The sequence below is a fragment of the Mytilus californianus genome, unplaced genomic scaffold, assembly GCF_021869535.1.
Source record: "Mytilus californianus isolate M0D057914Y unplaced genomic scaffold, xbMytCali1.0.p SCAF_6, whole genome shotgun sequence".
NCBI classification, from domain to species: domain Eukaryota; kingdom Metazoa; phylum Mollusca; class Bivalvia; order Mytilida; family Mytilidae; genus Mytilus; species Mytilus californianus.
Window position 1 is genome coordinate 47,887,447 of NW_026262712.1, and position 72,089 is coordinate 47,959,535.

General features: G+C 32.4%; 2 protein-coding genes across 3 annotated transcripts; both read left to right on the plus strand.

Moving 5' to 3' along the window:
* Nucleotides 1-4,536: 4,536 nt before the first annotated feature.
* Nucleotides 4,537-9,548, plus strand: LOC127706210 (glycoprotein-N-acetylgalactosamine 3-beta-galactosyltransferase 1-like). The gene is made up of 3 exons (XM_052210693.1): nucleotides 4,537-4,916; nucleotides 5,897-6,549; nucleotides 9,157-9,548. Exons 1-3 carry the CDS (start codon nucleotides 4,613-4,615, stop codon nucleotides 9,271-9,273), a joined length of 1,074 nt encoding a protein of 357 aa, XP_052066653.1. The 5' UTR covers nucleotides 4,537-4,612; the 3' UTR covers nucleotides 9,274-9,548.
* Nucleotides 9,549-12,959: 3,411 nt separating this feature from the next.
* LOC127706207 (plasma alpha-L-fucosidase-like) lies at nucleotides 12,960-30,383 on the plus strand. 2 transcript variants are annotated; one of them, XM_052210690.1, is made up of 8 exons: nucleotides 12,960-13,498; nucleotides 16,327-16,433; nucleotides 17,616-17,746; nucleotides 20,182-20,315; nucleotides 21,303-21,400; nucleotides 25,625-25,757; nucleotides 28,077-28,247; nucleotides 29,359-29,795. In XM_052210690.1, the coding sequence occupies exons 1-8, from the start codon at nucleotides 13,146-13,148 to the stop codon at nucleotides 29,381-29,383; spliced, it is 1,152 nt and encodes a 383-aa protein (XP_052066650.1). In that variant the 5' UTR covers nucleotides 12,960-13,145; the 3' UTR covers nucleotides 29,384-29,795. The 2 variants fall into 2 exon arrangements, with proteins under 2 accessions (XP_052066650.1, XP_052066649.1); XM_052210689.1 differs by having other exon boundaries at nucleotides 12,962-13,498; nucleotides 29,771-30,383.
* Nucleotides 30,384-72,089: the final 41,706 nt, after the last annotated feature.

A 72,089-nucleotide genomic window follows, 5' to 3' on the forward strand; every position in this document is an offset into this window, starting at 1 on the left:
ATATTGGTAAATCTAAAAAATTGTATAAGCCTTTTATAAGTTTTGTAATCCACTTCAATTTCTATACAAGGCTATTCTAAATTTATTAAACTACAAAGCGAAAATATTTTCCACTTTCATCAGCTAAAGACGGCTAGCTTTTTAGAAAAGCTATTACTTGTTTCAGAATTGAATTGAAAGAAAAAGATGTAACGAGATCTGAATGATTAAATTTTATTTCGACCTAACCGAGTGCACATTTAGTGTTGACATCCAATACGTTTAAGCCTTTGTTAACTTTCTCCTTATTCCGATGTAGCTGTCCTGTTTAGACTGTGCTTACAAGATTACAATGCTAGTAGTTTATTTTAAACAAGCTTCCGAAACCATATCGGATTTATTCTGTACAGTCCAATAAATTTCTAAGACTGTTTACACTTGAAACATAGAGAAAGTTGTTCGGCCAAATAGCCAATTTCAACTACTTCTCTTTTTTCATTCCATGCCAGTAAACCAGTTTCTGTCTGAGTTTGTACGTCATGCATGGTGCTTTTTTTCGCTAAATTCTATCGGTATTCTTTTCCTAATAAATTTCCCTTTTCTATTTTGCTAGCGACGTTTTTCGGTGACTATTTAAAAACGAATGAGCTTCTTAGCGGAATTGCATTAATTGTGATACAATTCCCCGTATTTTCATACATTATCATGCGTTTCTAAAATTTGGATTTCTACTTTCAAAACAAAATTTCATCGGGAAACGGCGTGCATCCTTAATAAGAATGTATTTCAAAACAAAAAACCCAACCCAGAATAAAAAACTCAGTCTGTTATGAATAAGAACATGTATAGATAAATCGTACAAATGCTTACTTATCAATAGAAACAGAACATTTAAAAAGTATATATTTAAATGTGAAGAATGAGAAGAAAGGGAGGAAGACGCCGAAGCAATCAATTTCAAATAACGTATTGCATCAAATCCCTCGACATTCTGCATCTATGCAAAGTTACTATTATAATATTAATAAAATTAAAAGGTTAATTTACTGTTTATATTTCACCTAAGTATGATTTTTTTTCTCTCACTTTTGTTCTAATTATGCAAGATTTTTAGTTTTGTGATTGGATATGATACGTATAGAAAGCGACGCTAAAATGAAGGTATTTTTAATATATAATCACATATTATTTGCAAATTTGAAATAAAGAAACATTTATCTTTCAACTATTTTATACCAGACTGAGGCAAATTGTTTGTTTAATTCGTTCTAAGTTATTATAAAACATAAGGTTTTACGTATGCCGTCAATTTCAAAGATGTCGACAACAGCAGGAAGGATAACTCGTGGCGTAACGTCATTCGGTATCGTGTAACCTTAAACTAATCACGTCATAATTTACCAAAATGCGATAAAAAGACATTGCAAATGAAAGGCAAAATTCACACACATAAAAACGGTTAAATCACACGTGTAAAAAGTAAGATAATTATAAAAGTCAGTATATAAACATTACAAACCCCATTCTGTTAACTAACGTGACAACAGATGTGGCGTACAGGTACATATTATAACAAGGAACGATCAATTTTATTTAATGTTTATGTTTGCAACATTGACTGATATTGGTCGTCTCTGTGACTCAAACGACATTGGTGACGAGAACTATTACATCACAATTTGTAGAACATTGGAGTTAGAAAGAATGATAAATTTACCACAACACTTTTGGTCAACCTTAACCAGCTCACCTTAACATCAAATAGATATAAGAAGATGTGGTATGAGTGCCAATGAGACAACTCTCCATCCAAGTCACAATTTATAAAAGTAAACCATCATAGGTCAAAGTACGGTCTTCAACACGGAGCCTTGGCTCACACCGCACTGCAAGCTATAAAGGGCCCCAAAAATTACTAGTGTAAAACCATTCAAACGGGAAAACCAACGGTCTAATCTATATAAAAAACGAGAAACGAGAATCACTTATGAACCACATCAACAAACGACAACTACTGAACATCAGATTCCTGACTTAGGACAAAGTCTGATTAACTATTTAACTATCAAATATTGTTATATTAGAAATATCATGTAAACTTATCAAAGTTATAAATGTGAAAGTCAGTCCTCCGATTTAATATCATTGCATTGTTTACACAATATACACCTATATAATTGGACCTTATGTTCTGTATAACTATGTATTACTAATTGTATTTTTATGAGATATAAATTCATTCATTCATACAACGTGATCTTGGTTTCCCGTGTAACATATTATGTCATACAACAAAATGAAAAATGACATCACTGTCCCAGGTTAGGGGGGGGGGGGGGGGATCCTGCTAACATGTTTAACCCCGCCACATTCTGTATGTATGTGTCTGTCCCAAGTCAGGAGCCTGTATTTCAGTGGTTGTCGTTTGTTTATGTGTTACATATTTGTTTTTCGTTCATTTTTTGTACATAACTTAGGCCGTTAGTTTTCTCGTTTGAATTGTTTTACATGGTCATTTCGGGGCCTTTTATAGCTGACTGTGCGGTATGGGCTTTGCTCATTGTCGAAGGCCGTACGGTGACCTATAGTTGTTAATTTCTGTGTCATTTGGTCTCTTGCGGAGAGTTGTCTCATCGGCAATCATATATCATTTATATCATTTATATCAAATTATTGGCTTATAGGTTAATATATAATAATGCTGTTAACAGGAAACAGAAGAAAAACTTGAGTAATTTTACTGTATTAATCAACACATAAAAATCCTTTTGTTTTTTATTTTAAATTTCCCCCCAAACACAAACCCTACATGATTTTGTTCCATCCCTAAATCTAAAAGGGAAAACTGGACTACTTCAGCTGAAGTACATAGGTGATTGGAAATATCTAATTTCAACTTATTTCTGTTGCATCAAATGTTATTCCCTATTTTACATACAAAGCGATATTACAGGCACACTAAAGAAAACGTAAATAGATAAAAGATAGAGCTTCAAGATAAAGACAACATGCGCATTGTCGTTAAAATACATGACGACCTGGATTGAGCTACAGAAAAGAGAAAAAAGGGACAATAAAAATAAAGGATGGAAAGAAAATAGGAAAAAAATAGTTAAAAGAGATTATGGGGGTAGTAAACATGAGGAATATATAGAATAATTATGGGTAAACACATAAAGAATAATAAGAGTAAATGACCTCAAAGTTTAAATGATGCAGAAATGAAGACATCCCTTTCCAGACCCTCATGAATAAGCAAAACGATATTCAAAGATCAATGTCGTATTGATAACCCTACCTTAACAAGTCAGTTTGTTTCATAAACATATATAGTTTCAATGGATTATATCCAAATGTAAATACTTTATAAACAAATGGACATTACATTAAGAAATATTATGTATATTGTAAGTGAGAAGTCATACGGAGAAAATCAAATTAGCTGCTTTACCATAAAAATTAAATGCTTTTGCTGTTCCTCCAAGCGGAAAAATAAATGTTAATGAATATAAGAATATATTTCATTAAATTGATTAAAAAGTGAATATTTAAGTTTTTTTTCAATTTGTTCATTTTTTTATAGTTGGTTTCAATGTTAGTATTAAAATAACAGATGGTTCCATTATACCGTGTAACTAATACTAATAATAATAAAAAAAATAATTGTAGAATGATTTCTAGAAAAAAAAAACGCATGTCATTTAATGTGTCATAAAATTTAGATTTTTTTCCCCTGTAGGAAAGTCCTTATTAGGGCGCAGTAGTGGTAAACAAAATTGGCATAAAGGGCAAAACGACAAAAAATGAGTCCAAAAACTGAGAACAGTAAAAAAATGAAAATGTACTAAAATAAACTAATGTGGTTGTCGTTTGTAGTTGTATATCATATTTGTTTCTCTTGTATTCTTTTGTGCATTAATCGGGCCGTTAGTTTTCTCGTTTGAATTGTTTTACATTTGTCATTACGGGGTCTTTTGTAGCTGAATATGCGGTATGGGTTTTGCTCATTATTGAAGGCCGTACGGTGACCCATAGTTGTAAACTTCTATGTCATTTGGTCTCTAATGGAGAGTTGTCTCATTGTCAATCGTACGACATATTATCTTTATAACGTTAGTTCATAAAGGAGGAAACATTCGCCACCATCCCGGATCCGGCCCCTTGAATCAAAACAGCTGTAACAGTAATAATTCATATTATTTGTGATACGAGAGGACAAATATACACACCATCTCTTAATACAAACATATGTTATATAGCAACATACTTTTTATACAAATAAGATAAGGAGATGCATACATTGATCAGATTTCACATATTTCATGTATGTTTCATTGTGCTTAAGTAATAGTAAACCATTGTAAAAGCATTTCTATCTCATAAAAACCAAGTACAAATGTACACATGATGTATATATAATTTTTACTTTACTTTTTCATTTGTAAGAAATCATTGATCAAATTTTACGGTAGATAATAAATACTAAAATCGAAAAACTTAATTCAGAAAGATTAAGTAACATCTGGTCTGAATACAATCTGATAGAAAAATGTGATGATAAAATTTACACAAAGTCATGAACTTATAATTTACAGCTGTAGAACCTTATACTCTCAATTTGTGAGAAGACGTCATGCAATTTCAGAAATACGGAAGCCAGAAATGTCATTATTCAACTAGCAACACCATTATACATGTACTCAATTTGAAAGTTATAGGTTTAATTTCTCTTGTGTGTATCGTTTTCTGTGCAATATCATATACGATGATGTATACAACTACTATATCAAGAAGGCTTGGTGGTGGAGTATTAGTCAGAAAGAGCAAAGATTTCACAACAAACAATAGCTGGATATTTACGGAAAGTAATAAGACCCACAACATAAAATCACATAGAAATTCAGTGGATATCATTAGTACGACTTTAAAACCTGAAAGTAAGTACACTTTGTATTTCTATTTAAGTGAAAGCACAACAACAACAAAAAACAACAAAAAAACAACAAAAAAACGAAAAAAAAAAAACGCGGGAAATGCCATGTTACCATCATAAGAATAGTTTTAAACGGATTTAATACTGGAAGAAATGTGTCGATGGTCAATTATTCAGTTACTGTTTCCATGGTAACGACGGCCATTTTAACCAAAAAATTAATCCAAATACCACATGTGCACATGACAGTAAATATTTCCACAAAGTTTCATTCAGTTTGGAAGACTTTTCCCCATTCTTTCTGCTTCTATGGCAATTGCATCTATCTTTGAAATGCCAACCCCCGATTACACATATGCACATGGTGGTTAACATTAGTGCATAGTTATATTATAATTGGCTTTTTTGGGGTTCTTTTTTGTAAAAAAAGGGGGGGGGGGGTCCGTTTTATTCAACTAATGATAAAAAAATAAAATCTAAACAAATAAGAATAAAAGTTCTCTGTCGCAGTTGTACATTGTAGGTACCAAATATTCAAAGACGCTGGCATAAAATTTGCATATTTATTAGTACTCCTTGTTCTTCACACAATTTTAAGTTAGATACAATATACATATATGTACCTGGTATTCCTTTATTTGTACTACATGTAGTGACCATGAGGTAGGCATCAGTTGTGAAAGAACATTTGATTCATTTAGAATCAAATCAAAAAATGTGTTCACAATACATTGTCCTTCTTTGGATAATAGGAGACAGGGATGTAAACGTCAATGCGACAGCAATCCTACGACAAATAACCAATCGACATATTAGCAACTAAGGGTTTATTTATTGGGTATGTAACGAAAAAAGTGAAATACTAGTAATATATCCAAGAAGAAACTCCAGTTTACAATATTCTATTCAAGTACCGGTATTATCTTTTATAATTAAGATTTTCATTGGCAGAATCTAACAGTTATGTATGAATACATCTTGTAGAAGCTGATGGAATTCACGGTGTAGATATACGAATTTTGTGCTGGATAATGACTTGTCCCAATAACTTACACATCTTTGCTATCCACGTCAAAAATACTTGGGGAAAACGCTGTGATATATTGCTATTTATGAGTTCTAAACCAGATAAGGATTTTCCAGCGATAGGTCTTCGTACACAAGAGGGGCATAATCACTTGACTGATAAATCCATGCAAGCATGGAGGCATGTGTTTGAACACTACAGAGATAAAGCCGATTGGTTCTTTAAGGCAGACGATGACACGTATGTTATTGTAGAAAACCTGAAATATTTATTAAAAGATTATAATACAAGTGAACCTATTTTCTTTGGACAACACTTTGTTAAACCTGATACAAAACAATCATTCAACACAGGAGGACCGGGCTACGTTTTGAGTAAAGAGGCATTAATAAAACTGGGAACAAGAGGAAACAACATTGAAGAATGTAAACAAGATGGGGAGTTTGAAGATGTTGATGTTTCTAAATGCCTACTTAAATTCGGTGTAAAAATTGGAAATACCTTAGATGAACAACATCGTACTAGATTTCATCATTTGACTATAGACAAATACTTGTTTGGGACTTATCCTTCTTGGTATTATGAATACAACACGAAGACGCTGAGTAAGGTAACTCATAAATTGTTGAATAAAACGAATTCTGAAGTGTTGGAGTCATATCAGAGCTATAACAATATAAAACAGTCAAAACAATAAACAAATAAACGAATACTGTGGATTCATTTCGTGGGTACCAATTTTCGTGGATTGCAGAAAAATTGCCTTTTCGTGGATATGTGATTTCGTGGTTTTGCCAAAGTCTGCATATAACCTAATAGAAAATCTGCAGTTCGTTGAACATCTAAATTCGTGGTTCACCTCTACCCACGAAAACCGTGAAAATTGATATCCAACGAATAATAATGAACCCACAGTAACAAAAAAATCCTTTAGTTAAGTTAACTTGATTTTGAAATGAAGGACATTTACTATATCAATTAAATGCTTTAAAGCAACAGTGAAAAAAAGAAAATTGTAAATCAGATTTTCAATTTTGAAAACTACATTAAATCAAACAAAACTAGTTTTTAATATCAAATTAAGAAGATGTAGTATACTTGCCAATGAGAATGCAGAGACCAAAGGACGTAGATGTAAGCAACTATAAGTCACCGTACGGCTTTTCCCAATGAGCAAAACCCATACTGTAAAATAGGCTATGAAAGGTCTCTAATAGTTATACATGGCAAATGAATAAAGTTTGGCAAGATAAGTATTTCCAATCACATCATTCTATAAACTCGGTAATATTACAATCGAGTGAAAATATGCAACATAGACGTGATACTTGCAAAACTGCATGGAAGATAAGTTTGTGGTGACAAACTACATTGCGTAATTAGGAATCCGTCGTAGTAATAAAATTGAGAATGGAAATGGGGAATAAGTCACAGAGACAATAACCCGACTAAAGAGAAGACAACAGCCGAAGGCCACCTATGGGTCTTCAACGCAGCGAGAAAATTCCTACCCGGAGGTGGTCCTCAGCTGGCCCCTAAATAAAATTGTAAGAATATAATATAATTAGATGTGGATTATAAATGTGAACAAGACAGCAACCGTACAACACAAAAGGAATTAAAAACCATCTAGAGGTCAAGGTAAAACGTTTAACACGAAAGAATGTCAAGCTCTAAATCATCGTGCATGATTCTATACGAGATGCGAATGAATGTCTGATTAGGCCTTCTAGAGTTATACCATCAACTTCCGATTCTTTTAGAAAACACACACAGGAAACAAACCGTAAGTTATGCTAATTTACATTGACAACTAACAGATTCTGACTATGACAGGCACATTATTATGTGGCGGGGTCCAACTGGCTATAATAACGTATTATATTTTATTTTATTGTCCTCTAAGCATTACTCCCTTTGAGCCAGGTCAGTACCGCGAATAGTAATTTAAGAGGAAATCAACTGAAAATACATTATGGATACAAGAGTCGACAAATAAACATTTAATACTAAATAAATGTAATCTAAATAATTTAACCAAAGAAAACCTCCATAACCATTAAAGCATGCACAGAATACTGAATCTGGTGTATTTGCTGAAATCAAGGATATGTGTGAAACAGTGAAGACTTGGTAAATGGAGTACCAAGATTATGCAGGTTACTATAAAGGGCAAAATTGTCATGCAACACATTTAATTAGGTTTGATTAATTGGTTGATTGATTGTTGGTTGCTAAATGTCCAGTGGCAAATAGTTCATGCATGTTTAGGACGAGAAAATTAACAATAAATACAGTAGGTAGGTCATGCAACAGAGGCTGTACGGGATGAAGGTCGGGGAAATTTGTACTGCAACTGAAAAATGAGGGTATAATGGATAGGGTAAAAAAATTTGCCACTCGTGACACTCTCTTTTCACGAGGCATCGGAGGTAACGTCCCCATTCTGACCGGACATGGTTGCGTATTTGTACAACCCAACACAGCCAATTCGAACGCCCCACTATGGAAAGTGTTTTATTGTCGGTTGGAAGAAGACGAAATAGACCATATATAAAATTGAGAATGGAAATGGGGAATGTTTCAAAGAGACAACAACCCGACCATAGAACAGACAACAGCAGAAGGTCACCAACAGGTCTTCAATGTAGCGAGAAATTCCCGCACCCGGAGGCGTCCTTCAGCTGGCCCCTAAACAAATATATATACTAGTTCAGTGATAATGAACGCCATACTAAACTCCAAATTGTACACAAGAAACTAAAATTAAAAATAATACAAGACTAACGAAGGCTAGAGGCTCCTGACTTGGGACAGGCGCAAAAATGCGGCGGGGTTAAACATGTTTATGAGATCTCAACCCTCCCCCTATACCTCTAGCCAATGTAATATATCTATTCTTAGGTCACCCTTGGGGTACATAAGTGTGACAATTTCATCTTATATTTGAAATACCATACATGTATATATCAAAGTTACAGCTCCATTACCTCGTATAAAGCATAATATACATTCATCACACGTGAGCGGTATAAAAAATGCTACATGTAACATAAATAAAAACGGTTCAGTGGCCAATAAAAAAGATAGAAAAAAACAACAGCTTTTAATTTGATTTTGTAAAATCTTAGACACGACATATTTTTGAAGCTCTTTTAATTCTATATCATTTTTGTTTTTTTGGATTTACAATATTCGTCGTCTTTCTCATTTACAGGGCCCAGACAGTATGAGTGATTATGTAATATCATTTCACTATGTTAAACCAGAGTTGATGCATATCATAGATTTTTTCATATATCATCTGAAACTTTACAACATCCACTCGAGCTGATATTATATAAGACCATACCTACAACGTTGTCGTTATTCCGTTCAGTTTTATGAACTTTTACATAATATATAATTATAGGAAGCATACCATATATATATAGCAGCATTTTTATGGACTTTTTTTTAGATTGGTGAAAACTTTATCAATTAAAAATCTCTTGTGTAACTGTATACCTCAATAATTGCATTCATTGTCTGTTTTTATTTATAGTTTTTACTTTTATTTGTTTTGTACTATTTTTATGCTGACATGTTGTTATTAAAAAGTTGACCTTCTTGTGACGTCATGTATTCATTGATTGTCATCCTGATTATGCGTGAAATATTTGCCACTGGTGGATATTCGGCAAATAACACTCAAATTCTGAGTGTTGCAATTTAATAAGCTTTCCGCATGATTGTGACAGATTTAAACAGGCGTATCATTGAAGGCCAGTATAGGCATCGAGTTGTTGATATTTTTGTTACCTTGATAACATTGAGAATGGAAACGGGGAATGCGTCAAAGAGACAACAACCCAACCAAAGAGCAAAAACAGCCCAAGGCCACCAATGGGTCTTCAACTCAGCGAGAAAATCCCGCACCCGGAGGCGGGCTTCAGCTGGCCCCTAAAAAGCAATGTATACAAGTTCAGCGAAATGGACGTTACACTAAACTCCGAAACATATAAATGAGACAAAAATAAAAAAAAAAAAAAAAAAAAAAAAAAACATACAAGACTAACAAAGGCCAGAGGTTCCTGACTTGGGACAGGCGCAAACATGCGGCGGGGTTAAACATGTTTTGTGAGATCTCAAGCCTCCCCCTATACCTCAAGCCAATGAGGAATTAACAAACACATAGCAATACGCACAGTAAAATTCAGTTTAAAAGAAGTCCGAGTCCGCTGTTAGAATGTTAATATTTATTTTGTATAGTGCCCTAAGCACCAATTATTTTTTTTCAATTTACATAATTATTCTCATGAGTTTTTTATTTTACACTATATTAATACATGTGAGTTTACGTGATATATTCCATGTTAATACTTTCCTCGATACTTTCATATTTCAACATAATAACTACAGTATAAAAATAAGGAGATGTGGTATGATTGCCAATGCTGATGATGGATGGCTGCTTAACGTCCAGCGGCAAATTGATATGCATATTCAGGACGAGAACACGTTAATGTAATATGAATATTAACCCTGTTTTGTACTAGACCAACACGCTGAGCCGGATTTTTAACGTGCTAGTTCACAAGGTAACAGTCCGCAGGAAGACATGTCACCTTACCCGAACACATTATTCTGACTCCGAGCCGACCAGTCTTTGTTCTTACTCCTTAATGCCGCGTGCTGAGCGAAGAAGCAGCAAATACCAATTTTAAAGTCTTTGGTTTGACCCGGCCGGGGTTCGAACCCACGACCTCCCGCACTCGAGGCGAACACGCTACCACGAGACCACCGAGGCGGTGATTGCCAATGAGACAATTGTCCACCAAATATCAAAGGAAGTGGATCCAAGCAATCATAGGCCACCGTACGGCCTTCAACAATGAGAAAAACCCATACCGTATAGTCGGCTATAAAAAGCCCCGACATGAATAATATGAAAAAATAATTTGAGAGAACTAACGGCCTAATTTATAACAAAACAATTTACGAAAAACAATTATGTCAAACATGAATCAACGACAACCACTGAACTACAGGCTCCTGACTTAGGACAGGCACATAAAGAATGTGGCGGGGTAAAACATGTTTGTGAGCGCTTAACCCTCCCCTAACCTGGGACAGTGGCGTTACAGCACAACATAAGAACAAACTATAAAAATCAGTTGAAAAGAACTTAACTCATCAGATCGATACAAAGCAGAAAAAACATCTAACAAAAACGCAGACCGGACGTGGCAGGCTATTTATGCGTCCCTTACAACAAAAAATAACACAAAGTACAGATCTGAGAGTACTCGCAGTTACTGACAGCTTGTTCAAAGCCAATAAAAACTAATAAAAAAAATCATGTATCTTAGACTAAAATATCAATCAGTACACATCCAACATCAAATGGATTTAGCGTAAAGACGTCATTAATAGTCAGAGAAAAACATGACCTTGTGTAATGCAAAATTATAGGTATCGACAGATGGTAGTACCGTGAAAGTGCATATATATGTGTATATCAATACTAATTAGTATGGGTTTAATTTGCTGATAATAAAATCAATATTTATACCAACATAAAACAATATTCAAAGATCTAATAACAATGTTGAATTGGTAATCTTTTAGAATAAGATTATTAAAAGGATTGATAAGTTTACCCGAATCATAACTAATTTTCCGGGCTCGGTAAACAACATCACCGTAAAATTTATGATTTTTTATTTGTGCTATAATGCAAACGTAATATTTTGTTATATTTGACGTTAATGAATTCTAAAACTCATAATACAGACTCGTCAGCAGATTCCATGTAAGGATTTTGGACATAATATTTTAACATTTCATATTGGTGTGCAGTTATCGTAAATACTGCTTCTGGTCATATCGAAGAAAACATATACTTGGATGAATAGGTGGTTACAAATTTGAAAACCTACCATATAATCATACAAATTACACACTATATAACTATACCTTTTCATACGCATGCTTTTGCATGTGATGTGGTCGCTATTTCATCTTTAAGCTAACGATGAGTAACAAGTTCCATTGTTCTTGAGTCGTTAGAAAAGCCATTGATGTATCAAATCCGAAGTAAATAATGGTGTCTCGTATGTAATTTCATTTGTTTCACCTAAATAATGTTCACGCCCACAATAATTACAATCCACGAATTTCAAAGGTTTGTTATTTTCTCCATCTTGATGGTCGGATCTTCTTGGGCTGCATACAGACAATATTCTGTATATTTTAATTAAATTTCTACCCCCCTTTTTCCCCTTTTCATTGAGGTACACGTATCTATATTTTAAAATACCGATTAAAAGATTACAATTGAAATGTTTTTTTTCGATTCGCATAACATGTTTAATACACTATTCAGTTTTGAAAGAAAATGTTCGGAGATGGGTACTCGTATTCCAACATTCCAACATCAACAATTCCACGAATCATTGTTTTTATTTATACTTAACAAGTCAAAAATCAAAAGTCTGAGATAAGTCAATTTCAAATTGGTCATTTGACAAGAATTCGATTAAGAAACTGAAAATCAAAGTCATTTACGTTGTTTTCATGTGAAAAGATACACACGACTTTAGTTTTTATAAATGTGGCAACATTTTTATGGTTTTTTTGGGTGTTAAAAAAAGTGTTTTTTTTTGAGATGTCAAAAATCAAAATTAAGAACATTTTCATTTTCACAGAATTTGATGAAAAGTGGAGGTGGTGCTTTACTTTGGTTGCTGAGTATAGTTAAATACATTTTTTTTCGTGCGCATAATACAAACTTTGTATATATCCCTTCCTTGTTTAGTATGTACACGTTTAACTTTCAAAGTTTTACATTACAATTGACATCATACATACATTGTTGTAGCATATCTAATGAATGTCCATACGTTATTAATTTATAACATCATTGATTTATTTTACAAATTACAACAATCGATTCGAATTGTTATTTTTAGATTTAAATATCAAGTTCCAATAATGTTTATGCTTAGTTGATTTTCAGTTTTATTAGTGAGTTCAGTTCATGTGACTCGATCTATTTTTAGTTATATATGTCCGCTAATTTATTGTCCTGATGCGGAAATTCTTCATTGTATAATTTCGAAACTAACATTAACAGTTTAATCCACCAAGGATAATTTTGTTCGTTTGGGAAATTGATCTTACGGTGGATAGCTTAGCAACATTGACACAGCCACTTGTTAAGACATGCATGTAAAAATTGGAATTTACGTAACTTCGATTTTGCTGCTCGTTTGCATTGTTCAGACATCATGTAAAAAATATGAACCAAACTGGGAGTCGATAGACTCACGACCTCTGCCTGGTTGGTTCGATGATTCGAAAGTCGGCATTCTTATTCATTGGGGTGTGTTTTCTGTTCCTTCGATTTTATCAGAATGGTTCTGGTATCAGTGGAAAACAAGGACTCCTGTTCTGGTTGACTTCATGAAAGAGAATTATCGACCCGATTTCACCTATCCAGACTTTGCACCACAATTAACAGCCGAGTTTTTCGATGCAGAAGAATGGGCTAATTTGTTGAAGCTTTCTGGAGCCAAGTAAGTAAAATTAATACGATGTATAACATGTACAACAGGGTACTGTATTGAAAATCAATATTCGCCTTGGTAACGCATTCATGTACTTCTGTGCACAAAAAACAAGTAATTTGATATTTCAACCTGGTGAAAATTAAAATTTTGTCATGTGTATGCATGATTTTGGAATTTGAACGCACATTCATCATTCGTAATTAAAACTAAAAAAAAATGTGGTGTGAACACGGCCATATTTCTCAGTTATTGTATATTTAATACCTTATAATAATAATAATGAATCTTAAATTATCCATATATTTCCTGTCTATAATGATGATGAGCTGGTATTTAAACTTCATGCATGATTAAACTTTTTCTTTAGTAAGTAGAAACATTCGTAGTATATAATACATGACTTTTGTAATACATTTTTGTCGAGCCTTCGACTTTTGTCGAAAAAGCGAGACATAGCGATCCTACATTCCGTCGGCGTCGGCGTCGTCGTCGTCGGCGGCGGCGTCCACAAATATTCACTCTGTGGTTAAAGTTTTTGAAATTTTAATAACTTTCTTAAACTATCCTGGATTTCTACCAAACTTGGACAGAAGCTTGTTTATGATCATAAGATTGTATCCAGAAGTAAATTTTGTAAAAAAAAATTCCTGTTTTTCCGTATTTTACTTATAAATGGACTTAGTTTTTCTGCCAGGAAACATTACATTCACTCTGTGGTTAAAGTTTTTAAAATTTTAATAACTTTCTCAAACTATCCTGGATTTCTACCAAACTTGGACAGAAGCTTGTTTATGATCATAAGATAGTATCCAGAAGTAAATTTTGTAAAAAAAAAATACCTGTTTTTCCATATTTTACTTATAAATGGACTTAGTTTTTTTGCCAGGAAACATTACATTCACTCTGTGGTTAAAGTTTTTAAAATTTTAATAAATTTCTCAAACTATCCTGGATTTCTACCAAACTTGGACAGAAGCTTGTTTATGATCATAAGATAGTATCCAGAATTAAATTTAAAAAAAAAATCCTGTTTTTCCGTATCTTACTTATAAATGGACTTAGTTTTTCTTCCAACATTACATACAGTCTGCAGTTAAATTTTTAAAAACATTTATTAGATTCATAAACTATCCTGGATTTTTACCAAACTTGGACAGAAGCTTCTCACAATAAAAAAATTGTATCGAGAAGAATATTTTTATTAAATTTTTTCCTCATCTCATTTTTGTTGAGCCTGCGATTAACAGCAAAAGTAGGCGAGACAGTGGGTTCCGTGGAATCCTTACGAATTTTTTTGTAATACCGACGGTTGAAAAAAATACATGTTAAATAATATAAACAAACATTAAGGACAAGTATAATACGCGTGAACACTTTTGAGTACACAGTATAAACCAATATTCAACAGCATTTTGTATATTTTATAATGACAAGAATACAGAATGAGGAGGGACGTATGTGTAACTTATTCTTTTCCTTTACTTACAATATTCTGATTTGCATTGAACAAATGTTGAGCTAAGTTGTTGAATATACTATCGGTTTGCTAGAATTAATTGAATTATTCTTGCAAAGAGAACAAATATTGTTTCACATTGTTACATGTTTCCATTTCATTTTGCCTTTAAATTTTAAACACTGATATTCATGATTGTGAGTTTTAACCCAGCTCGGTACAGGTTCATCTCTAATTGTAATTTGACTAAGATTGTTTTAGTCAGTTTTCCTGACGAAATGGTTCGGTCCGAGCACCGGCTTCCCGCATCAATAAAAATTACCACCAATATGTAGCCAAAAGTGCTAAAAGTGGCACTTAACAACAATTAACCGGTCAATCAATAAAAATTTGAAGGGGTAAACCGTCCCCTACATGACCAATAAATTATCTAACCTCAATTGTTTGAAACTTTGGCAAAGATTACTCATTAAATGAAACTTGGAATGTCATATGACATAGGCGTATTAAAATTATAATGTTAACATGGTTAACATCATGAAAATTGTTAAGGAAATTATTGAACCAATAGATATAGGAAGATGTGGTATGAGTGCCAATGAGACAACTCTCCATCCAAGTTACAATTTATAAAAGTAAACCATTATAGGTCAAGGTACGGCCTTCAACACGGAGCATTGGCTCACACCGAACAGCAAGCTATAAAGGGCCTATGCATGTATATATACTAAACTAAATTTTAAAAATATAAATTAGACCGTTGGTTTTCCTGTTTCCTGTATAGCTTACTGTTCGGTGTGAGGCAAGCCTCCGTGTTGAAGGCCGTACTTTGCCTATAATTGTTAACTTTTTATACATTGTGACTTGAATGGAGAGTTGTCTCATTGGCACTCATACCACATCTTCTTATTTATAAGTCTCTATGCACGATCTGTTTTTTACAGTTATTTCATTTAGTGAAAACTTTCCCTGATAATTAACTTTCGTGCTTTATTGCCGAAGTTTACCGAACATTAACTTAATAAATAATAAACACAGAATCATGGATCACGTGAAATATAGAAGTGAGATGATAGACATGCAATAGAGCGATGCATGTTCATTTTTTAATACATTTTCCGTGATTTTCAAAACAGTTGTTAAATGATTTGGTGTATACAAATTTTTCCTTCAAAACTTCCACGTTTGTTTACCTTTTATTTCATCCCGGTTTTCCCCTCGCACTTGCGCTGTGTGGTTGCCGAAGTACTAACAAGAGGTCTCGTTGTTAAGGTCACTGCATGCGGAAAGGCTATCTGCAAACAAGCGTACGGGAAGACAATAATTCAATATACATAGTGTTTATTAGTTGAACATTTACATCATTTACATTTTGCAGGTATGTAGTATTAGTTGCCAAGCACCATGAAGGTTATACCATGTGGCCCTCCAACTATTCCTGGAACTGGAACAGTATGGATGTCGGCCCTAAAAGAGATATTGTTGGTATGGTCAGCAAATACATATTTTTAATTATCATTGGACATGTTTAAATTCAATCATGACAGTGTCATAGAAAAATTTGTAGTTTAACCTGTTAGCCAGCGTTGGTTATATTTAAAAGAAAGATCTTTGAAAATGCGTTCAAAAACTCTAAATGATAATTACGCATGTAAAAAAGTTTTGGTGCATATTTAAAAATAAATTCTATTGAAACAATGTTGCATAATTAGTATCAATAGAAGTATAGAAGATCATTATTTTCTTGAAAAAGAGAGGCGAAAGATACCAAAGGGATATTCAAACTCATAAGTCGAAAACAAACTGACAATGTCATGGCAAAAAACAAACTGACAATGTCATGGCAAAAAACAAACTGACAATGTCATGGCAAAAAACAAACTTACAATGTCATGACAAAAAACGACGAAAAGAAAAGACAAACAACAGAACACAAAGCACAACATAGAAAACAGGTGCTACTAGAAGTTGAACAACTTTCACTGAAACGGCAGTACAAAACCATTATACTAATAAAAATAGTTTACATGTGGAGTATGTCATATTGCCATGCAGTAAACGGGTGCTCATTTTATTTGATATATATCATTTTTTTCTCTCCTAAAAATAAGAAGAAACATATTACACAGTTATCATGGTTATTTCTTGAACATGTGATAAAAAGATTTATCTCTTTCTATTACTAAGATGTATCAACGATATATTAAGGTAAAATGACGCCATAACAGCTGGTCATATACATATTAAGTATAAGGAAGACTGCAACTGGAAACTACACGCTACATGATGGCTCAATAATGAGCAAAAAGTGTCGCCATATACAGTTATTTATAAATGACAAACTTTATGTTAACTGATTAAAATAAAACATTTTCATGATTTCAACATTAGTAGTTTTATTTTATATACGGACAAAATAGAATTGCATACACAGCTGATACCCAGTAAAACAGACTCGAGACTGTTGAGGGTCCACATTTTTTTGATATATTGTTCAATGTATTACTTGTACAATGTACGCGTTATATACTTTGGTCGCTGATAGAACAAGTTAAACATAAGCCGAACCGTGCAATAGAGTAAGTTGCTATAGCAATACAAATATATAATTAAAATGAAACTGGAAATCAGTTAATTTTATTTGTTGTGTGATATCTTTAATTTCAGGAGAGGTTGCAGACGCTATTCGGAAGAATACAGACATGCATTTTGGACTTTACCACTCCTTGTTTGAATGGTTCAATCCAATATTTGAGCAAGATAGAGCTAATGGTTTCAAAACACAAGATTTTGTTTCAGTAAGATTTTTTTTATAAAGCTAATTTGACATATAACGCAAAATTTCTCTCTCGCAGATTGTCCAGTTTTTCCCTTAAGACTTGAGTAGGAAACTATTCTATTAGTAGTAGACATATTATGTTCATACTATTTGATGTGTCTAGGTCTATGTGGTTCATCCTCTCATAGGTACTTGGGTACAGGACAAATTTTTTTTGCCCTCCCCCTTTTTTTCCAAAATCTGTTATTTTTTGTTTTCTATTAATTTCAATTATTTTCGCGTTTTTCTGTATTATACGAAAATACGTATACTACAAATAAGTTGTATTTGCTATTTACTATCAATTCAAATAATATCACTAGAATGATAATTAATAGAAAAAAAAAGAAAAAACGGATTTTGGAAATAAGGTGGAGGGCAAACAAAAATAAATGCCCTGTCCACAAGTACCTATGTATTTCTTACACTTTTAATTCAATTTCAATTAATTTTTTTTTTGGCTTCAAAGAGCACTTCCGTAACGCATGCGCTTGGAGAATAGACCCCCTTTTTATTTCTTTAGTATTTAACTTCGTTTTTCTCGTTGTTAACATTCTGGCTAAGATACAAATAAAAAGAGGGGTCCATTCTCGAAGCACCTGTGGTTTAGCAGAAAATATTTTTGTGCATTTGTTATGCAGACAGCCATATAGTATGAAGTTTCATCAGTCCGAATCTCGCATATTTAAAACTGTCAGTTATCTGGAGCAACTGAGTTCACTCACTGTTTAGAGGGGTTTTTTGGTTTTTTTTTGTTTCTTTCAATTTAGTAATAATATTATTGTATTCTTTGCTAGGTTATTCTTCAATGACTGAAGGGTTTTTTCGACTGATGACAGTATTGCCTACTTTTGTAATAGATAAAAGTGTTTTTATTTTCATACTTCCAAATTCCGTTAAGTTTTAGTGTGAGTTAAGTTACATGACTGATATGATTCATTAAGTTGGTGATATATACTGAGAAAACATTAATCAATCCGATTTTGTAAGATGCTTTATAATGAAAAAAGAACAATGGTTTAAAAGTAATGACTTTATTGACAATACTCATGCCAAACATTCAGCCCTAATTACCAGATTTGACTTTCCAGCGTTTAAACCGGAGTAATACGGCGGCAGATGTCACAATTGCAGCCATAGTTAATGACTCTTCCGGTACACATAAGTTCATTCCCGGTCGTGTTGCAAAATTATTAGTTTTGTATGTAGTGTTTCGTGAATGTTGTTTTTTTTTTGTTCACTCTCTTGTCTGGACTTGTCTGTTTTTCTTTGATTTGTAGTATTTTGATTGCCCGTTTGTTATATTGTCTCTCACCATTTTCATCCTAATGTCTTGTAGTTGTAGAATATTTCCACAAGCATCGAATCAGTAGTAATATTCATTGTTTTGAAGTAGTATATCTATTTGTCTGAAATATACAGTACACTACTGCACTATTTATAATCATTACCGACCTGTTCTCTAATGCTGTCAGACGTCTCGTATTAACATGCTGGCCTGGAGTGTCGGAGGTCTTGGGTTCGATCCCCGGTTAGGTCAAACCAAAATCTTGGAAATTGCTTTTTGCTACTTCTCCGCTAAGTATGGAGTATTTAAGATATGAATCTGGTCTACCCGGCGTTTTAATTAAGGGTCCGGGTAGAGTAATATAGCGGTTGTCATAGTTACATGTACCTTATTAACTAGCAGGTTAAAATTCCGCTCAGCGTGTCGGTATAGTACAATAAACTTATTTAGTACAAAGAAGGGTTCCATATTCATATCACATTAACATGTTCTCGTCCTGATATGCATGTAGTATTGGCCACTGGACGATAAACATTAATTTATCCCCATCCCCATCATCTTCGTGATATTGTGCTGTGTGGATAAAGCACATGGCTGTTGTATTTGAAATACTTTAACTTTTCTTCTTTTAATACAAGATTGTTTGTTTGAATTATCGCTTTTTTTAACTTTAGCTCTTTTGTTTTTAACCCGAAGATTTGAGCGGGGAATAGAACTATGTACACCTGTAATTCTCTTACTCGACTGTTAAACCCTACTTAGAAAGGAGCGTCCGTTCGGCTGCGCAGGATGAATAAATACGCAGCCACGTCCGGTCATAAGGGAATGTTAAAACCAAGAACTCGTATACGGAGAGTTTCCTACTCTCTGTACACCAAGGAACAATGTAGCAGTCCAGTTTTCTACCCTTTATGCCGGTCGACATTGTTTATAGAACCTACTTAATCATGTTAATAGAATTATTGTTAATTTGTTGTCGCGCTGAAATTTTGTCACTTAATGTTTGCCATGCAAAAATCAATAAATGCGATCTTGTTAGTTTTATTATGATCGCTAAAATGGTCAGATGATATTACTGAGCAAGAAAGGTCAAATAAAATTATTTATCTATATTCCATCCTTTGTAGATGAAGACAATGCCAGAACTGTACGAAATTGTCAATAAGTACAAACCGGAAATAATATGGTCAGATGGTTCACATGCTGCCAAGGACGACTACTGGAACGCTACAAATTTTCTTGCTTGGCTTTACAACGACAGGTAAGAAGAATGAACAGTTTCTTCGATTAATTTGCACTTCTCATGAGTGCAAATTGGATCCACATTTTTTTTACGGTAGAATCATCAAACTTGGCAATAATGTACCTCTGGGAATAGATAAAACACTACAATTTTTTTTATCCTGTAGGATATTATTTTCTCCAATAGAATATTATAAGAAATCATATAGGATAAAGTCATAATCCTGTAGGAGAATAAAAATATCCTACATGATAATTTAACAATTTCTTCTCTTCACATGTATCGTAGATCTAATAGGTTATCGTCTGAAATAGAAAGAGCGGTCTTATCTTAATGTACCAGTCACAGGTTAAGGTGAGTGTTGAGTGTTTAATCCCGCCAAATTCTTTGTGTGTTTTCTCCCAAGTCAGGAGCCTATAGTTCAGTGGTTGGCGTTGGTTCATACCGCATAGCAAGCCATAAAAGGCACCGAAATTACAAATGCAGAACAATTCAAGCGAGAAAATTTACGGCCTGATTTATGTACAAAATAAAAAAGAAATGTGAAATACAGTAAGCAACAAACGACAACCACTGAATTACCGGCTTATGACTTGAAACAGGGACATGCATTTTGCGGGGTGAAACATGTTTGTGGGCGCTCCCCCTAACCACACTACATGTTTTCTTATATACCTTTTCCTCTGCAAATGTACGTTTGAATAAACGTCTGGATGGAGTTAACAGAATTGAAAACAATGGGCAAAAAATGCAAAATGAAGGGCAATAAATATACAAGATAAAGAAAAATACGCAAAAAATATAAAGAAGAGAGAAAAATGGTCAAAATAAAAAAAAGAAAAGAGAAAAATGGTTTAAAAAGTTAAAGAATAAAGAATTGAAGGATCTCCATCCAGACCCTCGTTCATAAATGACTCTTATCGAAAATTGTTGGTTATCTCGGTTACACAAACAATTGTAGTAATTTGTAACAATATATGTATTTTAATTATTATATTATTACAGTCCAGTTAAAGACTATGTTGTGACCAATGATAGATGGGGTGTCAATGACAACTGTATACATGGTGGATTTGTGAATTGTGGAGACAGATTCAATCCAAGTTAGTGGTAGATTTATTAACTTTATTAAGTTTTTTTTGGTGACATGATTTTGACTTGCAACTTAAGGTGGTACCTAACTCTACAGGGAGATAACTCTGTAAAAATCAGCTAAACGTTTTAATCACGTTGTATTGTTATGGAAATATTAAGCTTCTCAATGATCAAAATAAGTGTTTGTCAAACTGCTATATATATAACCAATGAAATTTTTCTGATAAAGTGGTTGGTTCAAATTTTTTGAAATTTTTATATTTTTGTCAAAGGGTCAAAGTAAACATTTTGTCAAAATTTTATGAAAATTAAACGAGCCAAATTAATATTAGTCAAGGTGTTGGGTACCACCTTAATGTAAATGCAGTATATCTTAAGTTTTAACCTTATCGACGGTTTTGTTGTTAGCACCCTTGCTTCGAGTTATAGTGGAAAAGCTTGTTGAAAAGATCCACAGTCTGGTCAAACCAAAAATATAATATTAAACATCTTTTTTGGCCGTCTGCACAAGGACTAAGGACACGAAGGATTGAATACTGGCTCTTTCGGGATCAGAATGTTGTATTCGGGTCAAATAACGTGTCTTCCTGTATTACTCGTGTAAACTTGCACATTAATCAAAAAATTAAAAAAACACACATGAGACTTCTATGTCATTTGGCCTCTGGTGGAGGAGAGTTGTCTCATTGGCAATCATACCACATCTTCTTATTGTCGAGCCTACGACTTTTGTCACAAAAGCGAGACATAGCGATCATACATTCCGTCGTCGGCGGCGGCGGCGGTGGCGTCCACAAATATTCACTCTGTGGTTAAAGTTTTTTTAAATTTTAATAACTTTCTTAAACTATCCTGGATTTCTACCAAACTTGGACAGAAGCTTGTTTATGATCATAAGATACATTGTAGTATCCAGAAGTAAATTTAAAAAAAAAATCCTGTTTATCCGTACTTTATGTACTTTACTTATAAATGGACTTAGTTTTTCTGCCAGTTAACATTACATCCACTCTGTGGTTAAAGTTTTAAAAAAATTAATAACTTTCTTAAACTATCCTGGATTTGTACCAAACTTGAACAGAAGCTTGTTTATGATCAAAAGCTAGTATCTAGAAGGAAATTTTGTAAAAATTATTTCCTGTTTTTGTCGAGCCTGCGACTTTTGTCGCAGAAAGCTCGACATAGGGATAGAGATCCGGCGACGGCGGCGGCGGCGGCGTTAGCTAACTTCTTAAAAGCTTTATATTTTGGAAGCTAGAAGACCTGGATGCTTCATACTTTGGATATAGATGCCTTATGTTACGAAGTTTCCGTCTGTCATATGTCCATTGTCCTTGACCCCATTTTCATGGTTCAGTGACTACTTGAAAAAAAAAGTCAATATTTTTTGTAATGTTAATTTCTTTCTTATTATGAGTAATATGATAACTATATTTAGTATGTGCGTAACTTGCAAGGTCCTCATGCCCTTCAGACAATTTTTATTTGACCTCGACCTCATTTCATGGATCAGTGAACAAGGTTAAGTTTTCATGGTCAAGTTCATATATCAGATACTATAAGCAGTAGGTCTACTATATTTGGTATATGGAATGATTGTAAGGTGTACATGTCCAACTGATAAATGTCATCTGACCTTGACCTCATTTTCATAGTTCAGTGGTCAAAGTTAAGTTTTTCAGTTTTGGTCTTTTTTTCTAATACTATATGCAATAGGTCAACTATATTTGGTGTATGGAAATATTTTATGATGTACATGTCAGTCTCGCAGGTTTTATTTGACCTTGACCTCATTTTCACGGTTCATTTCTCAGTGTTAAGGTTTTGTGTTTTGGTCTGTTTTTCTTCAACTATAAGCAATAGATCATCTATATTTGTTGTATGGAAGGATTGTAAGGTGTATATGTCTGTCTGGCAGGTATCATCTGACCTTGACCTCATTTTCATGGTTCATTGGTCAATATTAAGTTTTCATGGTTAAGTTTGTTTCTTAGTTACTATAAGCAATAGGTCAACTATATTTAATGCATACATTTGATTGTAAGGTGAACATGTCTGTCTGGCTTGGTTCATCTGACCTTGACCTCATTTTCATGGTTCATTGGTAATGTTAAGTGTTCTTGGTTAAGACTGTTTCTTAGAAACTATAAGCAATAGGCCAACTATGTTTGGTTTATTGAATGATTGTAAGGTGTTAATGTATTTCCTGTTTGGTTTATCTGTCCTTGACCTCATTTTCTTGGATCATGTTAAGTTTATGTGTTACTTGTAGTAAAGCTTTATATTTAGGACTATCAGCATAAAATCAATGGTTAGTAAAGAAGGGTAGACATTTCAGCATGTGCACTCTTGTTCCATATATTACTTATAAATGGACTTAGTTTTTCTTCCAGTTAACATTACATACAGTCTGCAGTTAAAGAAACTTTTTAAAACATTATTAGATTAATAAACCATCCTGGATTTTTACCAATCTTGGACAGAAGCTTCTTACAATCAAAAGATATTATCTAGAGGAAAATATTTAATAAATTTTCCCCCATTTTTGTTGAGCCTAGGACTAACAGCAAAAGTAGGCGAGACACTTGGTTCCGCGGAACCCTTACGATTTTTTGTCGAGCCTGCAACTTTTGTCGCAGAAAGCTCGACATAGGGATTGTGATCCGGCGGCGGCGGCGGCGGCGTTAGCTAACTTCTTAAAAGCTTTATATTTTAGAAGGTGGAAGACCTGGAAGCTTCATACTTTGTATATGGATGCCTCATGTTACGAAGTTTCCGTCAGTCACATGTCCAATGTCCTTGACCTCATTTTCATGGTTCAGTGACTACTTGAAAAAAAAGTTAACATTTTTTGTAATGTTAAATCCTCTCTTATTATAAGTAATAGGATAAATAAATTTGATATGTGCGTACCTTGCAAGGTCCTCATGCCTGTCAGGCAGTTTTCACACGACCTCGACCTCATTTCATGGATCAGTGAACAAGGTTAAGTTTTGGTTGTCAAGTCCATAGCTCAGATACTATAAGCAATAGGTCTAGTATATTCGGTGGATGAAAGGACTGTAAGGTATACATGCCCAACTGGCAGGTGTCATCTGACCTTGACCTCATTTTCATGGTTCAGTGGTCAAATCTAAATTTTTGAGTTTTGGCCTTTTTTTCTAATACTATATGCAATAGGTCAACTATTTTTGGTGTATGGAAATATTTTATGATCTATATGCAGTCGTGCAGGTTTCATTTGACCTTGACCTCATTTTCACGGTTCATTGATCAGTGTTAAATTCTTGTGTTTTGGTCTGTTTTTCTTATACTGTATGCAATAGGTCTACTATATTTGGTGTATGGAATGATTGTAAGGTGTACATGTCTAGCTGGCAGGTGTCTTCTGACCTTGACCTCATTTTCATGGTTCAGTGGTAAATGTTAAATTTTTGAGTTTTGGTCTTTTTTTTCTAATACTATATGCAATAGGTCAACTATATTTGGTGTATGGAAATATTTTATGGTGTACATGTCAGTCTGGCCGGTTTTATTTGACCTTGACCTCATTTTCACGGTTCATAGCTCAGTTGTTGTGTTTTGGTCTGTTTTTCTATTACTATAAGCAATAGGTCAACAACATTTGTTGTATTGAAGGATTGCTAGCTGTACATGTCTGCCTGGCATGGTTCATCCGACCTTGACCTCATTTTTATCGTTGATTAGTCAATGTTTAGTTTTCTTTGTTAAGTCTGTATCTTAGAAACTATAAGCAATAGGTCAACTATATTTAGTGTATTGAATGATTGTAAGGTGTACATGTATTTCTTGTTTGGTTTATATAACCTTGACCTCATTTTCTTGGATCATGGTAAGTTTATGTGATAGTTGTAGTAAAGCTTTATATTTAGACTATCAACATAATATCAATGGTTAGTAAAGGCGGCGAGACATTTCAGCGTGTGCACTCTTGTTTTTTATATATAAGAAAACGATTTATAACAATGAATTGAATATAGATTTATTTTCCTCTGAGTATGCAGGTAGTATTTGCCACTGTATGCTCAGATAGCATCTTCAAATCTTTTTTTTTGTACTTAAACATTCGTAACACGATAGAAAATATATAAATTGTAAGTATATACACGACTGTTTACTTAGATTTCATATCATATGTGATAACTCGAATCCAATGGACTTGATAATTCAATGTTATATTCGTTTACGTAATATTTTAATTTTTTGAACAGAGGTACTACATAAGAGAAAATGGGAGAATGTAATGACACTCGATCGTTACTCCGCTGGATACAGACGAAATGCTAAACTTGCTGATTACTTTTCTGTACATGAACTGTTGACAGAGGTCGCTCAAACTGTCAGGTGTGTATTGAAATCATTTATATTTTTATTGTTATTGTTATTTGTACATGTGTACTCAGATTCCCTAAGTACATATCTGTATATTAATACTAAATAGATATACTTATTCGTGGATAGGAGATTATACCCCAAAATCTGTTTTGTTTTCTTAGAAAGGTCTTCCTTTGACCGGCAGTAAAGCCCATGCAAAGTTGGGCGTCCGTTTTGCTGTTCGGTTGATAATTTTGCAAGTCATAATGGGTACATTAGCTTGAATGCCACATTCACTGTACGTAACAGGACCGTTGCCACAACTCTTTTGAGTGGTTCGTAGATGACTTATTGTAATTAGAAATATGTTATCAATTCTACATGCCGTCGCAGTCGCCGACAATCAATCTTGCAACAATCAATCTACAAATATCTAGTTATCGACCCAGCTTCATGTTAAAATAACCTGTGGTGCAGACGTACAGTATATATGGCCCTTCAAACGGGTTTAGCTTGAATCTCCTTGTTTGGTTTATTGATTCACTTTCAGTTTTTGATAGATTAAGTTTGGTTTTTAATATGAGTACCAGGTCAACTACTACTTCTTAATTTGTTGAAAATACGCACCATCGTATGGCAGTGGTCACCTGACCTCGTACCTTTAATTGTTCAGCGGCAAGCATTAGTTATAAGGCTATTATAAATGTCTGTTTTACTTCTATTTAAATAAAAAGATATAAATTTTGTTTGTTATATTTCAATATTTGTTGATAAGTAAGATTATGCTAGATTAGTATAGACCTCAGCCACAAGGATTCATCAGTCCTTATCAAAAATGTTCACTGCCTTTCATCCGTCTATTGTTGAAAACTCTATGTTGCCTTCTAGATGTAATTTGGTTATTTGTATTGTTGGGTAGCTTTCTCACTGACACATATACCCTGCATGTCCTTTTTAACATTTTATGGTATGGATTTTCTAATTTTTTTGCTATGAGATGACTTTGATCAAAATAACTTGTAATTTATTTAGAACTCTTATAAACATTACTTAACTATCAAATTCATATGTAATAAAGCATGAATAACTATCAGATTCATCTGTAATAACGCATGAATAACCATCAAATTCATCTGTAATAACGCATGAATAAGAAGTCAAATAACAAAAATACCGAACACCAAGGAAAACTCAAATCGGAAAGTCTCTTATTAAATTGCAAAATCAAAAGCTTAAACACAAATGGAAAACAACTGTCATATTCCTTACTTGGTACAGGAATATTCTTATGTAGAAAATGGTGGATTGAATCTGGTTTTATAGGTAGATAAACCTCTCGCTTGTATGACAGTCGTATAAAATTCCATTATATTGACAACAATGTGTGAACAAAACAAACAGACATAATAGGTAAAAATGTCAAAAATAGGGGTACAGCAGTCAACATCGTGTTATAATAAGACGATTTCTTTTTTCTGTGCATCCATCATTTCTGTAATCAGTATTATATTGTCTAATTCTTTACTTTTTAACAGTTATTCTTTTTACTTCGACCCCATGATTCTCTATTATTATTTTTTTTTTGGTTATTTTTTTACTATTCAATAACGTTTTAGACATTACTCTCAATCCCACCCAGACCGTTTAACATGTACATGTTCTCAGCGTAATTCTGTAATTTTCACTCTGACGCACATGTAACATTTTGTGCAGATATTCATAATGGATGAATATTAAAACAAAACGCTGCATACATCGTTCCAAAACTTCAACCTTAATGAGCATGATCAACTTTCTTTTGCTACTATTTTTTGCTACGAGATAACTTTGATCAAAATGACTTGTAATTCTTAATAAATTACTTAATTTTACAATAATTGTCGCGAATCGCAATTAGCATTATTATTATTTAAACGTTTTTTCTCCTTTGACATTTTGTTTTACATGAAACTTGCTCCATTGATTAACATTTGTCTCTGTTAAACATCTCCTTTAATTGTTATATGTTTCTCCGTTAATTATTATTGAGTATCTCCGTTAATTGTTACAGAAACTCATTCCATTGTTTTGCAACTTTATATTCACAAATATCTCGTGCTTTTATACTTTATTTGTCCCTATAAATATGAATGGTAAAATTGATTAAGGATCACGTTTTAGAATTGATCTGTATGTATGATGTATTACAAATGATAGAATAAATGTTAAAACGGTGATGTGTTTTTCATTATAATAATGCGGAATTAGTGGTGAACCTCTCAATCAAGACAACAACAAAAAAATAGTGTTCGTAAACAATTACCTATGCAACAATAATCTTAGAACTGATTAATTTCCTTTGATTTACAGTTGTGGTGGAAATATATTGATTAATGTTGGGATAACAAAAGAAGGCACAATCACACCAGTATTTCAGAATATATTGCTGAAACTTGGTGGATGGCTTGAAGTCAACGGAGAAGCCATTTATGGTTCCAGACCCTGGTTATATCAAAGTGACAATGTAACAAAAGACGTTTGGTAAGAAATTCAATTTCGCTATCCCTGTAAACACTACCATACATTAGATCATTTTGTTATTATGATAATAATTTTATTCTATCAACACTTTGAACTCATGAGTTCAAACAATCTGACATAACCATTTCATTTACAGTGTACATGAACAAACTAAATGTAGACTGATGCATGGCACAACAACTACAACGTCTAAAATTTATTATACCGAATATTTATGTTTCCTTATTTACTGACAAAGAAAGACAACCGGTAACATTTTATTACAATGAACGTTATAATGTTCAGTTGATAATGAGCATTCGTCTCAATCTCGTATCATTTCGGTAAGCTCATCGGTAAGCAACTATCAAACTGTGAGCCAGGATCCCTTCACGATGAACATTGCTTTTAGTATTACAGAGATATCTGTATTTTATTCATTAAATATATAATATGAATAAAATTGAGAATGGAAATGGGGAATGTGTCAAAGAGACAACAACCTGAACATAGAACAGACAACAGCAGAAGGTCACCAACAGGTCTTCAATGCAGCGAGAAATTCCCGCACCCGGAGGCGTCCTTCAGCTGGCCCCTAAACAAATATATATACTAGTTCAGTGATAATGAACGCCATACTAAACTCCAAATTGTACACAAGAAACTAAAATCAAAAATAATACAAGACTGACAAAGGCTAGAGGCTCCTGACTTGGGACAGGCGCAAAAATGCGGCGGGGTTAAACATGTTTATGAGATCTCAACCCTCCCCCTATACCTCTAGCCAATGTAGAAAAGTAAACGCATAACAATACGCACATTAAAATTCAGTTCAAGAGAAGTCCGAGTCTGATGTCAGAAGATGTAACCAAAGAAAATAAACAAAATGACAATAATACATAAATAACAACAGACTACTAGCAGTTAACTGACATGCCAGCTATATCTTCAATTAAACTGATTGAAAGATTATGTCTTCATCATATGAATATCAGGCACAATCCTTCCCGTTAGGGGTTTAGTATCATACCATCATAACATATATGAGAAGAAGAATACCATGTTAACTAGTCTAGTTGATAAGATAATTTAACAAAATAATTACAAATTTTAGTATGACAATAATTTATAGGTACACCTCCAATATGGTTGAATAAGTTTTATTTGATGCCTGGCACAAAAACTACGTTTGAAATTTATTATATCGAATATTTATGTTTCTTTCTTTACTGACAAAGAAAGACAACCGGTAACATTTTAATACAATGAACGTTACTATGTTCAGTTGATAATGAGCATTCGTCTCAATCTCCGTATCATTTCGATAAGCTCATCGGTAAGCAACTACCGAACTGTGAACCAGGATCCCAGGCTATCAGTACAATCGAAAATATGTTCTTCACGATGAACATTGCTTTTAATATTTCAGAGATATCTGTATTTTATTCATTAACTATATAATCAGAATACCATATTAACTAGTCAAGTTAATAAGATAATTTAACAAAATAATTACAAATTTTAGTATGACAATAATTTTATAGGTACACCTCCAATATGGTTGAACAAGATGTATTTGTGTATGCAATCATGTTATCCTGGCCAAGGAACAACAACACCATAACCCTAGGATCAACAATTATGACAACAACTACAACCGTTGTCAGCATGTTAGGATATAATGGCAACTTTTCTTGGAGACCGAACTCATATGGAGGAATAAATGTTACTATACCAGCAATACCTATAAACTTGATGCCAAGTGTAGATGCATGGGTACTCAAGATATCAGGACTGAAAAATGTTTCTAAACGTACTTAAATATCTTCAGTGTTTGTTCAGCTTTACTTTTTGTACAAATTAACTTACTTTTCATATTTTTATAGTGTTAACTTTATTATTATTTTTAAATACAATATGCATGTTGTATTTTTTGATATCTGCTCTTTCACCCTATTTTACAAATATGTTATGATAAGAAGAATCATGAATGGTCATTCAAAGAAACATGATACAAATGTGTGTTTATATTTATTTATAAATTCAATATTCTACATTAATTGTCAGATAAACAAAATAAATATTGCTTTATACATGTGCATGAGTGCCGCTGACATTATACAATGACAATTATTATAATAAAATCAAATACATTTATTAGGCTTTGGTTATTTTAAAGAAACATAAAATTCAGATAAGAATCTGTTCATGAATGTTGTCTGAAAGAAATGATACTAAAATCTTCGAAAAAAAAACCAGAAGAAAATTGTGACAATAAATAAAACACATAAAAAACCATCATGCATGAAGGCTCTTGTAGTCAATGCGGCTTAGAAAAATAGTAAAATACAAACGTACAGCAAGATAGATACTTTTCAGCTACACAGTTGGGTCATTCCCATGCACTTGACCACAACGTTTGTTGCAAAATAAGTTTTATAAAACAAGATTCACTTTAAAGACATTTTATATAACAAATCAATACCATGAACTCAAAACACTAAATAGCATAATAATTTAAACATGCTTATCTCGTTTTTGTCGGAAACATATTAGCATAGTCTGTTTAGAACAAAAGCTCACAGACAAACAAGTTCTATATTTTAGGGTTTACACAGATTTTACGTTGATTATAAATGAAGCCCTCTATAAAACTTCTGTTTTTTTTTTTGCTGCGTATAAGTTTAATTGTTTAAGTTCCAAATTAAGCCAGTTACCTAATGAATAAGGACTGACGCAGCTAAGCCTATTACTGAAAAATATGCAAATGTTAAGAGATTTAAATATATAATATGCTATTAACATGTAAAACATTAACAACATAAACACAGATTATAAAGTGTCATATGATGATTCATAATCCTTTAGAATTATAAAGACTCTGACTCGTTTTTGTCGGAAACATATTAGCATAGTCTGTTTAGGAGAACAAAAGCTCACAGACAAACAAGTTCTATAATTTAGGGTTTACACAGATTTTACTTTGATCATAAATTATGCCCTCTATAAAACTTCTGTTTTTTTTTGCTGCGCATAAGTTTAATTGTTTTAGTTCCAAATTAAGCCAGTTAACTAATGAATAAGAAATGACGCAGCTAAGCCTATTACTGAAAAATATGCAAATGTTAAGATATTTATAAATATATTATGCTATTAACATGTATAACATTAAAAATATAAACACAGATTATAAAATGTCATATGCTGATGCATAATCCTTTAAAATTCATTTGCATAAAAAACATTTCCATAAAAATCACTGTTGTTATGATAGGAAATTTGCATGTAGAATTATTAGATTACTGTTTTGAATTAGTCTTAAAATAATGTGATTTACAGTTGAAGCTGTGTCAATTCCGTTTAAAAAAATGTCATAGAAGGTTCATCATTAGGTAAAGACCAACATGGTTATGGTGGAAAGTGTTCTACAGTAATCACTATATTTTCTACACCAAGGCTGTGAGTTCCATGTCCGCTCGTGGCGAGGCGTGCTCGATTCTGATCATAATTTACATAAATTACCAGTGTTTCTGTCGAAGGTTTCACCAAAGTGCTCTGGCTTCTTCCACCAATACAAATGTTCTGTCATGATATACCCAATACACTGACAACAGAAACTTTACTTGTTTAAATTAATTCCTCGGCAAGAGTTCGGTTCCGCTCGTCAAAAAAAAAAAAAAAAAAAAAAAATGGAACATTAAATCAAGCGTGAAATGTACGCTTCCTTTATAATTGCAATGATCTATTTGCAAATGTCACGGGAAAATAATGATTATTATGTAGAACTCTTATAAACATTACTTAACTATCAAATTCATCTGTAATAACGCATGAATAACTATCAAATTCATCTGAAATAACGCATGAATAAGAAGTCATATAACAAAAATACCGAACACCAAGGAAAATTCATATCGGAAAGTCCCTAAGCAAATGGAAAATTCAACAGCTTAAACACATCAAACAAATGGAACACAACTGTAATATTCCTGACTTGGTACTGGAATTTCCTTATGTAGAAAATGGTAGATTAAACCTGGTTTTATAGGTAGCTAAACCTCTCGCTTGTATGACAGTCATATTAAATTCCGTTATATTGACAACAATGTGTGAACAAAACAAACAGAAATAATAGGTAAAAATGTCAAAAATAGAGGTACAGCAGTCAACATCGTGTTATAATAAGACGATTTCTTTTTTCTGTGCATCCATCATTTCTGTAATCAGTATTATATTGTCTAATTCTTCTTTACTTTTTAACAGTTATTCTTTATACTTCGAACCCATGATTCTCTATTATTATTTTTTTTGCTTATTTTTTTACTATTCAATAACGTTTTAGACATTACTCTCAATCCCACCCAGACCGTTTAACATGTACATGTTCTCAGCGTAATTCGGTAATTTTCACTCTGAGGTACATGCGACTTTTTGTGCAGATATTCATAATGGATGAATATTAAAACAAAACACTGCATACATCGTTCTAAAACATCAACCTTAATGACCAGGATCAACTTTCTTTTTTTCTACTATTTTTGTAATGATGGGTACACAAGATGTATTAAAATGATACCTTGCTGGTTAATTGCAGATTAACAGGGTTTTTGAACAGTTCGATAGACGAATCTCAGTTGTCTATTCGACACTTTCTTGGCTGCTTGATATCATGCACATACACAATGATTATACATTATCGATGGTTTTTCAAACGAGATGGTGTTTTTCAGCTACAATCATTGACTATCTTGTCGAAGGGTGACAGCTTCGAGATGAAATGTGGCCGAGAAACATCCTCGACTTAGAAAAAGACCATTGATAATCTGGTTATTGCTAACTTTGAGGCCATTCGTGATCACATTGACAACGACACGTGCACGTTTAGTTTCTAGCGATAATTTTCTATCACAAGCATATGCTTAATATGAATTAAAAATTATCACAAAAAAGATCAAAGGAAAAATACACAAAATAGCGACAATCTTTGAAATTCTTACTTAATTACAATAGACCGTGTTTTGGAACTACAGCTTTATCGTTTCACCTCCATACATTAACTTTTGAAATTAATTGTCTCATGTTTAGAGTTACAAATTATTCTATGTTCTAACAAAACAATTGCCACGATCATACCCATAGAGTCGGTAACAGTCACTTTACAGTTAATAACATATTAAGTACGTCAACACCTGATTCTCCACTTTCCGCAAATCAGTTGTATTTTTCCTCACTGACACTACACTTCAAAGGAGACATTCTAATAAATAAGATTCAAACACATTTCATATTATTTCCTATTGGTTTTATTATTACGTTCAAACTGATCCATTCGGTTATTCACACGAAGAACATTCTGTAATTTCCGAACACTGTTTGAAATAGGATTGAAAATTTCAAATATGTATTTTTTTCAATTAACCAAGTAACAGACATAGTGGTTTTATATGAATCTGGTAATGCTTTTGAACTTTAATGTTTAATTTATAAACCTAAATGAGAAGCTGCATACAAAGTACACTATATTTTATGTATCTTGCATACAGGAAGTTTATTATCTAAAACTGATTTAACACAAAGACCTCAAGTCGCTATCAACTGTATTTCTGATCAGCAATATTTATATTTATAAAATATAATTGCACTGTTACTTTCGAAGGATAGTTAAGGTACACAAAGAAATAATTTGTAAATGACAAATGCCAGGGATTATTCTGGTTGGCTTTCCTAAGATTATAAATACATGACATAGGCTCCGTGAGTGAAATTGAATTTGTTTTTTTACGATAACGTATGTCGTATGAAGTTTATTATAACGCAATTCAATTGATAAATATGAACATGATGAAGACAAAGTAGTGAATATCAATTTTTGAAGTATTTGCGTTTTCTGATTTATAACATTTGAGTTAACCAAAGACAATTAATTATCCTTGCAAGTTTAAAATAACAACCAGTAGGAGGAGGAGGTAGGCTTAGACATCTGATACGAAATTCTAAAAAATATAGTCCATATTCTACTGGTATCGTGATCCAAGACTGTTTTAAGAATTTAGACCTTTTTAAAATGATGCTACTGCTCTTTTAAGGTTTTTGTCTCGCCTTGACGGAGTCAAAAAGTGAGACATACGTATGTTGTTTCCGGCGTAGGCGGCGGCGTCAACAATGTATTAGTTTATGATTAGGTCTAGTTTATGATGAACCACAAGTGGTAGGTCAATGATATTTAGTATGCAGTTGTATTAGCATTAATGGCACATCTCATTTCCATGGAGATTATTTAGCCCTGCCCCTAAGTCATGGTCTATTGACTTTGAAAATTTTGCTTAGTTTACATGTATTAGTTTGTGATTAGGTCAGTTCAAGGGGAACCAGAAGTGGCAGGTCAATGATATTTGGTATGCAGTTGTATAAGCATAGGCACATATCATTCCATGGAGATAATTTAGCTCCGCCCCCTATGCATGTTCTATTGACTTTAAAAATTTTACTTAGTTTACATGTATTAGTTTGTGATTAGGTCAGTTCAAGGGGAACCATAAGTGGTAGGCCAATGCTAATTGGTATTCAGTTGTATAAGCATTAACACATCTCATTTCCATGGAGAATATTTGGCCCCGCTCCCTCAGTCATGGTCTATTGACTTTGAAACTTTTGCTTGGTTTACATGTATTAGTTTGTGATTATATCAGTTTAAGATGAACTGCTAATGTTAAGTAAATGATATTTGGTATGGACATTTATTGGCATTTGCAAGTATTGTTTCCATGGAGATTATATAGACCCACCTATATCGTGATTACTTGCTCATCTCGAGTTCTGGAAGTCGTGGGTTAGTTCGATCTTCTGCTGTGTCAAAATATGGATTTTAAAGTTGGAATATACTTATCCACTTATCAAGCTAAAGTGTAAGAGCAAACTTGTTTAAGACATGTTTACCCTGAGCCAGAATAATGTGCACGGGTATGGTGACATATCGTGTTTTGGGCGAATTGACATTTTGTAAATGAAACCAAGAGCATATACATATCAACTTCGTTCGTCACTGGAACATGATGGACTAAACACATTATATTATAGCATAAAATAACTGTAGTTTATAAATTTCATTGTAATAATTTAATACATATTTTATTTTGCTTTAATTTGTGAGAGGACTTCAGGAAATCTTACTTGTACTCTGACTGTTTTATGCTATAGAATTAATCATTAATGACTCACTTTCTTGACGTGGAAAGACAACATTTAAGAATACCCGATATGTATGAAGGTCATATAAAGACAATTTAAAGTTCTCTCACAGAAATTCAGCACGTATCTCTTCAATTGGATCAGTTACAAATAACGTCTTTTTCAAGTATTATATGTACTTCTTTTTTTTTGCAAATTAAGATTAATGAATGTGTCGCAATAATAAACGAATGCGTACTATGTAAATTAACTAAGATACAAGCAGACAATCATATTAGAACTTAACGAAGTTGAATTAAAAAAAAGAAGACAGTAATCTTCAGATAAATAAAACAATTTATCATTGTCTTAGATGATTCGAGACTTAGCAAATCAAATGCAGTTATAAAAAGAGATGTAAAGTTAAACTCGAATTCACCTTCTCTTATACGTTTTAAAGCATGATAAGTATAATAAAACATTAGAATTGATTCTTATATATTGATATCCTAAATAGGTTTGTGTGAAATGGAATAAATTGCACATCTAATACAACAGAAACCTGGTAAAGATGTACACTGTGACGATAAATTAACATATGACAGATTTAGTTGTTCTTGTCCATTTGGTTAAACACCTCTCAAAGTATTTTGATGACCACAGTTTAGTTTTGAGTATTCCTGAAATGTATTGGACACAGGAAAGTAATTAGATAGCAAAATAGCTAAACGAATTTATGAAAAGAATGCTATGTGAAACAAACAGTAACGAGACAGCAACATATAGACACAAAACATCAAGGCGTCAATATACGGTTTTCAACAGTAAACTGGTGTCTATATGATATCGCGAGAGTGACTAGTGTATAGAAAATTTCTCATCCCCACGCATCTATCCATTTTGTTTATGAAATGATTGTGATGTGTACATGTCTGTCTGGCAGTGGTTTTCTTTACTTGACCTAAATTTCATGATTCAGTTTTCAACATTAAGTTTGTGTTGTTATATGCGTTTATTAAGTACTATAATCAATACATAGATACAAAAATACCAAACCCCAAGGTAAATTCAAAAAGAGGAAGTCAATAGAAACTGGCAGATTCAAACGTTAGACTTTATTAACCATGGAACAAATGGAAAACAACTGTCATATTCCTGAATTGGAACAATCATTTTCTGAAGAAAAAAAGTCAATTAAATTTTGTTATGAAATGATTGTAAAAATGTACATGTCCGTGTGGAATGGTTCATCTGACATTAACTTCAACAACATGTGCCATTGATCATGTTGGTAATGTTCTTGTACGTTATACTTGCAGTAAAACTTAAAGACTTTGAATAGTTCAACCATTATCAGTAAGCAGGCGAGATTTGTAAGCCTTTGTACTCTTTGTTTATGTTTTTGCTTTGAATACGATACACCTTACCCCCATATTTACTATTATTCATAGTTTTTGAGGAAGAATTTTTTGTACTCTGATATCATTTTGCTGAAACCAAGACATATACGTATCATTCTATGTTGGTTGGTTGAAGGTAAGATGAAACTTTATTTTTTGTCATCTCGTTCTAAATTATTTTATAGTTTGCATGGTTGATTTGTATTTGACAACAGCAAACATTGGTAGACACAAACTAGACAACAATTTTAGAAAGATTAGAAAATTCCAAAAAACCAAAATAGATGTGTTCCACTGATGGTCGCTGCCGTCTTTCAGAATGTTTCTAACAGATTTCTGTGGAATGGGGAGGGGGAGGGGTCCTTCAATTTTGCATTCTTTAATTTTTTAAGCCATCTTTCTCTAATATTTAGAAGTTTTCCCTATTATGCTCCATTCCTTATATTTAAGCACCCAATTATTCTCTATACTTGATGTGTTGCCTATTGTTTTCTATTCTTTAATTTTGTGGCCCATTTTTTTCTGTAGTATTGACCCATTATTTTCTATTCTGTAAACCCCATCCATACCCTCATTTAGGTATTAGGCTTAAACCTTTTGGCATGGCTCTGTAGGCATTTATATTCATGCGGGTATATGCAACAGATTGTTTCTCCAAATTAGCTCTTCAATGTAAGACATTATTTGTAATTATACATCGATATATTGGAGGACAAATGTATACCTTTTCGAATTTATACTTTACTGTGTATTATATTTTTATTTCATTCTGAAACATTTGATACAAAGCAGTGCACGTGACACAACTGTCGTTCATTTCACTACTAGTAATGACGTCAAACGTCAACAGTTCAAATCATTAAACCGTTATAATATGTCAATTATCTTTTTATTGATGTTTATATTAAATGACGGATACATTAGCTGATATTTAAATAATACTTGCAGGTTAATTAAGAAGTAAAAGTTTTTGAAGAGTTTGATCGACAATTCATGGGTGATTATTCACATCCTTCCTGACTGCTTGATATCACACACGTACAAAGCGATTTTTCTTAATCAATATAATACAGTTTGCTATTTTTTTTCTAACAAAACATTCTAACAAAACAATTGTCTCGATCATTCCCATGCAGTCTGTGAAAGCCGGTTCACAGTTAAAGACATCTGATGTACGTGACCACTAAATTTGCTACATTCTTTTTGAGACAAATATGTTGCAATTATCATATCTGTCACTACACTGCAAAGGAGAATATTCAATAAATACGGTTCAAAACATTTTAAAATGATTTCTATTGGTTATATTATTACGTTTGAATTGATCAATTCAGTTATTTCTCACAAAGAACATTCTGTCATTTTCGAAAACTGCTTAAAATAGGATTGTCAATTTCTAATATATCTTTTCAATTAACCAAGAAACAGACATAATGGTTTTATTTGAATCTGGTAAATTAACAACATTATACATTTCACCATTTTATATCACTAAAACCTGCATATAAAGTACACTATATTTTATGAATGATTGAATGATCTTTTTTCTCATAAACCATACGAATAGTTACAAAGAGGAAAAGGTTGAAATGATAGAAAATATTGAATATACCATTTGGGAAATGCAAATGACTTATATATAAAATTAGAATCTATATTTGGACAAAAGATAGTAAACATATGATTGTTTTTAACCAGGAGGATACACTTTAACAGATATAGACTTGACATATCTACAGACTTTCTCCAGTTTAACACAATTTCGTGTTAAATATATCCGTATCTTGGATACAGGTCGTTCATTATTTAAAACTAACCCAACAAAAATATTATATATTGGCCCCTTGAGTGAAATCAAATTTTACTCTGTCAAGTTTTATTTTCACGATAACGTATGTCGTATACACTATATTTTAACACATTTCGATTGATAAATATGAGGACAAACCAGTGAACATCAATTTTGCTTAAATATTTGCGAACAGATGAGTTAACCAAAGAATAATAGTTTTCCTTGTGAATATAATGTCATATAATATAAAGATAATATAAAAAGAACCTTTGTGACATTAAAAAATAGTAAGATATATTTGATAATAAAATCATATTCCATTTTCCATGTAAGGACAATATCAACATTAAACAATACTTGTTCTCCTTGTTGAAGTCCACACGGTTGCCTATAACTACGTAAACCCACTTCATTTGAACTCTGGTGAATTTGCAATCCTACCATATCTCCTTTTGTTTTTTTTTGAAAGGGAAAATATCTTTATCCTTCAGCTTTTCAATTAAAGATACAAAATGTTAATTGCTTCCATACATTTTATTCGTCTATAGTCAAGATCGCCGGACACATGAATATTGACTATGGATTAGTGAAATCTGGTTGAAAACTAGACATTATACTGCTGGTTGCCTGTCGGTATCTGAAGGTAGCACATCTTCGCCATACCCCTTACGTGTGTGTCAATGCTTCAATTACAGCACGGTTTAAATGTCAAATGTACACTTGCTTGTAGTTTTAATTTTCAAATTATTTCATAACAATCTCTATTTAGTTTAAAGTTACAATTTCCTATGGTTTTTATTGTTTTCCTTAGATGTTTTTTAGTGTATGACAATAACTGCGGTCTAGTTTTATATATAAATTTAAGTGTTTATCCCCTATCATACCGCATTTTATGGTTAAGTGATTTCCCTGTACTGGTCTGTATTGTGTTTAATCTTATGTACGTGTTGTTAATCTACTGATCAAAGGCTGCGGCTGAGACCTGTAAATGACCAATTTAATTCAGTCACAACTGTATGAGCCTGTTCAATTCAGGAACCTCGCTATTAAGTATATTCTGTCTTATCTTATTGTGTTCGTTTTTATTTTAAACTAGGCTTTAATGATATATCTTTGATTGTCAAGTTAAATGTTTTCACTATTTTATAGATGATAAATTCCTAGCATGTTTTAAAGACACATGTTTATTTTTAAAAACTGTTTGTTGCACTCTATATTGTCTGCTTTTTATAATTGCAGTAGAAACCCTACACCTTCTTTGAATCAAAGTCATGTTGTGTTTTATTGAAGTGTATCACATTGGTTTCTACGGCACATACATGAATATACTCCAAGGTAATGTGGATAAAACTTGTCAATCATTTTAGTGAAAAGATTGAAACTAAAATGTGTTTAAAAATATTTTTGAACTGTTTGGAATTTATTTTAACGTTTAACTAGAGAGATGTGAAAATAGTTTAGTATTGTTTATTGTCTTTCTTGGCGTCAATGTATTACGTTATGTTTTATTTCAAATGAAGATTATCGCTCAAAGAGGCAAATGTCTAAGTCTCAAGTAATATCTTCTCCAAACATTATTTTGTGTAATTAATTATTTGCAAATTAAGATTATTAATGAATGTATATATCTATGTAGGTTAACTAAGATCCAGCAAGAGAGTCAACAAATTAATTATCAACGAAGATGTATCAAAACAACGGAAGCCGACAATTTTGAGCTGAATACAACAATCTGTTATCATCGAAGATAAATTGTGCCTAGGTAAATCAAATGCTTTTATACAGAGATGTTAAGTAAAATTCACGCTTCTTGCAGCATTTTTTAGCTTTAGAAAATACCAGAAACAGACGAAAACATAACAAGTCAATTCTCTCAACACAAATATTTTTCTTGACTCTTTTTTAATAGAATCAAACGAACATTTTTTTTTTCGGACTAAATCTAGTTGATTTTAGTCTCTGATGCATGATTTTTAATTATTAATGTTTTTTGGCTTTTGACTAGCTTTCAGTAACTGCGCCGAGTACTCTCAAATCGTACTTTCGTGTTAATTTGACTTGTTGATACAATTTGTAATGTATGTTTGTTATTTAATGTTTACTTATTCAGTGTTATATCTAGTCTCACTAATTTTAATATATACCACCTTTGATAAGTGTTTAGTATAAAGATAAATTTTCACTTTCGTTCTCGTACTAGGAACAACAAAATTATTTATTTTTTGTAAACATTGTTTCCGTACTTTATGTATACCTTACAACAAAATTATTTTTATTTACCTGTGTACGTTACTTTATTTGGCGGCATTTTGTCCAAGGTTATGGTTGTCTTTCTGGTATTGTTAGACATCTAACCCCTTGCTTTCTTAATATTGTATTTACATTGTGTCATAGATCAAATTTATTCGTTCAGTGTATGTTCACTTGTTTTTGTTAATATGTCTTTTGATTGAGTTAAGCCATTTCAATTGATATTTTATAGTGTGTCTTTCTATGTTGTGATGTTACTCTATTGTTTCAGGTAGGGTGAAGGTTGGCGCCTATTAAAACGTTTAAACCCGCTGCATTTGTGTGCACCTGTCCTAAGTCAGGAACCTGATGTTCAGTGGTTGTCGTTTGTTGATGTGGTTCATAAGTGTTTCTCGTTTCTTGTTTTTTATATAGATTAGACCGTTGGTTTTCCTTTTTGAATGGTTTAACACTAGTCATTTTTGGGGCCCTTTATAGCTTGCTGTTCGGTGTGAGATAAGGCTCCGTGTTAAAGGCCGCACTTTGACCTATAATGGACTACCTTTACAAATTGTGACTTGGATGGAGAATTGTCTCATTGGCACTCATACCACATCTTCTTATATCTATTTGACATGATTTAGTAATTTATTCAATTCGTCTTCTACATTTTTGAACTTCCAAAAGATTTTTAGAATTAACGTTTATTATTATCATTTGTATACCAAATAACTTAAAGTATCAATTACTAACACGTTTTGCAGGATCTCAACATTGAACACTGCCAAGTCTAAACCTCTTTTTTGCATATGTACTAACTCCTCATTCATATATAATTCGTCTGGTCACGTTATTACTACTCTTTCCGAATAGGTAAGACTGAGAGGGTGTTGATACAAGTTATAATTAAAAAAGTGAATGGGTCTATAAATACAAATGTTTCATTGATCTTCAAAGCCATAACTGTAGCTAAGCACATTTCCTACCTCCATGAAAAATATGTTGTTGTCCCCGTAGATAAAGCCCCAAACAACATCTTTTTTTTTTATATAAATCACATAACTTAAACGGCTTGATAACTTACAAAAAGAAGAAGAAATCCTAAATAATCATACGTCTGTTCTATGATCCTTTAAAATTACGACCAAAGACGAAGAACCGGATCTTCGTTCACTGTAATTGAATACCTAAATTGCACAAATATCCTTACACACAACTTTATATTGCTGGGTCTTCCAATTCCAAATGCTCAACGAAAACTCTTTCCTTATTATTAACATCAATTTATCAGCAATCAAACCAGGATTTAAAGTTTTTGTCGAACTACTTACTCTAGGGGCGTCATGAATCAAATGTGGATACTTAAACATTTGACAGATCTGTAAGGATACAATGTAAGTCACTTTCCTCTTGAAATGCTTTGCGGTATTTACCTTTTCTATCCTTGACACAAACATTCCCTATTCCAAACCAAGCGAATTGAAAGAATTGGTCTTGCATGAAAAAGAATGGCCAACGTAGATACAAGTATCTTGTCTTTGGGAGGAATAAATCGTACCTTGTAAAAACATCACTCTGATTCAAACAAAAAGTTCTGAAACCGACATTATCAAAATGCTTTATTTCTTAAAAGAGAGGCGAAATATACGAAAGGGACATTCAAACTCACAAGTCGAAAACAACTTGACAACGCCATGGAAAATGAAAAAGACCAACAGACAAACAACAGCACACAAAACTCAATATAGAAAACTGAAGACTGAGCAACACGAACCCCACTAAATTAAATTGGTGTGATCTCAGGTGTGGTCCGGAATGGTAAGCAGATCATGCTCCACATATGACACTTGTCCTGTTGTTCATGTTAGTACAAACCCGGTAACAAGTTTATTTTGGTAGGTCACATTCGGGGGACGGGATTGTAGTTACGACAATTGGAAACGGATATTTCATAACAAAACTTTACTACAAAAGAAATGGTTTTAGCTCCCCTATTGTGAACTTTCAATTTCTAAGTAGTAACATTCCAGCAACTCGCATATGGGTTATGTATCTTCCAGTTGATACGATGTTTCAGTGCTTGATTTCCTATCATAATTTCCTTGATAGAGAGTTGCTGCTTACAAGGAAGTTATTGAATCAAGAGTTCCAAATGGTAAAATTAAAGTCATCCCTTCGAAAATTTTACGGACGCCATCCAAATTAGTTGACTGTTTCAAAGAAGACGACTGATATGTTCAAATTGTTGTTACCACAATTCCGAACTATTTTGTCGAATGTGACTTACCGATTGTGTCCTTATGCCATTGTGTTTTTCTTGTGGAAATAGTTATTTGTTTATAGTGATTAAGATTAAAACACAATGTTGACTGCTGTACCTCATTTATTGACATTTTTACCTATTATGTCTGTTTGTTTTGCTCACACATTTTTATCAGTATAATGGAATTTTATGCGACTGTCATACAAGTAATGGGTGTAGCTAGCTATAAAACCGTTTTCTTCATAATGAAATCCCTGTACCAAGTCAAGAATATGACAGTTGTTTTCTATTCGTTTGATGTGTTTGACCTTTTGATTTTGCCATTTGATAAAAGACTTTCCGTTTTGAATTTTCCTTGGAGTTCGGTATTTTTGTTATTTTACATTTTAACGAATTAGACTTATCAATAGGTTTGTACTTAACTGGCTAACAAGACGGGTACCACATTTGGAACAGGATCTGCTTACACTGCCGTAGCATCTGAGATCACCCCGGTTTTTGGTGGGTTCTTGTTTCTCAGTCTTTAGTTTTTTTATGTTGAAATTTGTGATCTGTCTTAATGTATTTCTTCGGGTTTTCTTTTTTGCCATGACATTGTTATTTTGTTTTCAATTTATGAGTTTGAATATCCCTTTGGTATCTTTATCCTCTCTTATCATGAGTTTAAACGTCATATTGTTTTCTTCTATCAATTATTTATCCAGTTGTATGAAGAGGGACGTATTATATTGACATTTAATATTTCTATGATTTGACATTTACATAGAACATGTTCAATATCCTTATCTATATACTCGAGAACAAATAATTCTCTTGTTCCAACTTTATGGGGTAGAGTTCAATGTGTTGATTTGTGGTTATCATAATCCTATAAGTCCGGAAAGGTTAAACAGGTTGATCTCTTTTAATGAAAGTTACTCCATTGAAGACGAATATTTCCAAATTGTCGTAACCACAATCCCGTCCATTTTCCTCGAATGCAACTTGCCGAATCAGATTTAATATTGCGTTTGTACTTACATATCAGCAACATGCCACATGTGGAACAGGATCTGCTTGCCATTTCAGAGCACTTGATATCAACCCCGTTTTTTTTCGGGGTTCATGGTATTAAGTCTTTATTGTGTGTTGTGTGCAGTTGTTTGTCTATTGGTCGTTTTTCGTTTTTTGCCATGGCGTCATCAGTTTATTTTCGATTTTTGAATTTGAATGTTCCTTTGTTTTTTTTTCCCTCTTTTTTAAATCCTGAAATGACTTCCAAATACAACAGAAAACCGATAGAGATGCATACATTGACTCATTTAGTTGTTCTTGTATATTTGGTCGATGGTACGACATTCCTAAAAGAGAAAGATGATGTATATAGTGTAATGATAATTGTATTGGTAATCACCTTTATTATTTATGTATGTGTTATAATGACGATGTTACACGTTAAAACACATATATACCAAATTAAATTATTGTAAATCCTAAAGACGATACGATGAAAGGTCTGTTGTCTTTATGCAATGTAAAAGTCTAAAACGATTTAGAAAATTTCGCAAGAAACATATAAAATAGGTTATGTATATATATTTATATATATCTCACTTGCAACATTCGTCCAGCGTTTAAACTGTTAGTGATTGTGTTATACTCGTGTATGTAATATAAGGGTAATTGATCTTTTGCGTTGGACATTGCCTGAATACGTTATTCAAATCTTTTCCCTCTTGTTCACCATTGTAAAATATTGTAAGTATTTTTTGCCTGCCTCTTGTTACAGTATAAACTGTCATGATTTTAAAACCAATTCGGGTAACCACCTGTCAAAGTATTCTGATGACCACAGTTTGGTTCTTAGAACTCCTGCTTGTATTATATACTGACGTAATTAAACATAATCAAAATAGCTTAATTAATATAGGGTAAACAAATCTGAAGCATACGTAAATGCGACAGCAACCTAACGATACAATAAGAATTCAGAAGTCAAAATACGGTCTTCAACGGTAATCAAGTGTCTATACAATATCGGCACCAAAAGTTGACTGGTGTATAAAATGAAGGTTATCTTATCCGGCAATACAACCATTTTCTACAAATGGCGTCCATGTTGCTGTGCTAGAGATAAACATTTCATAGGCAGCCACATGCTGTCGAACATGTGATGTTCACCCTTATCGATGCCTCTGAAGGCAGAGTGGCATGCCCTCCACTCGTTAAAGAACACCCAAGGCAACTCTATGAAGGTCCGTTGGTGGCATATTCTTCTGTCATTATCTTATATACCCCCATTTGTAGGTTGAAATCGAAATGCCAGCCCTACCTATTGAATTTAATGTCATTTTTTCTCGAACTGAATATGCATGAAATATTTAACATTGGATGTTAAGCAAACAAAAACCAATCCGATTTACACTAGGTAAATCACTACATTGTCGGATTCTGGAAAGTCCTGACTAAATGAGGTGTATCATTGGAGCCATTATTTAGCTTCTTTAATTACAAAAATAGTAAAATTACTGCAAGGACTTTCAAAAGTAGGTTAATTGTATTGATGAATGGACAGGATAATATAATCTAGACACTTTAGTGCAAAAAGGACATTTAAAACTTAATTTAAGAAGTTTGAAGCCTTATCCAAATATGCAAGGACAAATACTTAAATACAAATACTCATGTCTGACAGACTAATGTCTAATGAATATCCGAAGGATGCTATTTTGTAGGGTTTATGGTATTTTTTTCTTACTATCGAATTCAAAGATCCAAAACGCTGGCTTTATCACACTTTCTCGTATAAACCTTAAGCATTGCGTCGAACTGTAATTGTTATGGTTTCTCTCTTTTCTATACTTGAAATGAAAACGATATTTTTTTGTGAGGAAACGTGCGCAGTTTTCAATATATGTTCTATTTGTCTGGTTATCGGAAGTCTTTATAATAAAATTCATAGATGTTGATCTTTTCTTGGAAAATTCAATTCATTAAAGTTATGAAATATCAAAGGAAAGAGCTTAATAGATAATACTTATTTATATTCTGAATTGAAATCAGGATTAAAAATTAATAATCTCCAATGTGCAAAGCAAATGATGTGGGTAGTTAAGTAGAATTTGACATTTGTGTTGATAAAGATTAAACCATTTGAAAGGATTTTGAGTAATGGTCTAGTGCAGATAAACCGTTGACACATTTCTCTGTGACAGAATCGCAAAGCATTTTAATAAAGTTAATAGTAAATATATCATGCCATTGAAATTTCACGTGGCGTTTGCTGTCAAAGCAATCAGAAGCAATGTTAATTTTTGACATTTTGATCTTTAGTACGAAAATTGAATCAACTGCATTGCACTACATCTTGAAGATGGCTTACTTTTGAAATTCAAATTGTGTAAATATTTAAAAGACTGACAAACAACGTTTATGAAATGCTGGCTTTTCAGGACCATAATACTAGTGTGTGAGTTTTCCTGATTCTAAAACTACTATATATTATAACTAATTTACGTGCCTGTTTTCTTTAGTATTTAGTCATAGCGTTTTCAATTAACTTTTACAAAAGGGTTATATTGTCAATGTTGTATATTTGCAATTATAATTCTGGTTAAAACTATGGTACAATTGTAAGCGTGCACTGCTGCAATGATTAAGTTTGTTGTCGTTTGGGGTCAATTTAAAACTAAAATTTCTTAGCAAGCAATATAAGCAGGAAAAACAATATTTGAAGAAGAACTTAATTGTGTTGTCATTGAGTGCAAAACACCAGATTACATTAAGAAAAAGACAGACATGAACCGGATATTATTTTTTGTCTTATGACAGTTATAGTGTGTGCTTTATTGTTCTAGAATTTGCAATATTGTCACAATGTTAACCACCCTATCGTATCGATAATTACACTGTTTCTTTATTGAATTTATATGTTGTAGTTCAAATGAACTGCCATGAATCATTATAACATTACTATACATCTTTGGTTTTTGATTAACACATTTTGCTTTGGAGTAACATCGATGTACATGATAAGATTAAGAAAATTTTAAAAAGCTAGCAATTTCTTAATGCTGCACGAAAATAAAACAGTTCAAAACTAAGTCATCGTACAAAACTAGTAAATTGACAATCTATCGTCGAACTAATAACACTGACTTCGATTAATAATGATATCCCTAAATAACTTTAATATGTAAATTCAATTTTTTCTTATTTTATTTATCAATCATATTATTTTTCGATAACAAATGTATACAAACGTATATTAGACCCAAATACTGATTCTATTTTGAATATTATTTTGTTCAATTGGAAACTTTTTTAGAAAATGCTTTTTAACTTCAACAAAATATTCTTACCTGTGACATGGTGCCTAGTCAACTTCTGCAACAAGAGGGAATCGCCGTTTGTTATCGGTGCACTCCTACATACTGAGAGGAATCAAGAATAGCCCAATGTGAGTGCCTTGACATTTATAGGCAAGCAATAGAGATAAAAAGTAATAATAATAAAAAAATAAAGTCCAAACAATTGTAATGCATATGATAACGGACAATGGAGTTTTTTTTTCATTTTCTTTACATACGGGTCTTTACACCCATGGGCGTTTTTACCTTGTGTCAGGCAGGCCCTGCACAAAAATATTAACTCCGCAATAGAAGGTAACAAGCCCGTTTTAAGAGAGGAGGGATCTATTATCAGGATACAAGGGCAAAATAAGACGGGTGATTAAATTCACCTGCCTTTTATGCCGAATTTATCTTCCAAGAGGAGGTGCTTTGGACTTTTACTTTTTTGGGGCATTTTTTTTATGTAGGATAACCGAGTTGACGTACATGGGTTTGATTTCCACCCAAGGCTTTCATGTATACGGCTGGTGTAAAACGGGCAGATAAGCTGCTCCTACGTCTAAAAATCTCGAATTTTTAATCCGAAACATGCGAATCAGAGATATTTCGTCCTTAAAATGACACAAGAGTTATCCCGCTTAGAAAGTCACAAGGGTTTGGTCCCCTTAACAATTTTATTCCCGTACAATGTGCGGAGTTTAAATAATTTTTTCTCTCGCACAATAAGGTACCATCAACATCACCAAGGACTCGGCTTATGTTACAGGCCTTTGGTAAGTGAGTAGCCCCTTCATAAGAAAGAAAATACGATACCCGAACCTCAAAGGCCAGAAAATCACCCTAAAGCCAATTACCCATTAGGTGAAAATATTCCTCAGGCATGCAATAGAGTTATATTATGTCTCAAACAAATGTTAAGGGTCCTGCGACCTGCCTACATCCTTGGTCTGTATTACTCATAACCATTACGAACGTAAGCCAAAAAAAAAAACAATTTTATTCGACCCTGCCTGTTATTACATAGCAAACCGCTAATATTGACCATGCCTGTCATAGATCCACACGAGGTGCCAATATCATTGCAAAGGCCACGGATAACTAATAGACACTTTTCCCTAATTAATTGCGCCTTTCCCAAGGCAGAAATCATGATGAACCAACCCCAAAGGCCAGAAAGACACCCTTAAGTCTATAACCCATAAGGGGTAAAATCTTCCACGAGCACCACCCAGGCATGCCGTAGGGGTATATTATGACTAATACGAACGTTAAAGGGTCCCTACTACCTGCCTGCATCCTTAGTTATTATAATTGTACGAACGTATGCCAAGAACACTATTTTATTCGAACCCTACCCGTATATGGCATAGCAAACCGCTAATATTGACTAAACAGACCCCGGATCTTTTTACCCCAAAGATCGAGCAGAGCTTGTTATAGGTCCATACGAGGTGCTGATATTATCGCAAAGGCCTTGGCTAACTACATGTAATAGACGCCTTGCTCTAATGAAGTATGCACGTTCTTAGGCAATTAATCTGACATTGACATCAATGACATGTATCATTCATAATGGTTTTTGTATGTGATATGTAGTAAAACATAAAGACTTTTAATATTAATTCAATCACAATCGGTAAAGAAGACGACATTTGCAGGCCTATGTACTCTTTGTTTATGATGTTGCTTTGATTACGTAATACGTTACTCAACATATCCCATTAATTATAGTTTGAAGAAGATCTGTTTGTACTCTAATATCATTTTGATGATACTTAGAAGATGAACAGGCTACTTTATTCTGTATTCTTTAATATTTTGAAGCAATTCTTCTCTATTCTTTATTATTTTGCTTATTTTCTTCTATTCTTTAATTTGTGGCTCAATTTTCTGTTGTATTGTCCAAATATTCTCTATTCTGTGAACCCTATCCAGACCCTTATATAGCTAATAAACTTAAATCTTTCGACATGGCTCTGTATGTATCTGTAATCAGGCGTGTGTATATTCAACAGATTGTATCTCAAAAGCAGGTCTTTCTCATTGTGCGACTGTGATTTGTAGTACACTGGTATATAAGTATAATGATTCGACTTTACCTTTACTGTGTATATTGTTATTTCATTCTTCAACATTTGATAGATAGAAAGAGGAGATAAAAAGCAGGGAAACAACTATAGTTTTTATCATATACAAGAAATGACGTCAAACGTGTAACAGTAAATGCCTATACAAAGTCATGAATATGACAGTTGTTTTCCTTTCGTTTAATGTGTTTGAGCTGTTGATTTTGCCATTTGATAAAAGACTTTCCGTTTTGAATTTTCCTTGGAGTTCGGTATTTTTGTTATTTTCCTTTTTTCATACCATTATACCTTTCAAATATATTAATTATCTTTTTATTGATGTGTATATAACATAGTAGATACATTATTTTGTATCCAAATAATAACTTGCAATTAAGTTAATTGCAGAGTAACAATTTTTTAACAGTTTGATCGACAATTTTCGATTGCCTTTCTCATCCTTCTTGACTGCTTGATATCACACATGTATAAAACTATCTTTCTTTATTAATCATAATTATACAGATTGTTCTAAAAAAATATTGTCACGATCATATCTATCCAGTCTGTTACAGTCAGTTTACAGTTAATATCATTTTTAGTACGTGAACACTTGATCTGAGGCAAATCTACTGTAATTATCCTTTCTGCTACTGCACTTCAAAGGAGAAATGTCAACAAAAACGAGTAAAAACATTTTAAAATCATTTCTATTGGTTATATTATTACGTTTAGATTAATCAATTCAGTTATTTCTCACGAAGAACATTCTCTCATTTCCGAACACTGTTTGAAATAGATGGCCAAAATAAAATAATTTTTTATATAGTTTCCATTAACCCAGTAAAAGACAAAATGGTTTTATGTAAATCTGGTAAATAACCAACATAATATATGTAATGTAAACGATCAAATATTAAACTTATTGTTAGAACCTGCATATGACATGTATGAAGTACACTATTTTTATGAATGAATGAATGATCTTTATTCTCATAATTAATATAAAAAGTTACAGAGTGGATAGTATTACAATGATAGCAAATATTATATATAGCATGCGTGAAATACAAATATATACTAAATAGTTGTTTTAACCAGAAGAATACACTTTCACAGAGTCTGACATATATATAATAAATCTACCGAGTTTCTCCAGTTTCCTGTTGAATATGGCCGTATCGTCAATACAGGTAGTTTATTATCTAAAAGAAATCAAACAAAAATATCCCTAGGCGCTATCGACGGTATTTGTGATCTGCATCATGTACATTTATTTAAATGTATTGTCTTGTTATTTGTGAATTTACAACGATTTTTTAACAAACAAATGCCAGGGATGTTTTTGTCGGCTTTTGTAAGATTATATATTGGCCTCTTGAGTGAAATTTAATTCTATTTTAACGATAACATCCGTCGAATAAAGTATATTTTAACGCATTTCAATTAATAAATATGAAGACAAACCCGCGAACATCAATTTTGTCTAAGTATTTGCGTTTTTGGATTCAGAACAGATGAGTTAACCAAAGAAAAATGATTTCCCTTGTGAATAAAATGTGATTAAAATGAAAATAATGTAAAAGAACAAAAGGGGTAGAATGAGATATATAATTATAAAATCATATTTCATATTTTATGTAAGGACAATATAGAAGGGAAATTATCTTCACCAGTTAAATTTTCAATTAAAGATACAAACTGTTAATTGCTTTCAAGCATTTTGTTCGTACACATTCAAGATCGCAGGACACATAGTGAATATTGACAAATCATTACTGACATCTGGATGAAAACTAGACATTTTAGTGCAGGTTGATTGTCGTTAATTGCCGGTAGCACCTCCCCACTATATCCCCATCTTGTCAATGCTTCAATTCCGGCACCTTTTAATGTTAAATGAAACACTTGCTTGGAAAGTTTAAATTAACAAATAGGCTTATAATTATCCTGCTTATATATAAAGTTACAACTTCCACAGGTATTTCTAATTTTTTTTTACCTTTGATGTAATATAGTGTTCATGGCTTTTTTTTTTTTCATTAACTATCATAAAGACAAAAACATGCAGTTTTGTTTATGCAATAAAATTAAATCGAAACAAGTTAAATGTATCAATTTGACACGTGCTGTTGCATCAGTTGTGCTTAAAATCAAACTATTTGGAAATTCTATAAAAACAACAAAGAAACAAAGTAGCAACCAAAATTATTGAATTTGATGCGACTGTCATACAAGTGAGATGTTTACTAGCTATTAAACAGGTTTAATCCATCATTTCCTACATAAGGAAATGTCTGTTCCAAGTCAGGAATGTGACAATTGTTTTCCATTCGTTTGATGTATTTAAGCTTTTGATTTTGCCATTTGATAAGGGACTTTCCGTTTTGAATTTACCTTGGAGAACAGTATTTTTTTTTTTCAACAACCAATCGATGACAAGTTTCTTCCTAGAAGAAACTTTACTGCTGATGTATTATAGGTTTAAATCTGTTATTGTCCTTTAATTGCGTCAATATATCATGTTTTGTTTTAGTTTAAGTGTAAATTATCGTTCAAAGGGTCAAATGGAAAATCACAAGAATTGTCTTCTTCAAACATTATGTGTAATGCCTTATTTGCAAATTAAGATTGATGAATATGTCACAATCATATACGAATATATGTATGTAGGTTAGATCAGATACAGCTCAAGAATCAACACATAAATTTTCAACGAAAATACTTTAGAAAAACGAAAAGCTTCAATTTTGAGTGGAAGACAAAAAATCTGATATCGCCGAAGATAACTCGAAGCTAGGTAAATCTAGGTAAAGCATTGACACATATATGTTATGTAAAATTCACGCGTCTCTCAGCAAACTTCAGCCTTAGAAAATACCAGAACCACAAAAAAACGTTACAAGTCAACTCTATTATCACAAATTGTTTACTGTCTGTTTTTGATAGAATCAAACGACATGGTTGAATAATTTATTCTATTTGTCTTCTACACTTTTGAACATTCAAAAAGATGTTCAGAATTAACTTTTGTCATTATCTCTATTTCATATACCAAACCAATTGCAACTTAAAGTATTCATTACAAACACGTTTTGCAGGATCTAAAAATTGAAGATGTCAAATCTAAATCTCCTGATTGCATGTGTGATAGTTCCCCATTCATATACATTTCGACTGTTCACGTTATATCTGGCAACCTGAACATTGTCAATCACACAGCTCTACGAAATGTGTTATAGAAAGACCGAAAACATCATAGCCTAAATCCATCAATTGGAAACACAATTCTAAAATACTGATGGATTCAGCATATGGTTATGCAAGGCAATGGGCTAAATGCGAAAAAGGAGACGTAGATATTCTTTCCAAATGGGAAAGGTTGTGAAAGCGTTGATACACTTTGGATTTGAAAAACTGAATGGGTCTATAAATACACATGCTTCATTGATCTTCAAAGACATAAATGTAGTTAAGCATCTGTCTTACCTCCATCATGTCCATGTCAAATATGTTGTTGCCCCACAGATAAAGCCATAAACAACATCTTTTTTTTGTAAATCACATAACACAAACAGCTTGATAACTTACCATAGAGGAAATCCTGAATAATCATAAGTCTCTTCTATTTCCGTTGGAATTTCGACCAAAGATAGACTTCACTGTATATCTAAATTACATAAATGTCCTTACAAACAACTGTATATTGCTGGGTCTTCCATGTGCTCCACGAGAACTCCTTCTTATCTATCAACATACATTTATCAGTAATCAAAGCAGGCTTCAAGTTATTGTCAGAACTACCGACTCTATGGGCAGCATACATCAAATGTTGATACTTATTGGAGTACATACAATGTAAATCTCTTTCCTCTTGAATTAAAATGAAATATTTGCCTTTTCTACTTTTCACACAGGTATTCCTTACTACAAACTAAAAGACAAATTGACAGAATTGGTGCTGCTTTGTTTCATAAAACAAAATGGCCAACGTTGATACAAGTATCATGTCTTAGGGAGGAATACATCTTATTTTGTAAAATATCATTCTGATTGAAACAAAAAAGTCTGAAATTGACATTATCAAAATGCTTAATTTTTTAATTGACAACATATTTGTTAAGTTTAGATAACGTGTTTTTAAACAAAAAAATCGACATTTCCATGTACACCAATTGTGTTTTTCTTCCGGACTTGTTACTATGATAATATTAGAATGATTTCATACAAGAAAGTTTTAGGAAGAATGAAATGAAGCTTGCATAATGCTTTAACCTCACGTTCCGCTATACAGATGATGTCCTCTCACTAATTAATTCAAAATTTGGTGACTATGTTATATGCATTTATCTCATCGAATTTGGATACAACAGATACAGTTAAGTCTGTCTTATATCTTGACTTACATATAGGAATTGACACTGAGAGTCGGTTAAGAACAAACCTTTACGAAAAAACAGAAGTTTTCAGCTTCCTCATTGCGAACTTTCACTTTCTAAGTAGCAACATACAAGCAGCACCTGTATATGGATTATATATCTTCCAGGTCATATAATACTATGAAGATAGAGTGTTGCTGCTTACAAGGTAGCTATTAAACCAAGAATTTCAAGGGTTGAAGTTAAAGTCATCCCTTCGAACATTTTATGGACACCATCACGAGCTGGTTGACCGTTATTGAATATCTGTTTCACAGAAGACGACAAATATGTTCAAATTGTTGTAACCGAAATCCCGTACTCTTATTCTCGAATGTGGCATATGGAATGAGACTTTTCACTAGGCTTGTACTAACACAACAGGTCCCACATGTGGAACAGGATCTGCTGACCCTTCTGGAGCACCTGCAATCATCCCCGGTTTCTGGCGAGTTTGTGTTGCTCAGTCCTCAGTTTTTAATGTTGTGTTTTGTGTTATGTTGTTTGCCTTAGATAGTTTTTATGTTTTTTTCCCATGGCATTGTCAGTTAATTTTCGATTTATGAGTTTGAATATCCCTTTGGTATCTTTTGTCTCTCTTTTCTTTGGTCTGGCTTATCATCAATTAAACCATCATATTGCTTTCCTTTACCAATTAGGTATCCGTATTATGTTGACGAATTAATACTTCCATTTTATGATATTTACATAGAATCATATTTAATTATTTACTGGCAGAAGAAGAAGTAGGGTTCAATTTCATAATTTGTGGTTATCTAAATCCTTTTAGGTCCGGGTAGGTTGAACAGGTTGATATCTTTTGACGACGATTATGTTCCAATTGTCGTTACCACAATCCCGTCCATCTTCCTCGATTGCAACCTACAGGATCAGATTTATCACCACGTGTGTACTTACATGAGCAAAAGAACGGATGCCGCATGTGCAACTGGATCTGCTTGCCATTTCGGAGCACCTGATTTCAATCCCGGTTTTTGTCAGGGTTCGAGTTGCTAAGTATTTAGATTTCTATATTGCGTGGTGTGTGCAGTTGTTTGTCTTTTGGCCGTTTTACGTTTTTTGCCATGGCGTTGTCAGATCATTTCGACTTATGAGTTTGAATGTTCTTTTTTTCTAATCCTGGAATGAATTAAAAAAAAAAACAACAGACACCCGATACAGATGCACACATTGACTCAAATTGACATTGGACGGATTAAGTTGTGCTGGTGTATTTGATGTATGGTACAACGTTATTAAAGGAATAACGCAATGATAATTGTATTGGTTATCACTTTTAGTATTTATTTATTTGTTTTAATGACGTTGTAACAAGTCAAGACACACATATATACCAAAACAAATTGCTACATTGTAAACCATTTTCTACAGGGAGCGTTCGTGTTTCTGTGCTAGATGTAAACATTTCATAGGCAGCCACATGCGGTCGAACATGTGCCTTCCGCTCGATAAAGAACGTAAATAAAAAAAGAACTTTACGATGGGTCCGTTGGTGGCATATTCTTCTGTCCTCATGTATTATATCCTCATTTTCAAGTAGAAATCGGAATTCCAGCCCTGCCTATTGAATTCAATGTCCTTGTTCTTCTCGTACTGAATATGCATGAGATATTTATCATTGGAAGCAAACACAGGTCAATCGTTTGTACACTAGGTAAACCAACAGATTGTCATCAGCTTCAAGTCCGGACTGACTAAATGAGGAGGTGAAATTAGAGCCATTATTTAACCCCTTTAATTGCAAAAGAACAGTAGAATTACCCCAAGCCTTTCAAAAGAACTTACCTGTATTGACAAATAAGCAGGGTGTCATTATCTAGACACTTAAGTGCCGACAGGACTTTTTGAATTTGACATATAAGAGCTAAAATGGCCATTGTATACGTGGTTTTTAGCCAAAAGCAACAGGGTTACCTTTACCTAAGAAGTTATTTTACAAACATTAATATATATGTCAAATATGTATTGTAGAAAAATATTGTTTGCGGTTAGGCTGTTGTTCACATCTTAATGGCATAGACAAGATATCAAAATGAGATTAATTTAGCAATTTATGCAGTTTTTACACTTAGTTCAAGAAATTTGAATACCTAGTCTGCAAATATGCAAGGAAACATTTCTAAATATAAATACTGATGTCGGACAGACTAATGTCTTACGAATATTTGAAGGGAACTATTTGGGAAATTTGTGATATGTTTTTACTATCGATTTCAAGAAGCCAAATACAGGGCTTTATAACATTTTATCCTTTTATGGAAACTATTATATATCTGAAATCAACACCTAATTCTCTAAATGATAAACAAAATATATTTAAAAACCTTATTCATGAGTTGAAATAGTATGGTTATGATTTCTCTTTTTTTTTTCAGTACTTGAAATATAAACAATAACTTTTTTGTGAGGAAATGTGCAAAGTTTTCAATATTTATTCCATATACATGTATCTGGTTATCGAAGTTCCATATAATAAAATTCATAAATGCTGATCTTTTCTTATGAAGAAAACCCGCAACTATATTCAATTCATGTGATATTTCAAAGGAGAGAGCTTATATTATACTTACTGATTCAAAATTAATAATCTCCAATGAGCAAAGCAAATGATGTGGGTAGTTAAATAGAATTTGACATTTGAGTTGTTAAAGAATAAAATAAATTGAAAGTATTTGGGGTAATGGTCTAGTTCAGATAACTAATTGTCCAATTTAGTAACAGAACCGCAGTTGCATTGTAATATATATCTATAGGAATCTGTACGTATAAAATGCTCCTACGGTTCCATCGGTCGTTTGTCATTTAATTCTGTTATATACAAATTGATTTAACTACATTGCCCTACAGCTTGAAGATGACCAACCTTTCATTGATTATTCATATATAAAAATATGTATAAGCTCTCAAAATCACCGTAAAAATGGTTGCTTTTCAAGAACAAATTATTTGGATGATCCTGATTCTAAAGCTACGATATGTTACAACTAATTGACCTTGCCTATTTTTCCTTACTTATCTAGTCAAACGTTTACAACTCCCCTTTACAAATAGGTTTGTATTTGTAATATTATATATTAGCAAAAATAGTTTTCGTTAAAATTATGACACAATTGTGAGTGTGAAGAATTTAGTGGTTGTGTCATTGAAAATAAGACCCCTTGACTACATTTAGAAAAAAGTCCGGATATTCTGTATTGTTTTTCGAAAATTAATGTGTGTGCTTTATTATTACAGAATTTGCAGTTATATTGACATATTGAAGATCTGTTAACTACCCTATTTTATTGTATAGTTACAGTGATTCTTGATTGAATAAGTATCCTGGGTTTCAAATGATCTGACAAAAATTAATCATTATAACATTATTATACATCTTCAGATTGTGTTTAAAACAATTTGCTTTTGAGTAACATAGATTAACATGATCAGATTAAACAAATTTCAAGTGATTGGCAATCCTTATATTGCATGAAATGACATTACTGAATTAAACTTCGAATTGTCAAGCTGCTATCAAACTAATACGCTGATTACAAGTAGCAAGGATATCACTAAATTGCATTTTAGTTAGTGCTTTGCACCCTTTTTAGTTTTTTCATCAAATTCATGTATCGATAGAAATGTAAACAAGCTTGTATTCGATTGATTCAATGAGTAGATTATGAGAGTTTATTCTAATTGAAACAGTCTTAGATTATGCTTTACGTCAAACCAAATATTCCTACCTTTAAAATGCTGCATGGTCAAGGTCTTCAATATATACGACCTGCGCAATGCTACACGGTAGGATGGTTAATATATGGTTATATACACCCGCACCCACTTAAATCTCATATTCACTAGAAAGATGCAGTTTATTAATTCATTCAAATTATCTATAACCATAAAACCGTGCTGTTCATATACATGTTTATACATCTGTGCATTTCATTTGGTTAAAAGACAGAATATAATTTGAATTTATTTTTTAAAAGTATTGCTTCTTCATAACTATAATTTCATTTATTAATATGCGATGTATGTTGATATATATATTGTCTTTTAAACAACCTATAGCAAGGCACCAAAAGTTAATGTCATTAGCTTCAAATATATTCACTAAGAAGAGTATGATGTTTTATAAACAAGCACTACTACTCAAGCAAATTGTCTTTATTTTTCTAAATGGTTAACTGTTTCTAAATATAACATGTACTGAAACATGCCCAATACTACGACCTCAACCTTCAACATAAAGAAGCAATTTCCTTTTTGAAAGACTTTGTTTAATCGGAGCAAGATCTATACATAAAACCATGTATGTATACAACAGATACATTAGGTTTTGGATTTGTTTTGCAACAGCATAACAAATATGACACAAGAAAACAACTGACAAGGTTCCTGACTGAAGACAAGTCATGGGTTTGTGGCAGGGTTAAACTATAGTGTTTTGGTATCTTAACCTTCCCCTTTTAAATCCCAAACTGTAGATTAAAAAAGTACATTAAAGAACTTTTTTTTTGCTGACTGCCCATCTAGTGCGTCAATCCCTTTCTAACTGATTTTTATAGTTTGTTCGTATGTCGTGCTTTAACAGAACTGTCCCGGGTTAAGAGACTGTGTGCTTTGTTGTTTATGCATCAATCAAGTCGTCGGTTTCCTCATACGAATTGTTTTACATTTGTTTATGATAACGGTACCTTTTACATCGTACAATACAGCATGGATTATCTTCATTGTTGAAGGCCCTACGGTAAACTATTTTTGTTTAAATCCTCATCTGTTTGTCTGTGGTGGATAGTTAATATCACATATACTTATTTTCATACACAATAAAATCAATACAGAAAACCCCTAAATTCTAAAAAAAAAACGGTATAATAGATAACACAAAAAAAAAATTATCAACAAATTACACCGTAAGAATGAATCATCACTGCAAATGAAAACATTTTCAAAATATTCAAACGGCTGATAGAAAATTATGCCGTCCTACATGGTCTTATGCAGTATCCAGATACAAGCTATAATACAGAAAAATACAGAAAAAGTAATATGACATTGAACTATAGTTTTTTTTAAAACCGCTGTTGATCTCTACATGTATTTTTTTGTCTGATATGCGACAGTATTCGTGGAGTGCAAAACATAATGGGACGACGGAGTAAAACATTTTTACAAAGATGAATATTCCATAAGGAAGATTACCAAGACACTTAATTCCATGTATTCTGAAGTTTTCGCCTGAAAAATGTCCACTGCCCTTGACCTCAATTTTCAGATTGAGCGACTGCTTACGAAAACCATTTTTATCATGTGAATTTCTCGACAAAATCCCGATATTGGTTGTATTATGATATTGCTTACATGGTATAAACCAATCATCCAGCAATCCATACGCAAAAAAAGCTTTGATAAAATAAAAAAAAATGTGTTGGCCAACTTATACTTCAAATTTTCAGTAAAAACTTTTTTGGGGTAGAGTCTTTAACAGAAAGGTGTCTTGAACATTCTTAATCATTGATTTTAAAAGAGAGTCTCATTTTAAAATATTTTAATACAACATAGAAGCAATATGATTTTTAAAGTGAGTCTCACTTCAAAATATGTAAATACAACATAAAAGCAATATAAGCAATTTGACAATTTCAATGCTGATTTCTTTTTTTCTGGCACAAAACATAAGTCAAATCCGAGGATATAAATTTCCGATATATGTCTAGTTAAGGTTTTGTCGTGCACATACATTTTAAATGTCATTTATTAGAAACGTATTTGGTAACTGAATGTAAAACATTAAAGGCAGATCATTTATACATGTTATAGATAATGTATTAGTATTTCATTTGACTTTTTAGACTAGATACCATATAAAAAACCAATGTCTATTTTCATGCCATAGATTAAAACAAATATGTAAATCATCGTTTTAACCTGTATAAGAATGAGTTTGTTGAGTCAAATCATTGAACGAAATTGTTCTTCCTGATGGCTCCCCTGTTTCGCTTTCAACGTTGACATTCTTTTCTTTTTAGAAAAATGAACATGCTCAGCACATACGCAACCCATCTCCAGCTAAAGGTCAACTAAAAGGTCGCAGATTTTAATTGTTGACTTGCAAGTCAATACTATATCAGCGTAGTTACTTATTTTGAAAAAAAATCAACCTAAATGACTGCTAATAACGTAATAGTAATTCAAATTTTCTCTTTGATAAATCATTTCGTAAATGTTTGAAACAAAACATAACACGTTTTTTATTTTGTCTAAATTTAGCTAATGCTATAAAATCTAAGTTTCAAAGCTTAAATCTTTTATCGCATGACTGTGAACATTCTCAAATACTGTTTAACTTGTTATTCAATAATATACCTTATACTATCAGAAAAACTACATAGACAGCATTGTGAATAAAAAAGCATATTTACCTGTATATTCACCGCGCAAAAATGAATAAGGGCTTTATTTTATAATAAGAATTAAGAAAATTCCCTATTTAAATCATAAAATGAAATATGAGCTGTTCTTGTGATATATTATCATCTGAAAAAAATGTCTCGAATCAAATCTGGCTCATCTGGAATTATAACGAAACCCAACTTTGCAATCCAAACGATGAACAAATTCATCAAATTCTAAGGAAAAAAGACTCAGTAAGTACACAGAAGACTACATCAAGATCGGTATGATTGCTAACGAATTATCTCGAAGGAGGATAAATATTTTTCAGATATGTCTTGTTATTTCAAACAATATCCTTTGAAGAACTTGACAGTTTTTTTGTTGTCAAAATACTATGCCGAGGCAAGGAACATAAGTGGGGATCTGAAAAACAATATACAAGAACACTCGATATGGGAGCAAGATTTTACAATTGTCTTCCATAAGATCAGTTACAAGTAACGTCTTCAACAAACATTATATGAACTTCTTTGTTTTAACATTAAGATTAATGAATGTGTTTCAATACCATATATATATACATGTTGACTATGTAAATAAATGAAGATACAGCGAGAGAATCAACAAATCAATTCTCAAGAGGTCCATTTTGAGCTAAATAAAATAATATTATCGTCGACGATAAATTGAAGCTATGATATTTAAAGGCATTCATACAGAGATGTTAACTAAAAACACATCCTTTTCGTACGTTTTAAAGCAATATAAGCATTAGAAAAAAACTAGAAACGGGAAAAAAATTAACACGTGATTTATTAACAACAATATTTGGCCTTATTTCTTTTTTTTTTTTTAATTCATATATTAAGCATTTGACATGACGTGATAATTCATTAAATACATTTGTCATTTACATTGTTTTATCTGCGAAATATATTTAGATTTCCCTTTTATTTTATTTTATTTTTGTTGCTTGCTGAGCATGAGTCAAACAGTAACTTTGCTTTCTTCTATCAACATAATGTCAACTATTAACTAGTTTACTGATTTGTTTGACCATGTTAGTATTATGATATTCCATGATATAAAGTTTACATTAAATGGTTGATGTTGTTCTTGTCCATTCTGTTATACAGTTCTCGATCTACGATTCTTCTAACTGTTTCTGAAATGTACTGAACATAGAACAGTTATTAGACAGAAATGAACTAACTAAATCAATATGAATAAAAGGATATTGAAGCATATGTCAAAGAGACATCAACATAACAACATAGAACAATAAAGATTTCAATATAAGGTCTTCAACAGTAAATGGGGGTCTTTACGATATCGACCAAAAAGTTGACCGGTGAATAAATATATTGTCATCCTTGTCCTTTATCAGGCAATAAAAACTATGAATAAAAGAAGCGTCTATTTGGCTGTGCTACAGGTATACATTTTAAACGCAGACATTTAGGAGACATTCAATCTGATCGATACCTCTGTAGAAAGAGTATTATGCTCTCTGCTGTTTGTAACAATTCTTTTATAAAGGGTCCGTAAGAGTTCTGTTTATTTAGCTTCTATCCTTCATATCCTCATTTTCCAGTCGCAGTCAAAATTCCCGACCTTCATATTGAATGCAATGTTAACGTGTTCTTGTGAACATGAAACATTTGTCACTGGACGTTGAACCAAAGAATATGTACACTAAATAAAATTTTTAATCGTCCGAGTCATAAATGAATTTAACGAAGACTTTCAAAGATTTGCCACCAACACCATATTCTGATTTTACAACCTAAATCAATGAGATGATAAAAAAATAACAAAAATACCGAACTCCAAGGAAAATTCAAAACAGAAAGTCCCTTTTCAAATGGCAAGATCAAAAGCTCATCAAATGAATGGAAAACAACTGTCATATTTTTGACTTGGTACAAGCATATCTTTCTGTAGAAAATGATGAAAACCTGGTTTTATAAATAGCTGAACCTCTCAGGCACTTGTATGACAGTCGCATCGCATTCCATTATATTGACAACAATTTGTGTACAAAACAAACAGACACAATGTACATACAGCAGTCAACATAGTTTTATTATCTTATCACTATAAAAACAAACAACTATGTCAACAAAGAAAATCAATATGGCATATAGACACTCTATACACTAACCACATAAGCAAATAAAAATGAGACACAAGACTACACAAAATGACCATAGCACAATAACACAATGGCGGGATGTTAGAATACCTAGCCACGGCAAAAGAATACTACAAAAAAATGGAATAAACAGTTAAGGTTAGAAATAGAAAAAGACAAATAAAAAGAACACTTTAACACTTAATTATTATGATTAATAACGTCAGTACTTAATATTTATACTTTACGCCCATCATGTATTATTTGTGAAGTTGATACGGACATGATATTTAAAAATATTAGTATTGTGTATATTCTAACTACTTTGATTCGTTTAGAAAGAGTAATATTGCATGGTTATTTTTTAGAATATCTGACACATTTGAAACAACAAATAAAAAAAAAATGATGCACTATTTCTGCCTTATTGACCATTATAACATAACAATTGTAGTTTTGCGTAAAGTCGATACGAGAATATATCAACCTAAAGAAGTTTATTAAACTCGGACTTCGTCCTCAGTCAATATACTTCTTTAGGTCGATATATCCTCGTATCGACCTCGTACAAAGACAAAGTGGGTAGTTAAGTAGTAGTTGACATAAGTGTTGTCATAGATTAAACCGTTTAAACAGCTTTAGAGTAATGAACTGTTGCATATACATCATTGACATATTTTAAAACTAAAATGCAAATGTATTGTTATATATTTCTAGTACATATCAAATCTTCCATTCTCCCGGGGTTTCAATTGGCGTTTGCTGTCTTATCAATCAACAACAAGCATGTATGAATTTGATTCTTTTAAACCCACATTGATTCAAATGTATTACATTTCGAATAGTTCGAACTTTTCATTGTACATTGGATATTGTATTTCAAATCGGTACGATATTTAGAAGCTTCAACAAACACGGTTTATGAAATGCTTTCTATTCAGGAATGTCCAATTTAGGTATTACTGATGCTAAAACTAGTATATATTTCCTTTTATTCTATTGCTAGTTGCGGCTTGCTTATTTTTTTCAATATATACAGTCATTTCAAATCTATTTTAGAATGAGAAGGTTTTTATTATTAGTTTTATATATTTTAAATAATATGTCTTGTTAAAAATGTCAATATGATTCAACAACAGTAAGTCTACACTCTTAAATTCTTTAGTTGACTGTCGTTAGGGCTTCATTGAAATTGAATATTTCCTAAGCATGCATGATAAGTAAGCGATAAGTCCGATACAGAATTTAGTTGACATCGTTCCTCAGATCGTCCTTGGTGTCGCTTTGTATGTGAATGCAGTCAAAACCGGGTGGTACAGTCCTTCTAAAGCTTTATACTAAAACTAGTCCGACTATTTGTGGGGTCATTGAATATATGACTTCTGATTTCATAGCCAAAAGGACACGCACCTGATATTATGTTATATTGATACGAACCTGTCAGAAAATATAGTTTCACAGGTTTCTGATTTAATGTGGGTGTCAAATTAACTGCCACAGTCTATTATATCATTATACACCTTCGTTTTTGTTCAACATATTTTGCGTTGAAGTAACACTGATTTGCATGATAAGATTAAGCAAATTTTAATTGACTGGCACTACTAATTTTTCAAAAACCTCTACAGTTCAATAACCATTATTAAGTACAAGTAAGCTGCCAAGCTGCAATCGAACTCAAAATTACACTGATTACGAATAGTTAGGATATCCCTAAATTACTTTAACATGTTAAATAACCACATTTTAACTGTTCTCAGTTTATTAAGCAATCACATTTATCGATAGCAAATTTATACAAATGTACCGAAGATAATATTGGACCGATTGCCTGACTTGATTTTGGGTGTCCCAATTACTATGGTTACAGTACTAAATTATGCTTTACTTTAGTACTTCAAATGAAATATTCCTACTTATACATTCTGCCTGGTCGACTTCGTCTACAAGTTTGAACTCTCGTTTCATATCGGCGCTCTAATAGTAGAATTGCTAATGTGCTATATACACCCACGCACACTAAAATCACATATCCACTAGAAAAAACTAAGATAACAAAAATACCAAACTCCAAGAAAATTAAAAAAGGTAAGTCCTCTATCAAATGGCAAAATCAAAAGCTCAAACACATCAAACGAACGGAAAACAACTGTCATAATCCATACTTGGTACAGGCATTTCCTTATGTAGAAAATTGTGGATCAAAACTGGTTTTATAGCTAGTAAAACCTCTCACTTGTATGAAACACGCATCGAATTCCATTATATTAACAACAATGTTTGAGCAAAACAAACAGACATAAGAGGTAACAATGTCAAAAGTTGGGGTACAGTAGTCAACATTGTGTTATAATCTTAATCACTATAAACACAAAAAACTATTTCAACAAAGAAAAACAAAATGACATCTAGATACTCTAGAAAAAGTACATAAGTCAAAATGAAAATGACTAGCACAATAACACAATGGCTGGAAATTTGCTTTAAATCCACCAAATTTATGCATATATATAACGGTATGTATAATGAAGGAATGTGGGGGTGGGGGTGGGGTTAGCGCTTGCTTGTTGTTAATATTAATCAGTTCTCTCTTGAATTGTTTCACAGTTTGTCATGCCGGGACCCTTTAAAGCATACTATATGCTTAAATTGCACTTGGCTTGTTGGTTGGACCAACCAACCAAAAAAGTGAGTGAAATTGTATACCAATCAATTGGTCGAGTAATTGATTGCCTAATTTATTGATTGATAGATTGATGCATATTGTCACGTTTGACAAATTTCACGTCCATTTTCCAATGATAGGTCTCGATAACTTAAGTTTTATGAGTAACAACAACATACCATTTATGTCAATAACAAACTTGGGGATAACTGTCAAGTGGAAAAGTGTTTGGTTAAAAGGGGGAGTTTCAAAAATACAATGACTGTTCAAAAACATATACCAAATATCTGATTAACATGTTACGAAACCAAAGCGACATTCCAGAAACCAAAAAAACGGGAGGGCAAATAATGCGGACAAAATCATAGGTCAAGGAAACAAAGAAATGCTCACATTTACTGAAAGCAACCTGAATTTCGAAAATTTCAAAGTTTTGTAAACAGTTAATTTATAATTATGACCATACCAATGATAAATCATGTCAACACAGAAGTGCTGACTACTCGGCTGGTGATACTCTCAGGTAGGAAACTGCAATCGGTATCATATATATCAGGCTTAATATTTTGTACGCCAGACGTTCGTTTCGTTAACAAAATACTCACTAGCGACGATCGAATGAAAAAAGTTAAACGACCAAATAAAATACGAACTTGAAGATCAGTGAGGACAAACATTCTGAAAGGTTTTGCCACATAAAGCTAAGTTAATTTAATCCCTGGTTAGAGTAAACTTAGTTTTTCGAAAAACTCTAAGTTTTGTAAACAGTAAATTTATAGTTGATACCATGTCAATGATAGTTCATATAATAAATGCTAGATTGCTTATTTTTATAATTATTTGTGGATTCACCAGGCCAGCCGTTTTATTATCTTGGTAGAAAATAAAATCGTCATAGTTACCAGGATGAACATTTTGTACGCCAGACGTTCGTTTTGTCTAAAAACGACTCGTCAGTGACGCTTGAATTGAAAACTTAAAAAGGCCAAATAATGTACGAAGTTGAAGACAATTGAGGACAAAATATCCCCAAAGGTTTTTTCCGAGTACAGCTAAGGTTGTCTATTTCTGGAGTAGAAAATCCTAGTATTTAGACAAATTCATAGATTTGTTAACAGAAAATTTATACTTTACACCATATCAATGATAAATGATGTCAACACAGCAGTGCTGACTTCAGGGCTCGTGTTAACCTTGAAGACATAAATATCATAAAAAAAAAAAGCTAAAATAAGAGTATTGACACAAGTTTCACTTGTTTAAAAAAAATATTATGATGTTATTTTTTATTTCAAATAGTTTTCACAAGACGCATTATTTATTGTGTTAGCTTTTTACAAAAAAAACTATATTTTGCTTTTAACATTTCTTTTTATGCACACTCTGTATTTTATAAAACAAAAATAAAAAAAACAACTTAACTTGATATGTACAAAATATTTTCCTGAAAGTTTCTCAATTGTTTTTTGCAGAATACTAATTGTGTTATTAAACATTTTACAATAAAGTGTTAACTCGTTTTCTGTCGCAGAAATGTTTTAGAATATTTATTTCACTTGAATGTACTGTCTTTTTCAATGTACCTTAAGACTTACAGACTGTGTTCAAGCTGGTTTTTTTCTATCAGGTTCATGTTGTTTAATCTTTGGTTTTCTATGTGGTGTGTTATCATGGTTATGGACTGTTGTTTGTCTTTTATTCTTTTTGTTTCTGTTTGTCGCTCTGGTTTTTTTCTTTCTTTGATTTTACGTTTCTGATTGCGTCCGTGGTATCTTTTTGTTTATTTTCTTTATAATTACAATATTTTGTAACTTTTGATAATTTCAAAGATCTTTCAGATTATTCCTCTAATTTTGAATACATCACACGGACCACATCAAGAAATATATTATAATTAACTTGGCAGGAAATAACATATCTTTCAAATACGACCAAAATCTTAGTCATGTACTTAAATCTGAAAACTTAAGACAATAAAGAGCAATTCGAATCGTATGAAAATAGTAATAATTCAACGTTATTAATATCATTATTTGAAAAGATATGAATAAATACATTTGCTCATTGTTTTACTTGTGTAAACCAGATTATTGACCAGCTGAAATATGTTAATTATGGAATTACTAATCATAGAATTCAAATATGGTAAGAAAATAGTCAACGAGTAACCAAAGAACACATTAGTTCGCGAATGCGCGTAGCGCATGACTTAATGATCAGGGTTGTTCTGTCACGAGTTGAATATCTTTCGACTTTTAATTCTTGAATTAGTTTTTTTTCTTTTTATTACATTTACCATGGAATTTTTAATGGAAATAAAGTAATAAATGAAAGGAACTATATCTTTTTTTACTCATTCCCAATTGTGTTGATGCAATGTCATTTACAACGTCATGACACACCAATTGTTGTATAACGTCAAAGGAGTGCAATTATCTGCTTTATTTCACTAGGAAATCACTGTAGTTCATTGCAACCAATGCAATAATAAAGGTTATTACGTACAAAAATAACTTGCAAGTTAAAGTACGCTTTCAATATTGATTTAACAAGTATATTATTAAATTCAAGAAGAGATCTTTGGTCTACGTACAAGGCCGTAGGTGAATAAATATTAGTTCGATAACACTAACAAGGGTTTACCTGAAAATCTATTAACTTACAGAGAATTTCCATTCTCTAGGTGATAAAATGACAACTTAAAAAAGATATACAACATAATTATGCACCTTATGTATTATACTTTGCAATACACAATAGTAAATTAAAAATACTTGAAAAAAACATATTACAAAACAAATTAATTATCATAAATGACGTCATAGCATTAGCCTTACATCGGGAGGCTACCTTTTCCACATAGGTTTATTCTAGTAATCGGAAATGATTCCTAAATTGGATTTTTTCCTTTACTACTCTTAAAACTTCCATTAGTTTAATATTTGTATCTTTTTGGCAGTTTGGTTCATTGTTGGGTCTTTTTTATGGATCCTATGAGCACGGGTGTAAAATGCAACAGCTTCATCGAGTTTTCCCTATGTATATATTTTAAACTAAGATCCAAATTGTCCCCTCTGCTTTCATTAACAGCATATTCACATATATATATTGTGTTTGCATAGTAACGCCTCTTTTGGTGTGTTTTAGCGATCATGCTTCATTTTTATTTCAAGTTATCTTGTGTGGTAAATTGTACGTGTATGAATTTGTGTATGGTGTCGGAACCTTGTAGATGTTCCAGACCATATACGTATTTGGACCATACGCGTATGGTCATGACCATATGCATAAACTCATATGGTCCGACCATACGCGTATGGTCGAACCATATGAGTATTGTACTCGTTTTGTTATCAACGGACCGGACCATATACGTATTTAGACCATATAGGTATTTTTCGAATAAATTCTAAATTCTTTCGCAGAAACACACAGATCATTCTCTAAACCAAAAGCAGCACAAGCTACTAACTGAATTCCTTTATCTAATACACACACATCATCTGAATCTTGGTGTATCTGTTACTTGCCTTCGCTTTTATCCTGTCGACTTTCCGTCCCTAGTGAAACAACAGGCGTTTGGGACATTGACTCTTTTTCTTTATTTTGTTTTCCTAGTGTTTAAATTCTTATTTCAGAAACAACATTTCTTCTAATTTCTTCTTATTTCATATAATTGATGTGTTCTTACTCTAAATTATAGGGTATTACTGTTATTGTAAGATCGTATGATTAGGATCAAGATCACATTAAATAACTAAAACCAATACAAAATATATCAGAAATTTCCATTTCATAAAAAACAAATTTAAACACTAACATAAATCTAAAAATGAAAAGAAAAAGGATTCAATGACCAAAATCCTTTTGAGTTAAGAAATTATTGACAATTTGTTTAACAGTTCATTTAGAATTTCTTGTTATGTTCAAATGTCGAATTAGGACAAATAGATAGTAACCTCGGTGTTAGTATAATTCTTACTTGTAAGTAAAATTTACTTCATTTCATTAACGATGCAAAACTGATTACCATATATACGATTAAATAAGTCCAAATTTCAATTTTAGAAACTCTTAATTTATGAGACATCTTTTCAACCTTAATCACCATTTAATTACCTGGACCATATGAGTATATACGCATCCGGGTATTTGATAATACTGATATTTTTTATCATGATTAGATTGTATTCATGTTGACTTATTTGCACATCAATCATTTGTTGGAGATGTTTGCTATGTACGATATACCTCTATCTTTTCCTGTTTCTGCACGAAACGAAACAAAATATGGTAATAATAGTCTTGCAAGAGCAACAACTCATATAAGAGAGAGGCGGAAGATACCAAAATAAAATTGAGAATGGAAATGGGGAATATGTCAAAGAGACAACAACCCGACCAAAGAGCAGACAACAGCCGAAGGCCACCAATGGGTCTTCATCGCAGCGAGAAAATCCCGCACCCGGAGGTGGTCCTCAGCTGGCCCCTAAATAAAATTGTGTACTAGTTCAGTGAAAATGGACGTCCCACTAAACTCCAAAACATATAAATGAACTAAAATTAAAAAACATACAAGACTAACAAAGGCCATGGGCTCCTGACTTAAGACAGGGGCAGAAATGCAAAAGTATATACAAGGGTCAATTGCCAAATTTTGCCATTTCGATTCTTTATCTTATTTTGGGGAACTTTTTCTCGCTACAGATCATTTGCCGTTATGTATTATATTTCTCGACAGAACGCACAAATAAGTAAAATACGACATTCAAGGGCATTAACTCCTATATGGGGTAGATGACGTTTTTGGTCATGATGACTCATTTCTAGATTTTATTTTGCTGAACATGTACTGTATCCTTCTTAAAATTTTCTCTATCTGCTATAGTAAATTCAAAACACATGGAAAAAATAATCCTGCAAGGCAATTATTTTGATCAGGGGGTCAGTTGACATTGTTTGTGTTATCTGTAGATCTTATTCTGACAAACATATTTACTTTATAAAGATTCTCTCTATCTAATATAGGTTTCAAGATAATAAAACCAAAACTAGTGAAGTTTTAAAAAAGCTATTTCAGAGTTTATCACTGTGGATAAATTCTAGGGGAGATGGACCTTGAACGACTGATCATTTTACCTTGTAAGTTTTTGCTATTGCTGTTTTTGTTTTGATATACTTAGCTGAAAACTGCAGTTCTACTGCTTTTTTTATTATAGCAACAACGGCCATGTTCGTTGATGAGTCTAGTCGCCGGATAAAATTTTAAAAAAGATTCAATAAGGAACATTAAGATAAATATTAATAATAATTGGACCAGTTATTTCAAACTGGTAGAATAAAAAAAAATATACCGACGAAGGACGGACAACGACTAAGGATGCCAACATCAAATAATGGAAAGGGTTTCCATGGACTTTTAGGTTTTACTATGATTTCAATAACATTAACGGTAACAATTTTTCTGCACCAGGTGCACATTTCGACAATAAATGTCTCTTCAGTGATGCTCGAGGCCAAAATATTCGAAAATCCAAAGTTATTAAAATCATGAAGAGCTTATAAACCAAAAATGACATAAGAGTATAGCCAAAGTCGGGCAAGGAATCAGAGCTTTGCGTGAGGGAGATATATTCCTTAATTTAAAATAATTTCCAAAGTTTTGTAACAGTAAATTTTAATACCATTAAATCCGTATTTTCATGCCAGTACCGAAGTACTGGCTAGTGGGCTGTTGATACCCTCGGGGGACTTACAGTCCACCAGCAGAGGTATCGACCCAGTGGTAGTAATAACATTAACAGTACCATTTTTTCAAATGTACAAATGTATTTATATATTATTTTAACTCAATATAATGATTCATAATACTATATCGTCGTAGGAAATAAGATAACAGTTATCAAACAAGTTATCATTTTGAGTTCCGTTCATTTCCATTATATTTATGAGAACTATATTTTTTCTGCATAAAACGGATATTGACTAAAAGAAATATTTAACCACTTGCACTTACAACTAGATTTATAAAGGGAATCATGTCAAAGAACTGTTATAGCAAGTATATTGTTTATACACTTAATATCTTCCTTGTTTTTGCCTTATATTAAGACTGCAATTTTACCTGCTGTTTCTAAATTTGACTAAATTTAATTTTCACTTGATAACTTTCCATTCCTTAATGTCTCTGCGTGTTTCGTCCGAAAGCCACGGTATTCTGTTTCTGTCCTGTAGTCCCAACATTTTCTCCGATGGTCTTTGGTGATTTTGGTTGTATACATCTTCCCCCACATTGACGTTATTGTTACCCATTTTACAGAGGAATTGGTTTCGGTTTTGATTTGAATGATTGTGAAAGATAAATCGAATTTTTCTCTAATTTTACACGTAAGGCAATCCAGAATAAAAGAGGAAAATCCAGGAATGTCCTCTTTGTGGACTGCAAAATGCGCAATGCATGAATCTATAAAAGATGTGCAAATACACCGACTAATCTTTTTAAACTGTTTTTGGTAAATTCAATGGTTAGAAGAAATTTCTTCTCTGTAAAAAAAAGCAAAATGAGAAACTTGCGTAAATATATGACAATATTCCACAGCAAAATTTATTCTATCAGACTTACAACGAAACGCAGAATGTTTTTCGATCATAAATGTAGACCTAAAATGGAATACATGAGGCAGTTAGTTCTTTGGAAGGCATTTCTTCTGTCATACTGTGACCTAAAAATAAAATACATGGGGGCAGTTAGTTTGTTGTAAGAAATTTCTTTTTGTATCATACTTAGACCTGAAAATAAAATACATGAGGCAGTTAGTTCTTTGGAAGACATTTTTTCTATAATACTGAGACCTAAAGATAAAATACATGGGGGCAGTTAGTTTGTTGGAAGTAATTTCTTCTATCATAATAAGACCTGAAAATAAAATACATGAGGCAGTAAGTTTGTTGGAAGAAATTTCTTTTAGTATCATACTTAGACCTGAAAATAAA

Bases quoted from the DNA above. Each gene is read 5' to 3' on its own strand.
- LOC127706210 (XM_052210693.1), top strand. From the start codon at position 4,613: ATGCAATTTCAGAAATACGGAAGCCAGAAATGTCATTATTCAACTAGC. The intron at 4,917-5,896 runs GTAAGTACACTT...TACATCTTGTAG, and splicing joins TACGACTTTAAAACCTGAAA to AAGCTGATGGAATTCACGGT. The intron at 6,550-9,156 runs GTAACTCATAAA...TCTCATTTACAG, and splicing joins ACACGAAGACGCTGAGTAAG to GGCCCAGACAGTATGAGTGA.
- LOC127706207 (XM_052210689.1), top strand. From the start codon at position 13,146: ATGCATGTAAAAATTGGAATTTACGTAACTTCGATTTTGCTGCTCGTT. The intron at 16,434-17,615 runs GTATGGTCAGCA...CTTTAATTTCAG, and splicing joins CCCTAAAAGAGATATTGTTG to GAGAGGTTGCAGACGCTATT. The intron at 25,758-28,076 runs GTGTGTATTGAA...TTTGATTTACAG, and splicing joins GAGGTCGCTCAAACTGTCAG to TTGTGGTGGAAATATATTGA.